Source organism: Oncorhynchus gorbuscha, linkage group LG01 (genome assembly GCF_021184085.1).
Source record: "Oncorhynchus gorbuscha isolate QuinsamMale2020 ecotype Even-year linkage group LG01, OgorEven_v1.0, whole genome shotgun sequence".
In the NCBI taxonomy this organism is placed as follows: Eukaryota; Metazoa; Chordata; class Actinopteri; order Salmoniformes; family Salmonidae; genus Oncorhynchus; species Oncorhynchus gorbuscha.
The window spans coordinates 78,766,217-78,822,483 of record NC_060173.1 but is presented as its reverse complement, the minus strand read 5'-3'; the positions used below and the strand labels follow the sequence as shown (position 1 = coordinate 78,822,483).

The 56,267-nt window shown below is 44.3% G+C and overlaps 1 protein-coding gene, 1 long non-coding RNA gene and 1 pseudogene across 4 annotated transcripts; all 3 read right to left on the bottom strand.

Moving 5' to 3' along the window:
• Positions 1-1,093: 1,093 nt before the first annotated feature.
• On the bottom strand, positions 1,094-15,451 carry LOC124047602 (annotated as a pseudogene).
• Positions 15,452-25,918: 10,467 nt separating this feature from the next.
• LOC124043135 (integrin alpha-6-like) lies at positions 25,919-53,490 on the bottom strand. Of its 3 annotated transcripts, XM_046361373.1 has the most exons (26): positions 53,183-53,490; positions 40,594-40,721; positions 40,378-40,457; positions 39,962-40,223; positions 39,068-39,199; positions 38,332-38,545; positions 36,321-36,514; positions 36,141-36,235; positions 35,907-36,034; positions 35,709-35,798; positions 35,527-35,588; positions 35,233-35,402; positions 34,996-35,139; positions 34,743-34,858; positions 34,465-34,624; positions 34,290-34,376; positions 34,105-34,184; positions 29,325-29,402; positions 28,519-28,621; positions 28,250-28,426; positions 28,026-28,118; positions 27,828-27,944; positions 27,622-27,720; positions 27,360-27,485; positions 27,056-27,190; positions 26,387-26,525 (listed from the first exon to the last, which is right to left on the bottom strand). In XM_046361373.1, exons 1-25 carry the CDS (start codon positions 53,362-53,364, stop codon positions 27,083-27,085), a joined length of 3,225 nt encoding a protein of 1,074 aa, XP_046217329.1. In that variant the 5' UTR covers positions 53,365-53,490; the 3' UTR covers positions 26,387-26,525; positions 27,056-27,082. The 3 variants fall into 3 exon arrangements, with proteins under 3 accessions (XP_046217320.1, XP_046217336.1, XP_046217329.1); XM_046361364.1 differs by lacking the exon at positions 27,056-27,190 and having other exon boundaries at positions 25,919-26,525; XM_046361380.1 differs by lacking the exons at positions 27,056-27,190; positions 53,183-53,490 and adding an exon at positions 42,046-42,145 and having other exon boundaries at positions 25,919-26,525.
• Positions 29,618-30,039, bottom strand: LOC124043151. Its single transcript, XR_006840279.1, has 2 exons — positions 30,000-30,039; positions 29,618-29,767 (listed from the first exon to the last, which is right to left on the bottom strand). It is a non-coding gene; the product is annotated as an uncharacterized LOC124043151 (long non-coding RNA).
• Positions 53,491-56,267: the final 2,777 nt, after the last annotated feature.

The following is a 56,267-nucleotide window of genomic DNA, read 5'->3' as shown; positions in this document are numbered from 1 at the left end:
GGTGACCCACTCCATATTAAATGCACATGATTTTGGAATGAGATGTTTGACGAGCAGGTGTCCATATACACTACGTCAATGAAACCACATTGTACTTCAAACGTATCTCAGTGTCTGGAACAAGTTCTATATCTGTATTTGTTGCCTCTCCCATCATGTATAGCTAATATATGCCAGGGATCATCAACTAGATTCAGCCGCGGCTTCTTTTTTTGTTGTTGAGAGGATGGTCAGGGGGCCAGAACATAATTTGTAGACTGCAAGAAGCCCAAACCGATAAGTTTGACTAAAACAGCACTGAAAAGTTAGATCATACACATTTTTTCATATCATACATCACTGTTTTGACAAAGCAACACATCCAGAATGGGTTCATACAATTGTCATGAGAAACACTAACTCACTTCTTTGAAAAATTGCATATTTAGACTGTCAAGGAACTATTGATTAACTTTTTTTTATTTTTTACTTTGATCTTTAACTTAGTACATTGTGTATGTATCTTGGCCTAGAAACTACGGAATGTTGTCATGTCTTTGGGCTCTTTGCTTGGAATACACCAGCCGTCTGCCTAATGCATGGTCTTGTAGTGCTGACTTGTAGACAGGAAGCTTCTCGATGGAGTCCGTGGACAATGCCTGCACAATTGTAGATTAAATAATGGAAGAATGAGTCTTGTGAAAAATATGAATACTACAATATGCTTTTAAAGTCGCATTTGTTTACTTTTCTGTGACTTACCCAGATAGATAGATAGATAGATAGATAGATAGATAGATAGATAGATAGATAGATAGATAGATAGATAGATAGATAGATAGATAGATAGATAGATAGATAGATAGATAGATAGATAGATAGATAGATAGATAGATAGATAGATAGATAGATAGATAGATAGATAGATAGATAGATAGATAGATAGATAGATATAGATAGATAGATAGATAGATAGATAGATAGATAGATAGATAGATGATAGATAGATGATAGATAGATAGATAGATAGATAGATAGATAGATAGATAGATTGATTGATTGATTGATTGATTGATTGATTGATTGATTGATTGATTGATAGATAGATAGATATCTAGGTGCCATAGCCCTCCAGAGAGTACAGCTTCAAATCACCTTGGAAGTACCTGGCATATAATCGGGAGATGGGAAGGCCGTAACCATAGCCAGCCTACAACAGAACAGATAAGAGAAAGCTGACAACAGGGGGCACCTGGGAGACACACCAAACATGTGGAAGAAGGTGCTCTGGTCAGATTAAACCAAAATTGAACTTTTTGGCAACAATGCAAAACGTTATGTTTGGCGTAAAAGCAACACAGCGCATCACACTGAACACACCATCCCCACTGTCAAACATGGTGGTGGCAGCATCATGGTTTGGGCCTGCTTTTCTTCAGCAGGGACAGGGAAGATGGTTAAAATTGATGGGAGATGGATGGAGCCAAATACAGGACCATTCTGGAAGAAAACCTGATGGAGTCTGCAAAAGACCAGAGACTGGGACGGAGATTTGTCTTCCATCAAGACAATGATCCAAAACATAAAGCAAAATCTACAATGGAATGGTTCAAAAATAAACATATCCAGGTGTTAGAATGGCCAAGTCAAAGTCCAGACCTGAATCCAATCGAGAATCTGTGGAAAGAACTGAAAACTGCTGTTCACAAATGCTCTCCATCCAACCTCACTGAGCTCGAGCTGTTTTACAAGGAGGAATGCGAAAAAAATCTCTCGATGTGCAAAACTGATAGAGACATACCCCAAGCGACTTACAGCTGTAATCGCAGCAAAAGGTGGCGCTACAAAGTATTAACTTAAGGGGGCTGAATAATTTTGCACGCCCAATTTTTCAGTTTTTGATTTGTTAAAAAAGTTTGAAATATCCAATAAATGTCGTTCCACTTCATGATTGTGTCCCACTTGTTGTTGATTCTTCACAAAAAAATACAGTTTTATATCTTTATGTTTGAAGCCTGAAATGTGGCAAAAGGTTGCAAAGTTCAAGGGGGCCGAATACTTTCGCAAGGCACTGTATATCTTACTAATTTGAGTGTCCAGAATTTACATGTACTATGTTAAGTGTAGTGTGTGAGATCACCAGAGCTGCCAGAAACAGGTTCCACTTACACCGAACAAAAATATAAAAGCCACATGTAAAGTGTTGGTCACGTTTCATGAGCTGAAATAAAATATCCCAGAAATGTTTCATACGCTCAAAAAGCTTATCTCAAAAATGTTGTGCTCAAATTAGTTTACATCCCTGTCAGTGAGCGTTTCTCCTTCTCCAAAATGATCCTTCCACCTGACAGGTGTGGTATATCAAGAAGCTGATTAAACAGTGTGATCGGCCACTTCAAAATGTGCAGTTTGGTCACGCAACACAATACCACAGATGTCTCATATTGAGAGAGTGTGCAATTGGAAAACCGACTGCAGAAATGTCCACCAGAGCTGTTGCCAGAGGATTTGATGTTCATTCCTCCACCAAAAGCTGCCTCCAATGCCGTTTTGGAGACTTTGGCAGTACGTCCAACCGGGCCTCACAACCACAGACCACTTCTAACCACGCCAGCCCATATATACAAAAGTATGTGGACACACCTTCAAATTAGTGTATTTGAAGTGGTAGGTCACACAAGGTCACTGAACGGCACCGCCAAGTGCTGAAACAAATAGCGCACAAAAATTGTCTGTCCTTGGTTGTAACACTCACTACCGAGTTACAAACTGCCTCTGGAAGCAACATCAGCACAAAAAAAATGTTTATTCGGGAGCATCATGAAATGAGTTTCCATGGCAGAGAAGCCGCACACAAGCCTGAGATCACTATGTGCTACACTCGCATTAACATCTGCTAACCATGTGTATGTGACAAATACATTTTGATTTGATTTGATTTGATAACGCTCGACGCTATTGGACCCAGGAGCAGTGGAAAACACGTTCTCTGGAGTGATGAATTATGCTTCACCATCTAGCAGTCTGACAGACTAATCTTGGTTTGGCGGATGCCAGCAGAATGCTACATACCTGAATGCATAGTGCCAATTGTAAAGTTAGTTTGAGAAGGAATAATGGTCTGGGGCTGTTTTTCATTAGTTCCAGTGAAGGGAAATCTTAACGCTACAGCATACATTCTAGATGATTCTGTCCTCCAACTCTGTGGCAACAGTTTGGTGAAGGCCCTTTCCTGTTTCAGAATGACAGTGCCCCCGTGCACAAAGCGAGGTCCATACAGAAATGGTTTGTCAAGATCGGTGTGGGAGAACTTGACTGATCTGCACAGAGCCCTGACCTCAACCCCATTGAACACCTTTGGGATGAATTGGAATCCTGACTGCGAGCCAGGCCTAATCGCCCAACATCAGTGCCCAACCTCACTAATGCTCTTATGGCTGAATGTCCCCGCAGCAATGTTCCAACTAGTGGAAAGCCATCCCAGAAGAATGGAGGCTATTATAGCAACAAGAGGGGGACCAACTCCATATTAAAGCCCATGATTTTGTAATGAGATGTTCGACGAGCAGGTGTCCAAATACTTTTGGTCATATAGTGTAAATACAACCATGCAAAAGTCATAACTGGCAATTCTGTACTGACTATATGTATTAGTTAAACAGGTAAACAATGATACCAACTGGCGACAGACAAGTTCCTTACTTTCTCCCCCTTCCACTTCCCTGCTCCATTTTTGTGGTAATGCTGCAACCCGTTGGTTATAATTTTGGATAGAGCAGACATTTCCATATATTTTTGTTAATTGAATGTGTGACTTAACTCCACCAGTCCTATTTATCATATAACTCACATAGATCTTTATATCTAATTATATCATCAATTAGTATATTTGAGTTTAACCATAATATTTGTTCTGTCGTTTCTGGTGGATTAAATTGAAATTGCAACCAGCTTTATATGGCTTGTTATAAAAAATAGTGATATTTTGGAGACAATTTCATTTTCCAATAATCTAAAGTGAGCGGTTGTAATCTGAATAAAGGGAAAAAAGGACATTCTTCAACACGGGATGAGCCAGTGTTACTAATCTGCTTTAAGTACAGCTTTTCTATGACTGAAGATTTTAGAGGTCTTATGCTTTAATATTTAATTATTTTATTTTAATTTTATTATCCGAATTCATATTCATTATATAAATAGGCCCATTTCAATGTTTTCTGGCTTGCCATTCCAAATGAATTTTTTGGGGGGTTATATCATTTGATTTACACAACATGCCTACCACTTTGAAGATGCAAAATATTTTCTCTTGTGAAACAAACAAGAAATAAGACAAAAAAACAGAACTTGAGCATGCATAACTATTCACCCCCATAAATAATCAATACTTTGTAGAGACACCTTTTACAGCAATTACAGCTACAAGTCTCTTGGGGTATGTCTCTGTAAGCTTGGCACATCTAGCCACTGGGATTTTTGCCCATTCTTCAAGGCAAAACTGTTCCAGCTCCTTCAAGTTGGATGGGTTCTGCTGGTGTACAGCGGATTAAGGTCTGGGCTTTGACTAGTCCATTCCAAGACATGTAGATGTTTCCCCTTAAACCACTCAAGTGTTGCTTTAGCTGTATGCTTAGGGTCATTGTCCTGCTGGAAGGTGAACCTCCATCCCAGTTTCAAATCTCTTGAAGACTGAAACAGGTCTTTCCCTCAAGAATTTCCCTGTATTTAGCACCATCCATCATTCCTTCTATTCTGATCAGTTTCCCAGTCCCTGCCGATGAAAAACATACCCACAGCATGATGCTGCCACCACCATGCTGTACTGTGGGGATGATGTTCTCGGGGTGATGAGCGGTGTTGGGTTTGCGCCAGACATAGCTTTTTCCTTGATGGCCAAATAGCTCAATTTTAGTCTCATCTAACCAGAATACCTTCTTCCATATGTTTGGGGAGTCTCCCACATGCTTTTGGCGAACACCAAATGTGTTTGTCTATTTTTTTCTTTAAGCAATGGCTTTTTTCTGGCTCCTCTTCTATAAAGCCCAGCTCTGTGGAGTGTACGGCTTAAAGTGGTCCTATGGACAGATACTCCAATCTCCGCTGCGGAGCTTTGCCGCTCCTTCAGGGTTATCTTTGGTCTCTTTGTTGCCTCTCTGATTAATGCCCTCCTTGCGTGGTCCGTGAGTTTTGGTAGGTGGCCCTCTCTTGGCACGTTTGTTGTGGTGCCATGTTCTTTCCATTTTTTTTTATAATGGATTTGATGGTGCTCCGTGGGATGTTCAAAGTTTCAAATAGTTTTTTATAACCCAACCCTGATCTGTACTTCTCCACAACTTTGTCCCTGACCTGTTTGGAGAGCTCCTTGGTCTTCATGGTGCCACTTGCTTGATGGTGCCCCTTGCTTAGTGGTGTTGCAGACTCTGGGGCCTTTCAGAACAGGTGCCTATATGCACTGAGAACATGTGACACTTAAATAAAGTATCAACTGTGTGCATTCTAACTATTTATGTGACTTCTGAAGGTAATTGGTTGCACCAGATCTTATTTAAAGGCTTCATAGCAAAGGGGGTGAATACATACAGTAATGCACGCACCCCTTTTCCGTTGATTATTTTTTTCGTTTTCACTTCAACAATTGACTATTTTGTGCATGTCCGTTACATGAAATACAAATAAAAATCCATTTAAATTACAGGTTGTAATGCAACAAAACAGGAAAAATGCCAAGGGGGTGAATAGTTTTGCAAGGCACTGTATGCAAATATTAGAAAATGGCATTTGATTTATTTATTTTTTATCTATAAATTCTAAAATAGTTTGTAAGCTTTTAAATGATATCAAACACAACCTTTTGTATTTTCCAGTGATGAAGACATGGATGTCTCACGTGATAGTGAAGCATGCAAAAGGGGTCAACTTAAAGCGACTTTTATCTCCTGAATGTTTTGTCATTCATGTCCTAGAAGTCCCTTTCCGACCACTTCTTCCAGAGGTAAACATGTCTGGAAAGTTTTGTTTAAATCAAAAGAAATGCTGTCAAAAAAGTTATTGAATTCAAATAGACTTATTCCGCTATAACAAGTGACATACTCGCTGTGCTGGTTAAGCTGCATCCTGATGGATATTAAGCTCATGTAGAAGCGATCCAGGAAATACTGAACGTTCTTGGCTGACGATGGGGTCTGGGCCATAGGTCTCCTTGTACTCCACAGCCCCCTGGGCCATAGGTCTCTTTGTACTCCACAGCCCCCTGGGCCATAGGTCTCCTTGTACTCCACAGCCCCCTGGGCCATAGGTCTCTTTGTACTCCACAGCCCCATGGGCCATAGGTCTCCTTGTACCCCACTGCCCCCTAGGCCATAGGTCTCCTTGTACCCCACTACCCCCTGGGCCATAGGTCTCCTTGTACCCCACTACCCCCTGGGCCATAGGTCTCCTTGTACTCCACAGCCCCCTGGGCCATAGGTCTCTTTGTACTCCACAGCCCCATGGGCCATAGGTCTCCTTGTACCCCACTGCCCCCTAGGCCATAGGTCTCCTTGTACCCCACTACCCCCTGGGCCATAGGTCTCCTTGTACCCCACTACCCCCTGGGCCATAGGTCTCCTTGTACCCCACTGCCCCCTGGGCCATAGGTCTCCTTGTACTCCACAGCCCCCTGGGCCATAGGTCTCCTTGTACCCCACTGCCCCCTGGGCCATAGGTCTCCTTGTACCCCACTACCCCCTGGGCCATAGGTCTCCTTGCACCCCACTACCCCCTGGGCCATAGGTCTCCTTGTACCCCACTGCCCCCTGGGCCATAGGTCTCCTTGTACCCCACTACCCCCTGGGCCATAGGTCTCCTTGTACCCCACTACCCCCTGGGCCATAGGTCTCCTTGTACCCCACTGCCCCCTGGGCCATAGGTCTCCTTGTACTCCACAGCCCCCTGGGCCATAGGTCTCCTTGTACCCCACTGCCCCTGGGCCATAGGTCTCCTTGTACCCCACTACCCCCTGGGCCATAGGTCTCCTTGTACCCCACTGCCCCCTAGGCCATAGGTCTCCTTGTACCCCACTACCCCCTGGGCCATAGGTCTCCTTGTACCCCACTACCCCCTGGGCCATAGGTCTCATTGTACCCCACTACCCCCTGGGCCATAGGTCTCCTTGTACCCCACTGCTCCCTGGGCCATAGGTCTCCTTGTACTCCACAGCCCCCTGAGCCATAGTCGGGATGACGTCATTGTGACGGTTTCAGATCTTTATAACAGCATCAGTGAAACTGTGTGAAGACCGAGTCCAAAGGAATTATGATCCACAGTAGGAATTGGCCTACAATTACAGTGATGTGTTCATCTACAACGTACCACTTTACTTATACTGTATTCTCGTCAATGCCACTTCGACATTGCTCGTCCTAATATTTACATATTTCTTAATTCCATTATTTTACTTTTAGATTTGTGTATTGTTGTGAATTGTTAGATACTACTGCACTGTTGGAACTAGGAACACAAGCATTTCGCTACATCCGCAATAACATCTGCTAAATATGTGTATGGGACCAATAACATTTGATTAGATTTTAATAACGCAACTAGATAATCATCTTGCTCATGTGACTTTCTCATCATCAGCATCCTTCTCCTTGAACTCCATAATGTCTTGAAGACTTTGCATGTACCTAAAAATAAAATAAAAAGATCTCATACATTGGTGATGTTATTGATAGGCCTGTTGGAACATGCGTAACAGAAGATGGGGTTTTAGCTTAGTGGTATCAGCCTGAATGCTGCGTTCACCATTCTGTTTTACTGAAGTGAAATAGAACGGTAAACGCAGCGATCGGGCTGGTTCCCCCCAGGCTAGATGGGAGTGAGTTAGGCCTAAAATAAGAGTACTCACCAACTCTGTACCAACCGGACTGATGGAGTCTCTAGCAGATGATCTGGTAACAACTTGATCTTCTTCGTTATTTGCCAACCTCACAGGTAGCTCCTGTCTCAGGAATGTCAACGATGTTCTCTCACATGCATTTTCACCAGACCCTGAATGTGAAACAGAACAAACATGACTGATAGGTTAGTTAGATGAAAGATATGAAACAGGTAAAGGAGCTATATAAAACAGTACCAGTCAAAAGTTTGGACACATCTACTCATTCAAGGGTTTTTTGTTATTTTTAATATTTTCTACATTGTAGAATAATAGTGAAGACATCAAAACTATGAAATAACACAAATTGAATCAAAGTGTTATTTTATATTCTTCAAAGTAGCTAAAGCTGATGACAGCTTTCCACATTCTTGGCATTATCTCTACCGGCTTTTTAAATAATTTATTTTATTTAATCTTTATTTACAGTGAGGGATAAGAGTATTTCATCCCCTGCTAATTTTGTACGATTGCCCACTGACACAGAAATGATCAGTCTATAATTTTAATGGAAGGTTTATTTGAACAGTGAGAGACAGAATAACAACAACAAAAAACAGAAAAACGCATGTCAAAAATGTTTTGATTTGCATTTTAATGAGGGAAATCAGTATTTGACCCCCTCTCAATCAGAAATATTTCTGGCTCCCAGGTGTCTTTTATACAAGTAACAAGCTGAGATTGACAACAGTTGGTGCAATTATTCGCAAATGGAAGAAACACAAAAGAACTGTCAATCTCCCTCAGCCTGAGGCTCCATGCAAGATCTCCCCCCGTGGAGTTGCAATGATCATGAGAACGGTGAGGAATCAGCCCAGAACTACACGGGAGGATCTTGTCAATGATCTCAAGGCAGCTGGGACCATAGTCAAAAAGAAAACAATTGGTAAAACACTAAGCCGTGAAGGACTGAAATCCTGCAGCGCCCGCAAGGTCCCCCTGCTCAAGAAAGCACATATACATGCCTGTCTGAAGTTTGCCAATGAACATCTGAATGATTCAGAGGGCAACTGGGTGAAAGTGTTGTGGTCAGATGAGACCAAAATGGAGCTCTTTGGCATAAACTCAACTCGCTGTGTTTGGAGGAGGAATGCTGCCTATGACTCCAAGAACACCATCCCCACCGTCAAACATGGAGGTGGAAACATTATGTTTTGGGAGTGTTTTTCTGCTAAGGGGACAGGGCAATTTCACCACATCAAAGGGACGATGGATGGGGCCATGTACCGTCAAATCTTGGTTGAGAACCTCCTTCCCTCAGCCAGGGCATTGAAAATGGGTCGTGGATGGGATTCCAGCATGACAATGACCCAAAACACACAGCTAAGGCAACAAAGGAGTGGCTCAAGAATAAGCACATTAAGGTCTCCAGACCTTAATCCCTTGGAAAATCTGTGGAGGGAGCTGAAGGTTTGAGTTGCCAAACATCAGCCTCGAAACCTTAATGACTTGGAGAAGATCTGCAAAGAGGTGAGGGACAATATCCCTCCTGAGATGTGTGCAAACCAGGTGACCAACTACAAGAAACATCTGACCTCTGTGATTGTCAACAAGGGTTTTGCCACCAAGTACTAAGTCATGTTTTGCAGAGCAGTCAAATACTTATTTCCCTCATTAAAATGCAAATCAATTTATAACATTTTTGCCAAAGTGTTTTTCTGGATTTTTTTGTTGTTATTCTGTCTCTCACTGTTCAGATATACCTACCATTAAAAATATAGACTGATCATTTCTTTGTCAGTGGGAAAACGTACAAAATCAGCAGGGGATCAAATACTTTTTTCCCTCACTGTAACTAGGCAAGTCATTTAACATTACATTTAAGTCATTTAGCAGACGCTCTTATCCAGAGCGACTTACAAATTGGTGCATTCACCTTATGACATCCAGTGGAACAACCACTTTACAATAGTGCATCTAAATATTTTAAGGGGGGAGGGGGTGAGAAGGATTACTTTATCCTATCCTAGGTATTCCTTAAAGAGGTGGGGTTTCAGGTGTCTCCGGAAGGTGGTGATTGACTCCGCTGTCCTGGCGTCGTGAGGGAGTTTGTTCCACCATTGGGGAGCCAGAGCAGCGAACAGTTTTGACTGAGCTGAGCGGGAACTGTACTTCCTCAGTGGTAGGGAGGCGAGCAGGCCAGAGGTGGATGAACGCAGTGCCCTTATTTGGGTGTAGGGCCTGATCAGAGCCTGGAGGTACTGAGGTGCCGTTCCCTTCACAGCTCCGTAGGCAAGCACCATGGTCTTGTAGCGGATGCGAGCTTCAACTGGAAGCCAGTGGAGAGAGCGGAGGAGCGGGGTGACGTGAGAGAACTTGGGAAGGTTGAACACTAGACGGGCTGCGGCGTTCTGGATGAGTTGTAGGGGTTTAATGGCACAGGCAGGGAGCCCAGCCAACAGCGAGTTGCAGTAATCCAGACGGGAGATGACAAGTGCCTGGATTAGGACCTGCGCCGCTTCCTGTGTGAGGCAGGGTCGTACTCTGCGGATGTTGTAGAGCATGAACCTACAGGAACGGGCCACCGCCTTGATGTTAGTTGAGAACGACAGTTTGTTGTCCAGGATCACGCCAAGGTTCTTAGCGCTCTGGGAGGAGGACACAATGGAGTTGTCAACCGTGATGGCGAGATCATGGAACGGGCAGTCCTTCCCCGGGAGGAAGAGCAGCTCCGTCTTGCCGAAGTTCAGCTTGAGGTGGTGATCCGTCATCCACACTGATATGTCTGCCAGACATGCAGAGATGCGATTCGCCACCTGGTCATCAGAAGGGGGAAAGGAGAAGATTAATTGTGTGTCGTCTGCATAGCAATGATAGGAGAGACCATGTGAGGTTATGACAGAGCCAAGTGACTTGGTGTATAGTGAGAATAGGAGAGGGCCTAGAACAGAGCCCTGGGGGACACCAGTGGTGAGAGCGCGTGGTGAGGAGACAGATTCTCGCCACGCCACCTGGTAGGAGCGACCTGTCAGGTAGGACGCAATCCAAGCGTGGGCCGCGCCGGAGATGCCCAACTCGGAGAGGGTGGAGAGGAGAATCTGATGGTTCACAGTATCGAAGGCAGCCGATAGGTCTAGAAGGATGAGAGCAGAGGAGAGAGAGTTAGCTTTAGCGGTGCGGAGCGCCTCCGTGATACAGAGAAGAGCAGTCTCAGTTGAATGACTAGTCTTGAAACCTGACTGATTTGGAAGTCGGTTAAGAACAAAATCTTATTCACAATGACAGCTTACCCCGGCCAAACCCTAACCAGGATGACGCTGGGCCAATTGTGCGCCGCCCTATGGGCCTCCCAAACACGGCCGGTTTTGATACAGCCTGGAATTGAACCAGGGTGTGTAGTGATGCCTCTAGCACTGAGATGCAGTGCCTTAGACTGCTGCGCCACTTGGGAGCTGGAATATTTTTTCCAACGGTCTTGAAGGAGTTCCCACATATGCTTTGCATTTGTTGGCTGCTATTCCTTCACATCTGATACAGCACTCCATTTCTCCCCATCTTGGTCAAATAGCCCTTACACAGCATGGAGGTGTGTTGGCTCATTGTCTTGTTGAAAAACAAATGATAGTCCCACTAAGATAGGATGGCGTATCGCTGCAGAATGCTGTGGTAGCCATGCTGGTTAAGCGTGCCTTGAATTCTAAATAAATCACTGACAGTGTCACCAGCGAAGCACCCCCCACACCATCACACCTCCTCCATGCTTCACTGTGGGAACCACACATGCGGAGATCATCCGTTCACCTACTCTGCATCTCACGAAGACAGGCAGTTGGAACCAAAAATCTCAAATTTGGACTCATTAGACCAAAGGACAGATTTCCACCGGTCTAAAGTCCATTGCTTGTGTTTCTTGGCACAAGCAAACCTCTTCTTATTAGTAGTGGTTTCTTTAAAGTAATTCAACCATGAAGTCCTGATTTACACAGTCTCCTCTGAACAGTTGATGTTGAGATGTGTCTGTTACTTGAACTCTGTAGCATTTATTTGGGCTGCAATTTCTAGGGCTGGTAACTCTAATTAACTTATCCTCTGCAGCAAAGATAAATCTGGCTCTTCCTTTCCTGTGGCGGTCCAATTGAGTGCCCTTTATGGTTTTTGCGACTGCACTTGAAGAAACTTTCAAAGTTCTTGAAATGTTCCGCATTGACTGACCTTCATGTCTTAAGTATTGATGGATTGTTGTTTTCTCTTTACTTATTTGAGCTGTTCTTGCCATAATTTGGACTTGGTCTTTTACCAAATAGGGCCATCTTCTGTATACCAATCCTACCTTGTCACAACGACTGATTGGCTCAAACGCATTATGGAAAGACATTCCACAAATTAACTTTAAAACAAGGCACATCTGTTAATTGAAATGCATTCCAGGTGACTACCTCATGAAGCTGGTTGAGAGAATGCCAAGAGTGTGCAAAGCTATCATCAAGGCAAAGGGTGGCTTCTTTGAAGAATCTCAAATATAAAATATGTGTGGAAACACCTTCAAATGAGTAGATAATGCCATTTCGGCCACAACCGTTGCTGACAGGTGGATAAAATCGAGCACACCAGCCATGCAGTCTCCATAGAAAAACATTGGCAGTAGAATGGCCTTACTGAAGAGCTCAGTGACTTTCAACATGGCACCGTCATAGGATGCCACCTTTCCAACAAGTCAGTCAAATCTTTACTCTGGTAAACTGGAAGTGCTGTTATTGTGAAGTGGAAACGTCTAGGAGCAACAAGGGCTCAGCCACAAATTGGTAGGCCACACAAGCTCACAGAAAGGGCTGAAGCGCATACAAATCGAGTGGTGTAAAGCTCGCCACTATTGGACTCTGGAGCAGTGGAAACGCGTTCCTTGGAGTGATGAATCATGCTTCACCATCTGGCAGTCCAACAGATGATGCCAGCAGAACGCTACTGGCCGAATGCATAGTGCCAAGTGTAAAGTTTGGTGGAGGAGGAATAATGGTCTGGGGCTGTTTTTCATGGTTCGGGCTAGGCCCCTTAGTTCCAGTGAAGGGAAATCTTAATGCTACAACATACAATGACATTCAAGACAATTCTGTGCTTCCAACATTGGGGCAACATTTTGGGGAAGACCCTTTCCTGTTTCAGAATGACAATGCCCCCGTGCACAAAGCGAGGTCCATACAGAAATGGTTTGTTGAGATTGGTGTGGAAGAACTTGACTGGCGTGCACAAAGCCCTGACTTCAACCCCATCGAACACCTTTGGGATGAATTGGAACGCCAACTGCGAGCCAGGCGTAATTGCCCAACATTAGTGCCAGACATCACTAATGCTCTTGTGGCTGAATAGAAGCAATTCCCAGCAGCAATGTTCCAACATCTAGTGGAAAGCCTTCCCAGAAAAGTGGAGACTGTTATTGCAGCCAAGGGGGGACCTACTCCATATTAATGACCAAGAGTTTGGAATGAGATGTTCAACGTGCAGGTGTACATACTTTTGGTCATGTAATATATAGATATATATAAAGTGCATTCGAAAAGTATTCAGACCTTATTTACATAAGTATCCAGACCCTTTGCTATGAAACTCGATATTGAGCTCAGGTGCATCCAGTTTCCATTGATCATCTTTATGATGTTTCCACAACTGCATTGCAATCCACCTGTGGTAAATTCAATTGATTGGACATGATTTGGAAATACGGAGCAAATACCAAACCATTAGGTTGAAGGAATTGTCCGTAGAGCTCCGAAACAGGATTGTGTTGAGGCACAGATCTGAGGAATGGTACCAAAACATTTCTGCAGTATTGAAGGTCCCCAAGAACACAGTGGCTTCTATCATTCTTAAATGGAAGAAGTTTGGAACCACCAAGATTCTTCCTAGAGCTGGCCCGCCTGGCCAAAGTGAGCAATCGGGGGAGAAGGGCCTTGGTCTGGGAGGTGACCAAGAACCTGATGGTCACTCTGACAGAGCTCCAGAGTTCCTCTGTGTAGTTAGGAAAACCTTCCAGAAGAACAAGCATCTCTGCAGCAGTCCACCAATCAGGCCTTTATGGTAGCATCCCAACGGTGATGCAGGGGTGGCAGCATCATGCTGTGGGGATGTTTTTCAGCAGCAGGGACTGGGAGACTGGTCAACAGAGGCAAAGATGAACGGAGCAAAGTACAGAGAGATCCTTGATGAAAACCTGCTTTAGAGCGCTCAGGATCTCGGACAGGGGTGAAGGTTTACCTTCCAACAGGACAACGACCCTAAGCACACAGCCAAGACATCACAGGAGTGGCTTTGGGAACAAGTCTCTGAATGTCCTTGAGTGGCCCAGCCAGAGCCCGGACTTGAACCCAATCAAACATCTCTGGAGAGACCTGAAAATAGAATTGCAGCAACGCTTCACATCCAAACTGACAGAGGTTGAGAGGATTTGCGACAGGATTGGGCCAGCCAGAGATGGCACCTGGAGGTAACCACCTGCACCATGGCCCGTCCGTTGGCGTGAACAACATCCCTCTGGAGCAGGGAAAGCAGACGAGACACCTCCATCACTTCCCGGAGGAGCTCCTATGTGGCCTCGTGCAGCCAGGAAAACATGGTCTGCAGGTAGGCCTGCAGCAGCATGGCCGCGTTGGTAAGGCGGCCGAGAGAGCAGAGGGACCCATATGTGGCTTTCATCAGTTGATGCCCAGTGCAGTGGCTACCCAAGTGAGTAGCCTCCTCAAAACTTCTTTAGCTGCTGTGCCAAGCTTGTAGTGTCATACCCAAAACTCAAGGCTGTAATCGCTGCCAAAGGTGCTTTTAAAGGGTCTGAATACTCATGTAAATGTCATCATTTTTTTACTGCATTATGGGATATTATGTGTAGATTGAGGGACATTTCAATAAAAAAATGTTAGAGTAAGGCTGTAACGTAACAAAATATGGAAAAGGCAAAGCGGTCTGAATACTTTCCAAATGCACTGTGTGTGTGTGTGTGTGTGTGTGTGTGTGTGTGTGTGTGTGTGTGTGTGTGTGTGTGTGTGTGTGTGTGTGTGTGTGTGTGTGTGTGTGTGTGTGTGTGTGTGTGTGTGTGTGTGTGTGTGTGTGTGTGTGTGTGTGTGTGTGTGTGTGTGTGTGCGTGTGTGCGTGTGTGTGGTAAATACATATATTCATATAGTGTACAAAACATTATAAACACCTGCTCTTTGCATGACAGACTATCCAGGTGAAAAATATAATCCTTTTTAATGTCACCCGTTAAATCCACTTCAATCAATGTAAATGAAGGCGAGGAGACATTCATCTTTGAGACATGGATTGTGTATGTGTGCCCATTCACCCTATCAATGGCAAGACAAAATATTTAAGTACCTTTGATGGTATGGCAGGTATGTCAGGAAGGTATGGCTAATCTTTTGTGCACTGTGCATAGCCTGCCCTGCTGCGTGCCACATGTCACAATGACGTTAGAAAATAGTTGACTAAAAGCATTGAGATTCAAGTCCGCTTACCGAAGTCCAAGAATTGTTTCATTGAGAGTGGTGAAGGGGAGAATCTGGAGTAGTAATCAATATGCTTTCTCATGGAGGAGGCGTTGCTCATCAAGGCCCTTACGATCCTCATGTTGACCGATTTAGCTCACATTCACAGTTGATAAACGGACGTGGATCAAAATTATTCAGTTCACGCCGTTCCAACAGCTGCTTGCCCAATATTGTTGACAGTGCGGAATGTAGCTATAGCCTTCATCACCTACTGTTAGCTAGTTTACCTAGCTTTCATGAATTTTGTTTTTAAACCTTAAAGGTCCACAAAGTAAATTACGTTAGTTTACAATATATTTACACAAACTAGCCAGCTAGCCAGTATGAGGATTCTGTGTTATGCACTATAGCCCGTTACCATATATGTGATTGAATATTATCTGCTGTTGGCTTGTGTGGATGTATGTATGTGTTATGCAACATAGCAGACTTGAAACATTGTTAACAGTTTCAGGGCCATGGGCCTTTTTCATGATGGAAAAATACAGAATAACATGAAGACAGGAACTGTGCAATGAGTTGGGGGGGGCACATTCAAAACGTAGTGTTGCGAGAACAAACAGTCTTTTGTTAGATAACAGGACGCAGGTGCGAGATAACGGTGTCGAGCATGAGCGCATAGATATTCTTTACAGCAACAGTTACATCTATCAACTGGAGCGACTGGCGGCCGGGACCAGCTCTATGCCAACAATCAACGATAGGCTGGGTGAGTCTAAACCACGCCCAGTCTCTACTCTGACAGGCCGGCTCGGACACAGGAACTACCTCCTGTCAGAGTATATATATATAATATCTTTGTCAGGAACAAGTCAGTTCTCTGTTTGCCCTGCGAGTTGGGACAGAGAGCCCGTATATACGAAAATTGCATTTACCACTTATTGCTTAGCTAATAAAAAATACATTGTATACAATCGGTGACTCATTGTCATATTTATCCTGATACCAGATTCGAATTGACGCAACTCTAACACTTGGTGCAATTTGTAGGATAATTTATCTAGCGTGCTGGGGCACGTGTTCATTCAAGTCGACTGGAACTAGTTCGAAGCAGTTCCAAGATAAACTAGCATAAGCATCACTAGAAACAAAGTTACTTTGCTTCAAACATATATTTGTACTTTTGACTTATCATACTATCTAAATGAAACCATATAACTTTAAGAATCATAGTTAGTTTTCTTGTGCTAACTTGCACGCTGCATGCTAGCAGTCAAAACAAACACAAACTTTCTTATTGGTCCTTGACTTCACATGTACGTCACTTTAGTAGGCACGTAGAAGTGCCTGTTTTCTTTGAGCCTTAGATATTTAGAGACACACTATTCACAAAAGGATGTGGAAACTGAGCTACGCTTACTAACCTCCTGCCAAATGTAAGACCGTATTAGAGACACATATTTCTCTCAGATTACACAGACCCAAAACAAATCCAATTTTGATAAATGCCCTTATCTATTGGGTGAAATACCACAGTGTGCAATCATAGCAGCAATATTTGTGACCTGTTGACACAATAAAATGGCAACCAGTGAAAGAGGAAAGGAAAGGGGGTTATGTTTCACTATATGGATCACTCCAATATATTGGTATCACTCCCAAAATATAGACCCCATGGCCGCGACACATGTTCCCTTTCATTTTCTCAGCGGACGTCCGTATGGTTTGAGGTACAAACTTTCTGAAGTTCGCTTAGTAAGTGTAATATCTTGCGCGGAAGTATACTTACCGGACGTGCTATCTTGTCTCAGGCCTGCTGCTTTCAACTCTAGAGACAGCAAGAGCAGTAGAGATTCTCTGAAGGATCGGCTATGAAAAGCCAACTGACATTTTCTCCTGAGGTGCTGACCTGTTGCACCCTCTACAACCACTGTGATTATTATTATTTGACCCTGCTGGTCATCTATGAACATTTGAACATTTTGGTCATGTTCTGTTATAATCTCCACCCGGCATAGCCAGAAGAGGACTGGCCACCCCTCATAGCCTGGTTCCTCCTAGATTCCGGCTTTTCTAGGGAGTTTTTCCCAGCCACCGTGCTTCTACACCTGCATTGCCTGCTGTTTGGGGTTTTGGGCTGGATTTCCTTGTTGGCTTGGCTGAGCTTATGGCTTCCCTTTGTGACAGGTGTGATGGTGGCATCCCCCCTCGTGTATGCATTGCCAGGGTTTGAGCCATGTGGAGAGGGTGGTGGACCGCCCTACTGGATGCCTGTTTTGTGTGGTGTTCTTAGAACGCCTGGCGCGATTGGAGGCCATGTGCAGGTGAGTCTGCCAGGCTTGGGACGAGCTCCCTCCCTCGGGAGTGGTGCGGCAGTGAGCTGTTAGTCCCTCTACTGGACTCGGTAACCCCTCCCAGGAAGCGTGGCCAGAGCCACCGCTGGCAGAGCCCATCTGCTGCCAGTCCTGGACAGGGGCATGAGTCGGACCGCTTGGACCACCTTGAACGGAGGGCGCATGCCCTGCGTCAGGAGGTTGATAGCTTCGATGGCGATTACAGCTGTTCCCTGTTGGCCGGTGATAGGCTGTTCCTGGGGGACGATTCTGGCACTGTTCACCACCGTGAGCAGGGCTACCAGGCTGACAGGCCATCAGAAGCCGCCAGCGGCTCGAGAGGCTATGAGGAGCCTACTCACTTGGGTAGCCACTGCACTGGTTATCAACTGGTGAAAGCCAAGACCCAGCAAGTTTGGGTCCCTCTGATCTCTTGCCTGCCTTACCAACGCAGGCATGCTGCTGCAGGCCTACCTGGCTGCATGAGGCCACATAGGAGCTCCTCTGGGAAGTGATGGAGGTGTCTCGTCTGCTTTCCCTGCTCCAGACGGATGTGGCCCGCGCCAACGGACAGGCCATGGTCCAGGTGGTTACCTCCGGGCGCCATCTCTGGCTGGCCCAATCCCGTTGGCCACCTGCTCTCCAGAGCATATTTGCCACTCACCCCATCACCCCAGGGCTGACGTGTGACCCAGGGGTTGATGACATTCTAGAGCAGACTGATAAGGTTCGTAGGGACCTGGAGACCCTGAGACGGTTCATGTCGCCTCCTTAGGCCCCGGGTCCAAGGCAGACGGACCATCGCCACCCACCTGCACCAGAACGATGGTGGGGTCCCTCTCCTGCCCCATCGCCTCGTGCTAAGTAACGACAGCGGGGAGGGGCACAGCGTGCGGTGAAGCAACTGCCTGTTTTTCCCACACGGGTCTTCCCCGGTTTTTGCAGAGGTACTGGGTAATTTATCCCTCACTGGGTTCCTATTCTTCCAAGGGGGTCACGACATAAGATCTCCCAGGGTGTCGAACCCCTGCTCCGTGGCCTTGTTGGCTTGGTTGAGCTTATGGCTTCCCTTTGTGACAGGTGTGATGGTGTCAACCCAGGTGCTCGGTTACATGGACCTGAGGAATGCATACTTCCATGTTCCTGTTCGCCCAGCTCATTGGCAGTACCTCTGATTCACTTTCGAAGGGACAGCTTACGAATTCATGGTTATTCCCTTCGGCCTCTCCTTGGCACCTCGCACTTTCACAAAGTGCATGGATGCTGTCCTGGCACCTCTCACGTCCTGAGGATTGTTGATCCTCAATTACCTGGACAATTGGCTGATTTGTGCCCCGACCAGGACCCAGGTTCTGTCAGACAGAGACTTGCTCCTGACCCACATCGACAGGCTGGGCATTACTGTAAATGACAAGAAGAGACATCCGATGCACACCCAGAGGGTGGCCTTCATTGGCATGGAACTGGACTCAGTCCTCATGAGAGCACGCCTGCCCACCAGAAGGGTTCAGGCGATCTTATCTTGCCTCAACCACTTTCGTCAGGGGTGGGTGGTATCCGCCCTGACCTGCCAAAGCCTGTTGGGCTTGCTGATGGCGGCCTCGTTGCTGATTCCTCTAGGCCTGCTCCATCTCCGGCCTCTTCAATGGTGGTTCAACTCCCACCGGCTGCACCTGAAGCGCCACTGTCACCGCCAGCTGCCGGTGACCACACAGGGCCTCAGAGCATTGTTGAGGTGGTGCTGTCGCTCCTTTCTCTCAGGTTGTGTGGAGATGCTTAGGATGTGCCGCCGGGAGCTGGTCAGCACAGATGCCTCCCATCGGCTGGGGGGGTGGGGGGGTGGAGGGGGGGTTGACCAAGGGCAGGTCGGCCAGCGGCTGTTGACTACCCCCTTGGAGAGTCAGGCACATCAATTCACTAGAGCTCTGAGCTGTACTGCTGGCCCTGCAGTCTTTCCTTCCACATCTGAAAGGATGACATGTCCTGGTGAGAACAGACAACACCACAGTTGTGGCTTACATCAACCATCAGGGTGGACTGAGGTCCCACTGCCTCAATCTTATAGCAGGGGAGCTCCTTCTCTGGGCTAACGGAAGTACCTGACATCCTGAGTGTGGCAGCGAATATGCTCTTGAGGGAGGACCCGCCACCTTGGGACTGGAGCCTACATCCCCAGGTGGTGCAGCATCTGTGGGAAATGTTTGGGAGGGCACAGGTGGATCTGTTGCCTCCCTGGACAATGCATACTGCCCCCTGTGGTACTCCATATTGGAGCCACCAGGGCCTCTGGGCTTGGAAGCTCTGGCTCATGATTGGCCAGGGCTGGAGCTTTATGCACTTCCCTCCTTTTCCCCTGATCCAGGCTGTGCTGGACAGGACCAGGATGGCAGAGTACCGTGTGCTTCTGGTGGCCCCATACTGGCCCAGACGACCCTGGTTCAGGCTTTTCCTGTCCCTGTTGTGTGGGACACCTTGGCAACTTCCCCTGACACCGGACTTGCAGTCTCAGGCCGGGGGAACTCTGAGTCATCCGAGGCTGTACCGCCTCAGTCTGTGGGCTTATAATAATATAATAATAATAATAATATAATAATATATGCCATTTAGCAGACGCTTTTATCCAAAGCGACTTACAGTCATGTGTGCATACATTCTACGTATGGGTGGTCCCGGGGATCGAACCCACTACCCTGGCGTTACAAGCGCCATGCTCTACCAACTGAGCTACAGAAGCGGTCCGACTCATGCCCCTGTCCAGGACTGGCAGCAGATGGGCTCTGCCTGCGGTGGCTCTGGCCACGCTTCCTGGGAGGGGTTACCGAGTCCAGTAGAGGGACTAACAGCTCACTGCCGCACCACTCCCGAGGGAGGGAGCTCGTCCCAAGCCTGGCAGACTCACCTGCACATGGCCTCCAATCGCGCCAGGCGTTCTAAGAACACCACACAAAACAGGCATCCAGTAGGGCGGTCCACCACCCTCTCCACATGGCTCAAACCCTGGCAATGCATACACGAGGGGGATGCCACCATCACACCTGTCACAAAGGGAAGCCATAAGCTCAGCCAAGCCAACAAGGAAATCCAGCCCAAAACCCCAAACAGCAGGCAATGCAGGTGTAGAAGCACGGTGGCTGGGAAAAACTCCCTAGAAAAGCCGGCCACTGACCGGCACCAATGGTCCATGTTAGGACTACAGGAGGGTGTAATGAACACCATGCAGAGTGCAAGGGTGCCGGCTACAACCGCTGCATACCCGTAGTGCTGGCGGTTGTTCAGCTCTTGGTGCACTGGTATTGAGGTTGTGCCCGAGTTATGCAGTATGTCATCCAATACCTGCAGTCTCGCTTGGATGAGGGCTTGGCAGCCTCTACACTGAGAGCGTATTTGGCAGCAATATCTGCCATGTGGTGTGGATGGACAGGCCATTGGGGCGCCATCTCCTGGTCTCCAAGTTTATGAAGAGGGTTTGTTACCCGCTCAATGGCGAGCTGGGATCTGAATGTGGTCTAGGCAGCTTTGGCAAAGCCGCTTTTCAAACCATTGGAGTGTGCCTCCCCGAAACACCTCTCTATGAAGGAGGTTTTCTTGGTCGCAATTACTTCCATGAAGAGGGTGGATGAACTCCATGCTCTTTCAGTAAGTTCTGAGTGCTACCGGATGGACCCCGGGGGGAGGAGTATGTCTCTCCGCCCCAACCCTTCATTCCTCCCGAAGGAGGATGTGAACATCCCTTTTATCCTGTTTGCTTACAACCCCTCCAGCAGTGGCGGGGGAGTCTGGGCCACTGGATCGTGGAAACGATTATGACAGCATACCACCTGGCTGGCAGGCCAGTGCTGGGATTTGTGGTGGAGCATTCAACATGAAGCGTGGCTGCGTACTGGGCTCTAATGAGAGGAGTGCCCCTCGCTGATATCTGTGCTGCGGCCAACTGGGCTTCCTCTTGCAACTTTGCTAGGTACTATCGGATAAATGTGGCACCGCCATCTGTGGTTGGTTCAGAGGTCCTGGGCGTCGCCTCCCCTTCCGTGGACTGTGCCGGTACCCCCCTTCCACATTGACAGCCCCTGCGCCCCCACGCTGGGACTTCGCCACTGGCTGGCCATGTCCCTCTAGCACCGACTAATCTGGTACAGGTATACCAATATATTGGAGTGATCCAATATAGTGAAACAAAATGAAGGTTATGTATGTAACCATGGTTATGTGAGCTATATAGATCACTCCAATCCTCTATGGCGCTAAAGCCACCTCAAAAATGATGTAGATGCCTCCCGGGTGGCGCAGTGGTCTAGGGCACTGTTCGCACCCAGGCTCTGTCGCAGCCGGCCATGACCGGGGGGTCCATGGGGTGACGCACAATTGGCCTAGCGTCGTCCGGGTTAGGTATTGTTTGGCCGGTATCCTTGTCTCATTGCGCACTAGCGACTCCTGTGGCGGGCCGGGCGCAGTGCACGCTAACCAGGTCGCCAGGTGCACAGTGTTTTCTCCGACACATTGGTGCGGCTGGCTTCCAGGTTGGATGTGCGCTGTGTTAAGAAGCAGTGCGGCTTGGTTGGGTTGTGTTTCGGAGGACGCATGGCTTTCGACCTTCCTCTCTCCCGAGCCCCTACGGGAGTTGTAGTGATGAGACAAGATAGTAACTACTATCGAGATAGTAACAAGATAGTAACTACTTGGATACCATGAAATTGGGGAGGAAAGGGTGTAAAATAAAAATAAATAAATAAATGATGTGTGTTGCGGCCAAGGGGTCTATATATAGTGGCGGACCCCAGCCGTGACACAGGTGTACACGGGAGTAAATCTGTAAATCCTCACCTCTGATGTATCCCTCCACCGCGGAGTGATCCCAATATATTAGAGTGATCCATATACTGTAGCTCACATAACCATGGTTACGTACGTAACCTTCAATACCTAGTCAGTTGTACAACTGAATGCCTTCAACTGATTTCAACTATATTTGATTATTTATTTTCCCTTTTGAACTATAACTATTTGCACATCTTTACAACACTGTATATGGAATGTTTTATTTTTCATTGTTTTACCTTTTATTTAACTAGGCAAGTCAGGTAAGAACAAATTCTAATTTACAATGACGCCTACTCCAGGCCAAACCCGGACGATGCTGGGCCAAATGTGCGCCACCGTATGGAACTCCCAATCAATGCTGGTTGTGATACAGCCTGGATTCGAACCAATGTGTCTGTAGTGACGCCTCAAGCACTGAGATGCAGTGCCTTAGACCATAATGACATTTGACATGTCTTTTACTGTTAATTTTTTTCCTTCTCACTTTTATCTCTTTCACTTGCTTTGGCAATGTTAACATATGTGTCCCATGCCAAAAAAGCCATTCAATTTAAGTGATAGGAATCCCATTGGACAACAAACGAGGAACGTTTAGCGCTTCACCCGGGAGACTGTCGGCCAATCGCGTTCACATTGTCATGTAGCGTCACGCGGTTGCTAAGCCTATAGTCAGGCAATCCCTTCACAAAGTCAGGGTATGAGTTGATAAATCTGCCTATACCTCCACAGTACCTAATGTCACGATTCCAAAGCTATACGATATTACAGAGAACAAGTTCATTATCTCATATCTCTGAAAATATTTGTGATGTCTTACTTCTTGACGAAATTCATGGTAATGTTGGGTTTTTGAGCTAGCGCCGAATTGACCCCCATTCACTCCTTGAGAGCTGCGACGACGCATGGGCAAAGTGCAATGGACGTTAAAACACGATACCAATGGATTTTCCCATCTCCTCAAAAGTAAACTCAGCAAAAAAAGAAATGTCCCTTTTTCCAGGACCCTGTCTTTCAAAGTTCATTCGTAAAAATCCAAATATCTTCATAGATCTTCATTGTAAAGGGTTTAAACACTGTTTCCCATGCTTGTTAAATGAACCACAAACAAGTAATGAACATGCACCTCTGGAACGGTCGTTAAGACACTAACAGCTTACAGATGTAGGCGATTAAGGTAATAATAAATAATAATATATGCCATTTAGCAGACGCTTTTATCCAAAGCGACTTACAGTCATGTGTGCATACATTCTACGTATGGGTGGTCCCGGGGATCGAACCCACTAACCTGGCGTTACAAGCGCCATGCTCTACCAACTGAGCTACAGAAGGACCACGGTCACAGTTATGAAAATTTAGGGCACTAAAGAGGCCTTTTTACTGACTCTGAAAAACACCAAAAGAAAGATGCCCAGGGTCCCTGCTCATCTACGTGAATGTGTCTTAGGCATGCTGCAAGGGGGCATGAGGACAGCAGATGTGGCCAGGGCAATAAATTGCAATGTCGGTACTGTGAAATGCCTAAGACAGCGCTACAGGGAGACAGGCCGGACAGCTGATCGTCCTCGCAGTGGCAGACCACGTGTAACAACACCTGCACAGGATCGGTACATCCAAACATCACACCTGCGGGGCAGGTACAGGATGGCAACAACAACTGCCCGAGCTACACCAGGAACGCACAATCCCTCCATCAGTGCTCAGACTGACCGCAATAGGCTGAGAGAGGCTAGACTGGGGGCTTGTAGGCCTGTTGTAAGGCAGGTCCTCACCAGACATCACCGGCAACAACGTCGCCTATGGGCACAAACCCACTGTCGCTGGACCAGACAAGACTGGCAAAAAGTGCCCTTCACTGACGAGTCACAGTTTTGTCTCACCAGGGGTGATGGTCGGATTCGCATTTATCGACAGAATGAGCATTACACCGAGGCCTGTATTCTGGAGTGGGATCGATTTGGAGGTGGAGGGTCTGTCATGGTCTGGGGCGGTGTGTCACAGCATCATCGGACCGCACTTGTTGTCATTGCAGGCAATCTCAACGCTGTGCGTTACAGGGAAGACATCCTCCTCCCTCATGTGGTACCCGTCCTGCAGGCTCATCCTAACATGACCCTCCAGCATGACAATGCCACCACCCATACTGCTCGTTCTGTGAGTGATTTCCTGCAAGACAGGAATGTCGGTGTTCTGCCATGGCCAGCGAAGAGCCCGGATCTCCATCCCATTGAGCACGTCTGGGAACTGTTGGATCGGGGGGTGAGGGCTAGAGCCATTCCCCACAGAAATGTCCGGGAACTTGCAGGTGCCTTGGTGGAAGAGTGGGGCAACATCTCACAGCAAGAACTGGCAAATCTGGTGCAATCCATAAGGAGATGCAATGCAGTACTTAATGCAGCTGGTGACCACACCAGATACTGTTACTTTTGATTTTGAACCCACCCTTTGTTCAGGGTCACATTATTCAATTTCTGTTCGTCACATCTGTGGAACTTGTTTACTTTGTCTCAGTTGTTGAATCTTATGTTCATACAAATATTTACACGTTAAGTTTGCTGAAAATAAACGCAGTTAACAGTGAGAGGATGTTTCTTTTTTGCCGAGTTTATATCTGGCCTAACCTAAAATATTTTGGCCATAGATATGTAAAACACAAGGAGGAAAAGGAGTGAAATACTGGTACAACTTTCATACATTTCTCTATTTATTGCAATTTGCACAGTATTCAAAACATCTGAATTGAGGAATGAATAGCCAGTGATTTACATAATCCCCCCCCCCTTTTTAGGTAGGGCTACTAAATTTTTCTCATTGATCACCATTCCATAGCAATATCCCTTTGAATAGATTCCATATAATGAAATCTGATACAGAGGCAATCGCATAAAACATACATTTAGATTTAAATGTGAACAATGATAGTTTAGTCGCACCTCGTATCACAGTGAACCTATTATGTGTGAACAACCAATTTGGAGTGTCCAAACTCCATCACCTGGACCTGGCCATAACCACAAGTGAACAACGATGCAGGTTATTCATCAACAAGATCAATCTTTCTCAAATCTGCATTTTGGTGTGTATTTTGTGTCATCTTCAAGACCCACACATTCTTCAAATACAATTAGCTAAACAATAATTAGCATTTTATTGCTTGTTGGCTCCAGTTGTCCCAGCTGCATTGCTATTAACTGAAGCATATCCCAGTACAGGGGGGTAAACAAAGGTATGGTGTTAATCATAGTTCTCAAAACTCTTAACTGATTTATATCTAATAGCGTGTATTGAATGACCTTTTTTAGAATCAAAGCAAGTGCAAAGAAATGAGTCCCAATGACAATATTGTTTGCCTAATACCTGTAGCTACTTTTCAGTCTGTGTAGCACTAGAAAATCATCAGTAACATTTGCCCTTACTGAAAAGTAACTTTAAGATAAAAAAAATGTTTTAAAGTATTTGGCCAATGCATTTTTTTTTTTTAATAATGACTCAAATAAATATACAGTGTGCTAAAGTATTTAAATATATACAAACATACAAAATGTTCCAGTCTATACAGTACATTAGATTGGACAAAAGTGACTGCAAAAAAAATATTATCTTCAGGTAAACATTGGATTGAAACTGTTTATGCTAAAAAAAATATATAAAAAACAATCAATGGCAGATAATTCATTTAAAAAGTCTCAATTCAGAGAAAATGAATTGTAAGATATGATGCTTCTCATTTCCTCTGGATAGGACACAGTTTATTTTGGAGTTTGCTTCACAAATGCAGTCAATTGAGTTTAGACTGTACACAATAAATCACTAAGATCAATGGGTTTGTGACACTGGGATGTTTAGAAAAAAAATGGGAGATTCTTGTCTCTGACAGCATCCCAACAGTCAAGTGTCTTATGGGTAGTTCTCATTCTCATTCCAGCGTGTCACCCACTGCTTTTTCTCAAAGGAATGCAGCTTGGTTTTCCTGTCTTTGAACTGACGAGCCTCTTTCCTTATCCGTACAGCATGGTATATTGGAACGCTGTCATCATGTTCAGAACGTTTGAAAAATCCACACTGGCAAGAGAAAGGCAAAGATAATGATTCATTCTGCATTTTATAGGCTTGTATCAACCTGAACATACAAATAGAACACACATAATGCTCAAGCAAATCAGAGAGGCAATCCAAAGAGAGTTGTGTGAGAGCATGCTAAGAGTAGTAATTCAAAATAGCATTTCCAAACAGCCAGCCTGACAAAGCAGAAACCTAGAAAACATTAAGAAACTCCAAAGCACACAAGAAATAGTGGTTGATAGGTGTGAAATGTAGGAAAATGTAATAACTGCTCATTTGGGGGGGGGGGGGACATTGAATGCTGACCTAATTCAAACACACATACATGAACAAATGTCTGAACACCCTATCAAAGCTCGTTTTACATACTAATTGGCTAAATGATCAATTAGAGTACAAACTACATTGGTCTATGCATGTGTCTCTGACATTTTTGCACTCGAGATGTGCGGGAGTAAGCATTTCCTTTAAAGCAAAAGTGAGTTAGTGTTTAAGCCCACACGCCATGCTGACTGCAATGCCCATTTTACCCCAGGTCTGAGCGCAGAGAACGGGCACTATGCATCAGTAGTGAGTTTCTCTTGATCAGAGGCCTGAACATGGATCTGAGCCTTGTGATACGCTGCATCGTACTGGTCTTGTGGGGCTCTCTTGAAGAAACCACACTAAAGGAGAGCGAGGGTGATGAATCATTGGGAACAATATGAGAACACAGATATACTATAACACTACCGGAATGAATAATGATTCAATGTTGCATGTGTCTACTAATAGCTCAGAGTAGAATACAGTGAATATGTTGGTAAGTGTGTTGCGGTTGTAGACCACGCCTACCTTCCAGAGTAGAAACACTAGCAATGCCAACATCAGAATACCAGCCAGGACAGCCACAAGGATGATCCACCAGGGAACTCCACCATACTGGGTTACTGCCTTCTCTGGAAACACCGTGACTCTCACCTGCATGGGTACAAGAAGAAACAGTCTGTTTATTTCGATTTGTTACATATACATTCTTAAAATTGTATTGATCAGTGAAGGTGCCATTGTGTGAGTGGATGATAACGGGTGTCAAGAGTTCTTCTGTGCCACACACCTGAGTCTCAGCATTCCTGAGAACCATATTCTTTGCAGGAGCATCAAGGCTGATGGATGCTTTCACAATTATATCAAGATAGTTCAAATTGGCATAATTCTGTTTCAAAACAAAGGTTTTCAATGTTAGAGAATGACTGAATTATTCGTATCTGCTATTTAGGACTCTTTTGAAAAGCAAATAGCAACAGGCATGTTGTTTCTCACCTCAAGAAAGGTAGCGTTCCACAGACGGCATCGCAGCGCAATCACTGCACTACTGTCCAAGCCCTGTAGAGGGCACTTGATCACCACACATCTAGCGTCATAGCCATTGCCACACATCTGAGAGGAACATAACCTTTTGTCAGACAGACAACGTGTCATTATTGATCTATTTTTAAATGCAAGTGAAAGTGTGTTTACCAAAATCTTGTGCTTTTTTTTGTCCAATAAAGTCATTTTGCTTCCAGATTTTTTGCCTCCAACTTCACGCTTTTTCCTAGATGTGCCGGACTCCTAAAAAATAAATAAACTCATCACAAGTTAGTGATTCAAACTTGAATGTCTTAATAACACTTAATCTCTGGCCCATTTTGCTTTTCCACAAATGCATCAGGTACAGTGAAACTTCAGTAGGAAAGTATTACCTGAATGTGTTCGAGAGAGTTGATCTCAGTCTCTGGGGAGCAGGGGATCTCTTCCAGGCCAGTACTGCTGATCTTAACCAGATATAACAGCCATTTCCCATCCACATTCTCTTTGGGCCACTGGATGTTCAACGAGGCTGTGCCAAAGGACTTCAACGGCTTACCCAAATTGATTATCTGGAGGTATAATAATGAAATTTTTTTACATCACGGTCAAACTCAGACAACGTGATATTGAGAAACTGAGATAAGCAGACAATGATAATTACCTTAAATTCATAATCAATCAAACCGCCGATCTCCTCTTCTGTCTTGATGGCGCTCTCTCCTTTCACATCACCCCCAAAATACACCTGGGAGGGTCTCGCAACTCTGATTGATAAACAAACCACATATTAGTGGACTACATTTGTATTTATTAAGGATCTCCATTAGCTTCCTGGGGTCTGGCGGAATTAAGGCAGTTATACCATTTTTTAAAACATTACAATACATTCATTACAGAATTCACAACACACTAAGTGTGTGCCCTCAGGCCCTTACTCCACCACCACATATCTACAACACAAAATATATTTGTTCGTGTGTGTATAGTGCGTATGTTATCGTGTGTGTGTGCATGTGTCTGTGTGTGTTACGTCACAGTCCCCGCTGTTCCATAAGGTGTATTTTTACCTGCTTTTTAAGTCTGATTCTACTGCTTGCATCAGTTACCTGATGTGGAATAGAGTTCTATGTAGCCATGGCTCTATGTAGTGCTGAGCGCCTCCATAGTCTGTTCTGGACTGTGAAGAGACCTCTGGTGGCATGTCTTGTGGGGTATGCATCGGTGTCCGAGCTGTGTGCTAGTACTTTAAAAACAGACGGCTCGGTACCTTCAGCTTGTCAACGTGTCTTACGAAAACAAGTAATGATGAATATCTATCTCTCTTCCACTTTGAGCCATGGGAGATTGACATGGATGCCATTAATGTTCGCTCTCCCGTGTACTTTTAAATACATCAGATCAAAACAAGTATTTGACATCGAGTCGATGCAGTAGTCAACAAGTGAAAACGTTAGAAACACTACTTACCCTGCAACAGAAAGTAACAGCTCAATCACGACTTTCGCCTTTGCTTTCACTCTTCCCATTTTGTCCTGTGTACTGGTCCTGAAGGTAGTGAAGTGACACATAAGTGTTTGTTATCCTCTTAAAATGTAATGGCAAAAGATACATTTCCGCCTGAAATGGACATACCCAAAAGTAACTGCTGTTCGTGTGTAATTACATGCTTCTGACATGCAGAAACTTTGTGTATTTGGAAAGAAGACATCTGGGAGATGAGGAAATGATCAGAAGATAGATAGTTTACACATGAACAAGAACACACAAAATATGTTTTTATTGTTATTTTGATGGTCATCTTTCATTAACCAGCTAGCTATAAGTGAATTATTGATGACTAGAGCTGGAAACGCATCAGATGGCTTCCACAACATGTGAACTATATCAGAAGAAAAATAGGCTTGATAGACCTAACAACTAGAAATGGGCTGAACTATATCAGAAGAAAAACTAGAAATGGGCTTGATAGACCTAACAACTAGAAATGGGCTTGATAGAACAACTAACAACTAGAAATGGGCTTGATAGACCTAACAACTAGAAATGGGCTTGATAGACCTAACAACTAGAAATGGGCTTGATAGACCTAACAACTAGAAATGGGCTTGATAGACCTAACAACTAGAAATGGGCTTGATAGACCTAACAACTAGAAATGGGCTTGATAGACCTAACAACTAGAAATGGGATTGATAGACCTAACAACTAGAAATGGGATTGATAGACCTAACAACTAGAAATGGGATTGATAGACCTAACAACTAGAAATGGGATTGATAGACCTAACAACTAGAAATGGGATTGATAGACCTAACAACTAGAAATGGGATTGATAGACCTAACAACTAGAAATGGGATTGATAGACCTAACAACTAGAAATGGGATTGATAGACCTAACAACTAGAAATGGGATTGATAGACCTAACAACTAGAAATGGGCAGATGTTTTAGTAAGTGGTGTCAGGTGTGGTCACGGGACATTTCCAAGTGTCCCTAAACCTCTCCAAAGTGGCATATGTCTGTAAATGAGATAATTCCAGTGATATTACATATTTGCAATCCCTAAATGCTATTTGTTCAGTATAAAAACTATTTTTACCATATCAACCTCACTTCAAACATTGTGGTGGTGTTATGGGTTAGCCAGAGTACATTTCAGTGTCCTTTCAACGTCTCCAAAGTGTCTGAATGTGGTAATTGCACTGTTTTTGCTAAATGGATGTGCCTAAAAGTTATTGTTAACTATATAACTATAAAAACAACATTTCTACAACACCAACCTCTCTCAAACATTGTGGTGGTGTCGGGGGACATAGAAGTGTTTTTTCAACCTCTCCAAAGTGCCTGAACGTTTAGCGTAGGCTTATCCAATGTATTGGTCCCACATTCAAATGAACGGTTTACAAAAACAATATTAAAGCAACATGTATACATAAAAAAATGATATAAAATGTATTCTGAAACACAACTTGGTTTCGCATGTGTCCTTCGCTAGAAAATGTGCAAAAATGGAATGAATAGAAACTATTTACAAATGGCATTCGTGTTCGTTTTACATCACAGATGATTAGATTTCACCATAGCTTGTATATGTCAATAGTCTTTGAAGCAGTCCCTCTCTGCCAGGAAACAAAAAGTGAGCTGGCATTTCAACACCCCCTAGTTGGGCCCCTAATTCAGGCCCCTAATTCAGCCATTTCCAACACCAGCTGCTCTCAGAAGGCCAACTGGGAGAGAGGGGTTTGACCTTTTGCTTTGGCCATCTGCTTGTGGAGAATGAAAGCATTTACTGTAGCAATGTCCACAAAGTGGTAAACGAAAGTCTTGCACCACTTCCTGGTCTGGTGGAGGACCTGGTAGTAGCCTATCAGAGCATCAGTCCTTCACAGAAACGGAGACGTTCTTCCTCACCCGTGCCCCATTGGCATTTTTCACCCTCCTTGAGACATGGTTGTTATTAAATGCCTTATGCTGTGTGGTGAGAGTGGTTACTTCCATAGTGTCTATCCATTTCACAAAAAGCAGCTTATTAGTCCTGATCCAACATATAGTACCCCTCTTCGCTGTCTTTGCCGTTTACATTGGTCTTAGTGGAAACACGATTCTGTTAGGACGAATGGTGCCACAAGTCTATGAAAAGCATGGGACTAGTGTAAAAATGGTCCACAAAGAGCTTGTACTCACTGCCAAGTAAGGGGAAGTCCATCAGCTGCATAACAGGCCCTTCCCAGTGGGTGTGATCACCTTGCCTTCAAAGATGAAAAGGGTTCACGTGTAGGCAGGGGCTGAATTGGCACAAAGAGCGTGTAGCCCCACTTGGCCGGCTTATTATTCATATACTGCTTCAAGCCAATTCGAGCCTTTGAGGCAACCATGCGCTCAACTATAGATAGATTTTGAGCAGAATGGAAATAAGTTTTGCATGCCTCCACCATGTCATGATAAAGGGGTTTGACTCTTACAAGATGATCAGACCCTGCAGTCCCTTGGTTCTGGTCATTCTCCTGATCCTTTTGTGGGTCACTCATGTGAAGTGACCAAGAATCGGTTTTCACCTACGATGGAGGTGGGGAACTCAAAACCGATAGAGTGGGGTCTTGCTCCAGTTGTCAACTAGTCTTGATACCTTTACCAGTCCCATGTAAATCACCAAGGACATGTAGTTGAGCATGTCACCCCTGGTGACAGGTTTCCAAGACATCTTCCTTCCCCCCCTGCTGCTTCTTGTCGGTATTACTAATTAGTGTTCCCAATACAGAGGTGGTAAAGTAAAGCTGAAACAGCTGTAAGGGGGGCCTTCAGGTCGTTTGGGAAGGACCCCAGCTGTAAGGGGGGCCTTCAGGTCGTTTGGGAAAGCACCCAAGTGTAAGGGGGGCCTTCAGGTCGTTTGGGAAAGCACCCAAGTGTAAGGGGGGCCTTCAGGTCGTTTGGGAAAGCACCCAAGTGTAAGTGGGGCCTTCAGGTCGTTTTAGTTTAAACCTAAATTGTTCTGGCTCCTCATCATCTTGAAGGACTGTATAGCACCTGTCCTCCGTTGTGCTGCTTCCACCACCTCTCCCTCTTCTCTGTTGAGGCCTAGATCTCCTCCCTGTCTCTGTTGAGGCCTGGATCTCCTCCCTGACTCCCTCTCCCTCTCCCTCTTCTCTGTTGAGGCCTAGATCTCCTCCCTGCCTCCCTCTTCTCTGTTGAGGCTTAGATCTCCTCCCTGCCTTCCTCTTCCTCTTCTCTGTTGAGGCCTAGATCTCCTCCCTGCCTCCGCACCTCCAGATGAACTTGCAGACAGGGGAGTGGTGCCAGGGCCTGCAGTGGGGGTGGTTGAAGAGGAGTGGGGCCTTTGTCGAGTGGTGGATTTAGTACCATCAGACGGGGTGATTGACAGAGCAGTGGGGGGTGAAGACCTTGACCGGCAGGGGCGCTTGCTGGGAAGGGGGCTCCCAAACGTCATCATCCAAATTCTATGCATCCTCCACTCTGTGACGACTAAAATAAAATGATATTTTGTTGTAAGACACACAGAATAACAGTTGACTAAATTGACCAAACAACATTACTGTAAAGTAAAAACACCAAGCCTAAATTTGATCTGGACAGTGACTCACATAGATGGTGAGAAACACACACAACAATGCAAACAGTAACACTTTGGAGACAAAGGTAGAGGTGAGAACCACAGACAAAGGGAAAGGAAAATGGGGATACCTAGTCAGTTGTACAACTGAAATGTGTCTTCAGCATTTAACCACTGAATAAACAATGGCCATAAGAGTATAGTGGCCTCTCCAGATTTACAAGGATGAAACTTAGACAATAACTACTTTGGAATTATATAACATTGAAATGACTTGTTACATAGGCCTATGTAAACTAAATCCAAAGCACAAAAATCAGACAACTTATAAAAACTGAAATACACATAGTAAATTAGCTATGCAAAGCCATGGAAACCATTTACTTACAGATCTAAAAGAGGATCCAATCCTTCTAGATAGCAATCTTCGTCGGCCGAGTCGAAATTCCTCCTTTTCCAAATCGCTCCCCTGATCTGAGTCCGACTCCAGAATTGTATTTAAAGCGTCTATGTCGATATACTTATTCAAAGCGGCCTTCTTTTTAGGTTCCTGTTAGATATATTTATTTGAGTTTACTTCACTTCGATATTCTTTTTTATTTTCTTGAGAAGCCATATTTGATGAAAAAGCATTTAAATATGTTTACAATGTAATGTACGGTGCTCGGTACGTCTCGTCCTCTGAGTAGCAATTGTTCGCATCACGCATAAATGTTTCTAAGCCTTGCTTTGTCCCGCCCATGTCAACTCTAGTGGTTAGAGCATTGGACTAGTAAGTGAAAGGTTGCAAGATCGAATCCCCGAGCTGACAAGCTACAAAAAAATAACCGTCGCTCTGCCCCTAAACAAGGAAGTTAAACCACTGTTCCTAGGCAGTCATTGAAAATAAGAATTTGTTCTTAATTGACTTGCCTAGTTAAATAAAAAATATATATTAAAATCCGCAATCTAGGTAGCGGTCATCAGCTCGGCCTGCCCTTGTAAATGTGTTTTCCCATATATGCTATTAAGTCACACCAAAGAAGGTAGATCAATGGCCAAGATACTCAGCTTTCCACAGACACCATATTTTTGCAGATAGGGGCTACCGTTATCATACCAGACTGAATTGAAGAAAAAAGGATTTATACAAGTCAATCATCAGTCACCTTTGTGAAAAAAACAATAGTGCCACTTACGTTTGAAGCTCAAGGTCAATATTAATTTCTGCCGTATGGAGAGAGATACCAGCAGTGCTCAAGATTATGTAGAAAGTCACCTGGAAACACATTGCATCCAAATATTTCATAACATTCACCACAAGTGAGCCACACAATGACAGAATAATAAAAAGGACTGTCATGAAAACAAGTGCATAGCCTACCTCTGAATCTCTTTTGAATGGATTCCCCAGTTCACACTCTGTTTGGGAGCCATTCTGGTTGGCTAAACAGAGAACCGGTTTATCCCTCTGGAGAACAGGAACTCATTACAATGGTATTACTTGACGGATAGCAAAAAAGGTGTATGCTGAAATAAACCAGAGTCACTTCACTTACTGTCATTTTCTGAGAGCGGAAACCGGAGTATGAGAGAGCGTTGGGGAACATCCCCACCAGTTTAGCCTCATGGGCATCATCCCCATTTCTGTTCTTCACTGTCACCTCCAGAGCTATGTCCTTCTGATCACTGAGGGAGATCACTGGTAGCCCATTCTGCCTGGATAAAAACAAAACATTGCCTGATACCTATTCCTCAGAGTCATGGTTTTCTTTTCCAAATCTTATCATGAAAGTCCCTGAATGTATATGCACTAAGAATGTTTGTTCATACTCACATAGGTAATGGGGGAAATATATCTTGGTTGAGCTCTTTGGAGCAGAATCTGTACTCCAGTTGTAAGCTACTCTGGCAAATATTATCATTTCCGCATCCCTCCTTTAAGAAGTTCACCTGTAATGAAGCAAGATCAAGCTCATTTTCAATGCATCTGACAGTAAGTCCATTCTAAAAATGTACTGAATTCCAATCACTCTGAGACATTCAATGACATCATGAAACATGTGTAACAGTTGGGAAAGGAAGGTTACCTCAGTGACGACCTTGCTTGGCTGGGAGTTGTCAAGAATAGGCACAAGCTGGGGGAGAGCGTTCTGCCTCTTCTGCCGCTTGGTACCCTGGATTCCCAACGACACCTCAATGGGAATACCACGCAGCTTGTCCCTAATGTTATCCTACAGACAGAGAACACAATTATGTACACCATCTCCCTTCTAGGTATCCTTCTAGTATCCCAAGAGGGTTAGAAGAATACCAAAAAGTATTACCTGCAGTTTGATTTTTGTCTTGGTGCAAGCTCTTTTGTTTTGTCCCCGGAGGTCCAGAGTTCCGGTCGATCGGAAGTCCTGGTCGGTGCGCGACTTGTTGAGGAAGAGGATCCTGGAGGGAAGCCCTTGCTTCCTGCGATCTGCCTCACCCTCAAATGCGTAGCGGATAGCTGTAAGGAAACATTCCAGAACAACAGTGTGTATTATGTAAGGACAAAAGAATTCAGGACTTTCAGGACTATGACAAAGTATGCCAATTGGGCTGATGTGAAAGAAGAGAGAGGCTTCGCTTACTTAGTTTTGGGCTGTAGGATACAGGGTTTGCTTTATAGGTGAAACATGCCTCCACGGTCAAGCTATAGACAACACATGGATTATAATTCAATTGTGTTCATAGGAAACAAATCTACAGTAGCGCAAAGATGTCAGACATATTTTCAAACATGAGCACTCATCAAATCCCATCAACACCTTACCAGATACTGTTGCCACAGGTTTTCTTTGTGAGGTCAATTTCCTTTGGAGTAATTTTGACATCCTTCTGAATGCTAATAATTGGCCTTGCCCTAAAACAACAAAGAGTTGTTATGCGAGTTGTTACTGTATGTGTTATCGTGAAATGTATTTGTGCGGTCGTAACTGGATTGTTGTAGATAGCCGAACAAGATCGTTACCTGTAAACGAGAACTGTATCTGAGAGAGACCCAATAGCTATATCAGGATAGGAATTCTTATCTAAATCCATATTCCCAGCCAGAGAATATCCAAATAATCTGATGTTGTTGGGCATTCCCTCAAGGATCTGAAATGACAAATAAATCAAGAGGTGAAAATGGGATGCAGCAGTGATGTCATTCCACTACGTCAACAAGCATATCCCGTGACCAATAAAACACTGCATAACCAACCTGTGCCGGCTTGGTGTTGATTCCAATAGCAGAACCGTGGTAAATGTACACTTTTCCTGCCCCGGCATCAGCGTAGGGCGCTCCAACAGCAATGTCTGTAAAAGAGAAGCCATTTAGCTGTGGAATGTTACGAGACAAGCACAGAAAGGTCAGAAATAAGTACAGATGCCAGGTTCCCACCTTGATAGGAGTCCTGATTGATGTCACCGATGTTTTCCACTGCCAGCCCAAACATTGAGTCTTTGGTTCCATTGAGGCGGATTGGGGTGATCTTGTCCCACTTTCCTGCCTGGTTGATGTAGACATAAACAGCTCCTCCAAAGTCTCCCTCTTTCATAAAGAACTGAGGGGCTCCAACAACAATATCCTGCCACCTGTGATGCAAAAGAATAAAGGCGATATTTGAAACTTAAGTTACAATATCCATGTAGGTTTGATGACATAATGTGGGGTTCTCCAATAGGCGGGTGATTTTATACTGAACAAAAATATAAACGCAACATGCAACAATTTCTAAGATTTTACTGAGTTACAGTTCATATAAGGAAATCAGTCAATTATGTATTTCACATGACTTGGCAGGAGTGCAGCCAGGCCCACCTACTGGGGAGCCAATCAGAATGAGTTTTCCCCACAAAAGGGCTTTATTACATCCAGAAAAACTCTTCAGTTTCATAAGCTGTCCGGGTCGCTGGTCCCAGATGATCCCGCAGGTAAAGAAGCTGGATGTGGAGGTCCTGGGCTGTCATGGTTACACGTGTGCGGCGGTAGTGAGGCTGATTGGACGTACTGCCAAATCCTCAAAAACAACGTTGGAGGCGGCTTATGGTAGAGAAATTAACATTAAATGCTCTGGCAACAGCTCTGGTGGTGAACCCTGCAGCTGGCCAGCCAATTTGCATGCTCCCTCAAAACTTGAGACATCTGTTGCATTGTGTTGTGTGACAAAACTGCACATTTTACAGTGGCCTTTTATTGTCCCCAACACAGGGTGCACATGGGCAATGATCATGCTGTTTTGTCAGATTCTTGATATGCCACACCTGTCAGGTGGATAGATTATCTTGTCAAAGGAGAAATGCTCACTAACAGGGATGAACACAAATTTGTGCACAAAATTTGAGATTTTTTTTTTTTTGCGGTTATACGAACATTTCTTTTTTTCCAGCTCATAAAACATGGCACCAACACTTTACATGTTGCGTTTTTAAAAAACAAAAATCTGTATATTTGGCCCCACAAGTTTTCTGAGTAAAAAAAAAAAGATATAATTTTTTCCTAAAATCACCAGGAAATCATCTCAAAGGGATTGTAATTCAGGAAATCTGTTCCCAAGTATTCACACTGTGATCGTATCCCAATTAGAGCCCTGCACAAGCATGAATTTTAAACCCAAGCCCTACCCATGCCCACAATGTTCATGCCCTACCCTACCCAGGCCCACGATGTTCATGCCCTACCCTACCCAGGCCCACGATGTTCATGCCCTACCCTACCCAGGCCGATTGTTTCTGCCAAATTTTCGGCCCTGCCCGAAACCAGAAATAACTTCCTCCATTAGTAAATCCACTAGCTGCTCCTCTCTGTGTGTCACTCTCTCCCTGCACGCTGCTCACTCTGCATGCACTCTGGATCTGTAAGTACCCATAGCAACGGCTCCGCTTGGGCTGCTCTGCTCAATGATGAGACATGAGAGCAGTTAGCTGTTAGCTACTTTTCATCACTGCAAACTCCGACAAAACTCAAGGAACATTAGCATTTTCGGTGAAATCTCTCCCATCTTATATTTGACGAGGTTATGATCTTAGTCAGATACGACTGTACGATGCAGCAGGGCATGAGCAAATGGCTCAAGCCATGCCCATATCCTAGTTATTTATGGAAAAAAATTGGCCCTACGCGGCACTAACCCTATGTATAATTTCAGGGCCCGTCAGACTCAGCTTGGGTAGCAGAGCTCTAATCCCAATGTAATCAAGGTTGGAAATTATTCTGTGTATGCCAAATATTGTGTCTGTTTGGGATTCTTGAAGTGAATTTGCAGTGTACAAATTATTTATAACTAAGTTCCGGCCCCCCAAACATCCGCTCAAGGAAAAATGGGCCCACGGCTGAATGTAATTGGGGACCCCTGACATAATGTATGGATAAGCCAAAACTGGAAAAGCAGAAGTCAACTTGTGTCACATACCCATCTCCATTCAGGTCGACCACAGCTACATCATATCCAAAAGAAGATGCCAGTCCAGGCCCTTCTAGAATGTACTCTGGAGAGAGTCTTGCGGACACTTCATTCTCCTTTCTCAACAGGACCACAGCCCCACAGTGATTGGCTCGCGGTGCCCCAGACACAATGGTCAGTCCACGCCCCTTGGTAATGCTATGCCCAGAATCAATGGAAAACCCTGCAACATGAAATAAGAGGAATCTATAAATTGTTCATAAGCTTGTTCAGCTTATATCTTATACTATGTATAATTCAGAGCATTCATCTTTCATGAATAAATGAGTGAATTTGGGATGTAAAGAAAATCACAAGATGTGAACTATAGTAGTCATGTCATCTTGAAGCAACCAAGACAACATATGTTGATATAGATATAAGTAATTCCAGTAAAAAATGCAGTACATTCAAACATTACATTGAAATAATTACATGGTAAATGTTCAGATTAGAAACCATTCACAAGTTAACGACCATGTAGATGGAATGGTTAAGAGAGTATGTTTTAGCCACCTCGGAAGTCACAAACCTAAGAAACTATTGGATCGTCACATCCAGAGTTTTCTCAGGGCTGACCTGTAGAGAAGGCGACTTATACAGAAACTGATCCGCGTTGGCAGCAGACAAACTGGCCACGAACAGGATGCCTAAGCACAGAAAACACGTAGTTCCCGCAGTCAAGGTTCAGACCTACTGTACCCACCTAAGTAGCTGTTAGCAGGCACAGGCACCAGGTCAGGATCCAAGCGGTTCTCATCTCCAACTTCATAAGGTCCGTCATCATAAAATCCCCTTTCCAACAAAGTGTTGTTCTTTTGCTCTACACGTACAATGCCTAGAGTGGTTGAGAGTGAAGATGACAACGGAATGGTGCTGGATTAAATATGATCCTCAACAAAACCATATGAAATCTTCAACAATAATGACACAAGCAAAATGTAACTGGGTGAATTTATTTTTTACAGGTGAAAATAACATTGTATTGAAGGGCCATCCATGGGTGGACTGCTGAATGAATGAAATGTACCCATTCATTCTCAAAAAATGACTTATAAATGGCTCCTGAGCTTAGGTCAACTGTCGTACCCCATCAGAACCCAAAATATAATCTTGTTCAATGTTTGTAAACAAAGTACATGTAAACACACATGCTATAGCCTAAAAACAAGGTTAAAACTATAATTGTGAAATCATAGATGGTCATCCATAGCTCTGTCTTTAAATTTGAGGGTGGTTACATTTATCCAGCCCCATCCCCAGCTTTTTACAGAAACAGTGGTCGGAAGAATACTTGGTCATTGTTTCAACTGCTGATTGACACTTTAAAGCACAGGAAGGAAATGTCTGATGAAGTCTGTTGCAGAGCCTTTCCTTACCTCTAGAGGACATGTGAGTCACAATAAACTGCACAGTTCATTCTGCAGAGATTTAAATCTGTATATTGTACATCCATTGATTTTGATCGATTGAAGTAAATAGGTTTTGATAACTTACATGTACTTTTCACATTGTACATGTTTTGTCATTTAGCAGACGTTCTTATCCAGAGCGACTTACAATGGCAACTTAATTGCATACCTTATGAACAGACACCTACCTTTCCAGTTGTAGGCGCCAGGCGCTCCAAACACCACGTAATGGTAGTCCTTGGTGAAAGTGGCAGCCAGACCCTGCTGACAGGAGCCAAACCTCTCATGGCCTCTGGCTCTCCCCTCACAGAACCTCCAGTTCCCTCCATCTTCATCAGAGGATTCGTCAATAGTGAGGTCCTGACTCAGGATGTAGCAGCGACCTGTGATGTCACGGGACTCCTGAGCAGTGTCCACAAACAGACGTCTCTGATAGCGGTGAGCACAGGTCTGCAACGACGAGACAGCAGAATCAGCACGCAAGGCAGATCCTAAGCTAATGATACTGTAGATCTGACGCAAAGTTCTGCATAACAGATATACAAAGCACTATGAACCTGGCTAGTAACACAGCAATGCACAGTATTCTCCGACACTGACTTACCACAATCTTCCCTCCGGGGCCCTGGCTGTTAACTGTCACCCCCATCCACTGGTTCTCCTTGTTCTCAACTCTCACATCCTCTGTGGGAATTGATGTTGATTCTCGCTTTAGAATGAATTTTACTTACAGTGTATTGTGGTTAATAAAACGTCATGTTCAACCATATGTTGTGTAAGAAAGAGAAACAGAGAGAACCAGATTTGAGTAACACCTCACCTTCATTGTCAAAATCGATTCGGCGACAGTCATCGGATTCGGTGGTGATGTCACAACTGTACAGGCCACCGGTTATGTTGGCTCTCTGGTTAGCCAGTGCTTTGGCTCTCGGTGCTCCAATCAACAGTCTGCAAAAAAAATATATATATATATATATTTTCCAATTACTGTCTCTTTAAGATATTCATGGTCTATAGATTAATGTACTGTGACAATAGCAGATGTTAGAGATGTTTGGTAATCCTATACTGCAGCTGTCATATTCAATAATTCATATTGACCAAAGCAGTCAGTTTAGTAACCCAGAACTGGCCTGGATAACAGATACCATGTCAAACATAGTACATGTCCACTACTTAATATTCAAACTGCCTGCAATCATAGTACTGTCTCATAGACTTCAATAAATTGTGAACATGCCATTTGAGATGTACTACAATGAAATATGTTTTTTTTGTATTTCATCTGGCTGTCAGTTAATGTCCTCAGAATAATTATTTTTGTGAACTTCTCATGATCTGTCTCTGTAGCACAGTAGTCTACTGTGCTTTACAATTAGCACTAGGCAGACAAACAGTATGATCTAATTTGGAGCATATTCAATCATACGATTGTCCTGTACAACATTAGTTCACTGACCACAACATATCCAAATCACCCCGAGTGCCGAAGAGAATCTTAACAACCGCAGGGGACAATAGCCTGCATGAATACGTTTTAGGGTTGAATAACTTGTAGAGCCATTTATTTATGCCCTCTATTTATGCACAATACTTTATAATCGCTGCGACTGACTGATATTGCAATGAAATGTAATAGCTTAGGAGGGCTTTGAGGAATTGGCTGTAGTTGGCACGTTGCTAAATCACAAAAGCATCCCTGTTAGGCGAACACTATAAAAGGGGAACAAACAGGACAACCACAGTGAGAGACAAACACTTCAGCAGGACCTCTCTGGGTCATATTTTCCAGCCTGAACAGTGAGTGAGAGCCACAGCCACATACTAAGGAACACTGAAAACATGATCAGATGCATCAATGAGAATGGCTAACTATACCGAAGCCTCCCACCATTAGCTCGGACAAATTGAAAACCCTAGTCATTGGCGACTCCATTACCAGCAGTATTAGACTTAAAAAATAATCATCCAGCGATCATACACTGGGGCAGGGCTACCAACGTTAAGGCTATGCTGAATTTTGTTATCCACGTCGGCACTAACGATTTTCGGATGAAACAGTTAGAAGTCACCAAGCGCAACATAGCTTCAGCATGTAAATCAACTAGAAAGATGTGTCGGCATCGAGTAATTGTCTCTGGCCCCCTCCCAGTTAGGGGGAGTGATGAGCTCTACAGCAGAGTCTCACAACTCAATCGCTGGTTGAAGACTGTTTTCTGCCCCTCCCAAAATATATCATTTGTAGATAATTGACCCTCTTTCTGGGACTCACCCACAAACAGGACCAAGCTTGGCCTGATGAGGAGTGACGGACTCCATCCTATCTGGACAGGTGCTCACATATTATCTGTGAACATAGACAGGACTCTAACTCCCCTAGCTCCACAATGAGATAGGGTGCAGGCCTGTCGGCTTAGCAGAGTCTGCCACTAGCACAGTCAGTGTAGTCAGCTCAGTTATCCCCATTGAGACGGGGGCTGTGCCTAGATTTCGGTTGGGCAAAACTTAACATGGCGGTGTTTGCCTTATAGCAATCTCACTAGAATAAAGACCTCCTCCATTCCTGCCATTATTGAAAGAGAATGTGATATCTCACTTCTCAAAATAGGGCTACTTAATGTTAGATCCCTCACTTCCAAGGTAGTCAACTAATCACTGATCATAATCTTGATGCAATTGGCCTGACTAAAAACATGGCTTAAGCCTGATGAATTTACTGTGTTCAATGAGGCCCCACCTCCTGGATACACTCGTGACCATGTCCCCTGTGCATCCCGCAAATGCGGAGGTGTTGCTAACATTTACGATTCCAAATTTCAATGTATAAAAACAAAAATGACTGTGTTTTCATATTTTGAGCTTCTAGTCATGAAATCTATGCAGCCTACTCAATCCATTTTTATAGCTACTGTTTACAGGCCTCCTGGGCCATATACAGCGTTCCTCACCGAGTTCCCTGAATTCCTTTCGTAACTTGTAGTCATGGCAGATAATATTCTATTTTTTAAATTTAATATTCACATGGAGAAGTCCACAGACACACCCCAAAAGGCTTTCGGATCCATCCTTGACTCAGTGGGTTTTGTCCAACATGTCTTCGGACAAACTCACTGCCACTGTCATACTCTGTACCTAGTTCTGTCCCGCGGAATAAATACTGTGGATCTTAATGTTTTTCCTCATAATCCTGGACTATTGGACTACCATTTTATTACGTTTGCAATCACAAAAAATTATCTGCTCAACCAAGGATCTTCAAAAGCCATGCTATACATTCTCAGACAACCCAAAGTTTTCTAGATGCCCTTCCAGACTCCTTCCACCTACCCAAGGACGTCAGACTACAACAATCGGTCAACCACCTAACTGAGGAACTTAATTTAATCTTGTGTAATACCATAAATGCAGTCGCACCCCTAAAAACAAAAAACATTTGTCATAAGAAACTAGCGCCCTGGTATACAGAAAATAACCGAGCCCTGAAGCAAGCTTCCAGAAAATTGGAACGGAAATGGCGCTACACCAACTAAGTCTTCCAATGAGCTTGGAAAGACAGTACCATACAATATCGAAGAGCCCTCACTGCTGCTCGATCATCCTATTTTTCCAACTTAATTGAGGAGACGAAGAACAATCCAAAATGTGTTCTTGATACTGTCACAAAGCTAACTAAAAAGCAGCATTCCCCAAGAGAGGATGGCTTTCACTTCAGCAGTGAAAAATTAATGAACCTCTTTGACAAAAAGATCATGATCATTAGAAAGCAAATTACGGACTCCTCTTTAAATCTGCGTATTTCTCCAAAGCTTAGCTGTCCTGAGTCTGCACAACACTGCCAGGACCTAGGATCAAGGGAGACACTCAAGTTTTTTAATACTATATCTCTTGACATATTGATGAAAATAGTCATGGCCTCTAAACCTTCAACCTGCGTACAGAAATCTTTGTTTGCAATTACAGAGATCATACGTTTCATGTAGTTCTTGACCAGGTTTGCACACATTGCAGCAGGGATTATGGCCCACTTCTCCATACAGACCTTCTCCAGATCCTTCAGGTTTCGGGGCTGTCACTGGGAAATAAGGACTTTCAGTTCCCTCCAAAGATTTTCTATTGGGTTCAGGTCTGGAGACTGGCTAGGCCACTCCAGGACCTTGAGATGCTTCTTACGGAGGCAGTCCTTAGTTGCCCTGGCTGTGTGTTTTGGGTCGTTGTCATGCTGGAAGACCCAGCCACGACCCATCTTCAATGCTCTTACTGAGGGAAGGAGGTTGTTGGCCAAGATTTCGCGATACATGGCCCCATCCATCCTCCCCTCAATACGGTGCAGTCGTCCTGTCCCCTTTGCAGAAAAGCATCCCCAAAGAATGATGTTTCCACCTCCATGATTCACGGTTGGGATGGTGTTCTTGGGGTTGTACTCATCCTTCTTCCTCAAAACATGGCGAGTGGAGTTTAGACCAAAAAGCTCTATTTTTGTCTCATCAGACCACATGACCTTCTCCCATTCCTCCTCTGGATCATCCAGATGGTCATTGGCAAACTTCAGACGGGACTGGACATGCGCTGGCTTGAGCAGGGGGACCTTGCGTGCGCTGCAGGATTTTAATCCATGACGGCGTAGTGTGTTACTAATGGTTTTCTTTGAGACTGTGATCCCAGCTCTCTTCAGGTCATTGATCAGGTCCTGCTGTGTAGTTCTGGGCTGATCCCTCACCTTCCTCATGATCATTGATGGCCCACGAGGTGAGATCTTGCATGGAACTCCAGACTGAGGGTGATTGACCGTCATCTTGAACTTCTTCCATTTTCTAATAATTGCCTTCTCACCAAGCTGCTTGCCTATTGTCCTGTAGCCCATCCCAGCCTTGTGCAGGTCTACAATTTTATCCCTGATGTCCTTACACAGTTCTCTGGTATTGGCCATTGTGGAGAGGTTGGAGTCTGTTTGATTGAGTGTGTGGACAGGTGTCTTTTATACAGGTAACAAGATCAAACAGGTGCAGTTAATACAGGTAATGAGTGGAGAACAGGAGGGCTTCTTAAAGAAAAACTAACAGGTCTGTGAGAGCCAGAATTCTTACTGGTTGGCAGGTGATCAAATACTTATGTCATGCAATAAAATGCAAATTAATTACTTAAAAATCATACAATGTGATTTTCTGGATTATTGTTTTAGATTCCGTCTCACACAGTTGAAGTGTACCTATGATAAAAATTACAGACATCTACATTGTAAATAGGGAAACCTGCAAAATCGGCAGTGTATCAAATACTTGTTCTCTCCACTGTACCTACATGTACGCTACGGTCACAAGACGCAGGCCTCCTTATTGTCCCTATAATTTCTAAGCAATCAGCTGGAGGCAGGGCTTTCTCCTATAGAGCTCAATTTTCATGGAATGGTCTGCCTACCCATGTGAGAGAAGTCTTTATTGGACTCATCTCTTCAGTAGGTCCTATGATGGAGTGTAGTCTGGCCCAGGGGTGTGAGGGTGAATGGAAAGGCACTGGAGCGACGAACCGCCCTTGCTGTCTCTGCCTGGCCGGTTCCCCTCTCTCCACTGAGATTCTCTGCCTCTAACCCTATTACACGGGCTGAGTCACACTGGCTTACTGGTGCTCTTACATGCCGTCCCTGGGAGGGGTGCTTCACTTGAGTGGGTTGAGTCACTGATGTCATTGTCCTGTCTGGGTTGGCACCCCCCTCGGGTTCGTGCCGTGGGGGAGATCGTGGGCAATACTCGGTGTTAGCGCAAATCAAATCAAAGTTTATTTGTCAAGTGCCAACTACAACAGGTGTAGACATTACAGTGAAATGCTTACTTACAAGCTCTAACCAATAGTGCAAAAAACAGGGTAGTAAGTTGGTGGTTGAAGATATCCCTCTAGTGGTGTGAGGGCTGTGCTTTGGCAAAGTTGGTGGGGTTTTATCCTGCCTGTTTGGCCCTGTCCGGAGGTACAGTCAGATGGTGCCATAGAGTCTCCCAACCCCTCCGGTCTCAGCCTCCAGTAATTATGCTGCAATAGTTTGTGTTGGGGGCCTAGGGTGTCTCTCTCTCTCTCTCTCAGGCTAATTGAAATAATTTGAGTCAATTGGTGGTGTATCCGTGGATGTATTTCAAGGCCTACCTTCAACCTCAGTGCCTTTTTGCTTGACATCATGGGAAAATCAAAAGAAGGTGCCTGAAGGTACCACGTTCATCTGTACAAAAATTGTATGCAAAGTATAATCACCATGAGACCACGCAGCCGTCATACCGCTCAGGAAGGAGACACGTTCTGTCTCCTAGAGATGAACTACTTTGGTGCGAAAAGTGCAAATCAATCCCAGAACAACAGCAACGGACCTTGTGAAGATACAACAGTATCTACAGTAAAACGAGAACTCTATCGACATAACCTGAAAGGCCGCTCAGCAAGGAAGAAGCCACTGCTCCAAAACCGCCATAAAAAAGCCAGACTACAGTTTGCAACTGCAAATGTGGACAAAGATCGTACTTTTTGGAGAAATGTCCTCTGGTCAGATGGAACTTCCAAAATTGTGGCAAAATGGCTTAAGGACAACAAAGTCAAGGTATTGGAGTGGCCATCACAAAGCCCTGACCTCAATTCTATAGAACATTTGTGGGCAGAAGTGAAAAAGCGTGTGCGAGCAAGGAGGCCTACATGCCTGACTCAGTTACACCAGCTCTGTCAGGAGGAATGGGCCAAAATTCACCCAACTTATTGTGCAAAGCTTGTGGAAGGCTATGTGGACAGGTATCCAGGCAAAGACGGAACTGCCAACAAGTTACACTTAGGGGAAAGGAGACTCATTTTCCAAGTACAGACAGATTTGAAAAGGTTCAAAGTATCGGAAATGCTTTTTTAAGACACATTATCAAAAATAACATTGCAACTCTACTGTCCTATGTTCCTCTAAAAAAAGAAACCCCCAGGTTATAGCATCAAGTTAGCTGAGCAACTAAGTGCATGGAGAGCCATCATATTCCTATCCGTGTCAAGAAGTCTAAGACAGTCGGATTGGTTACAGACCATGGCTAGGAGGGGTGGCAATATTTGCGGTGTGTCCTTAAAAACAAGTGGAAAAGTGACAATTTCATTCAGCGCTAGTGGGAAGTTTTAAGACCCACAAAAAGCAGTAACGCAGTTGATAATGGCAAGGATTTAGAGAGCAGAAGGGCAGCCTATCCAGCCATGATGCACAGTGTCCACATGGAAACATATTTTTGTTGTTGTTGAAAAAATGTAGTATTTAGAAACATTTAAAAAAACAATTGGTTTCCCCCCGATTTCATTTAATTTGATTCAAAACCAACCATAGCCTACCCTCCCCTTAATCATGGCTGGTTTAGCAGCATAGCACATAGTGTCTTTTTCTTTTTTCTTTTGACCCTCATTCTTTTTTATTACTCACAATTTTGCTTGTTCACGTAGGCTATCCATCCCCCTTTTGGAAGAGCACTCGTCATCCCTAACCCTACCAAAGACACACTCCTCATCCGATTACCAAAGACACACTCCTCATCCGATTACCAAAGACACACTCCTCATCCGATTACCAAAGTCACACTCCTCATCCGATTACCAAAGACACACTCCTCATCCAATTACCAAAGACACACTCCTCATCCCATTACCAAAGACACACTCCTCATCCCATTACCAAAGACACACTCCTCATCCCATTACCAAAGACACACTCCTCATCCGATTACCAAAGACACACCCCTCATCCGATTACCAAAGACACACCCCTCATCTGATTACCAAAGACACACTCCTCATCCCATTACCAAAGACACACTCCTCATCTGATTACCAAAGTCACACTCCTCATCTGATTACCAAAGACACACTCCTCATCTGATTACCAAAGACACACTCCTCATCCCATTACCAAAGACACACTCCTCATCCCATTACCAAAGACACACTCCTCATCCCATTACCAAAGTCCCACTCCTCATCTGATTACCAAAGACACACTCCTCATCCCGTTACCAAAGACACACTCCTCATCCCATTACCAAAGTCACACTCCTCATCTGATTACCAAAGACACACTCCTCATCCCGTTACCAAAGACACACTCCTCATCCGATTACCAAAGACACACTCCTCAAATAATATTCAGTCCTCCTATCATTTTTGGGAGAATCTGCGACACACATAAGCAACGATAATTGACAGGAGCCTAGTATTTAGTACAGACGTGCAAATGTTATGCGTAAAGACATTTAAGCCTACGCGTGCACACAGTGCCATGAAACGAGAGAAGTGATTTATGATGTCATGCATCTGACTCGGTCCTACCTAGAAATATTGTTGCTGGTTGTTTTTTGTTTAATTCTGATTAAAAACCAAACTTCCATGGCTTCGAATGCAACGCAGTTTTGTCTGATATTTCTGCAGTAGTGCAAATACAGTATGATCTGTAAGAGGGTTCTATGATGTTTATAAAACATGATTTTATAAACTATGTTTGGATGTGCGTAAAACCCTCCATAGTCTAAGTTGCCTTGTCTGTATTATTATGCGCCCCACAGGGAGCAATTATGGTGTCTGTAACTGTCTCTATACATAGCCTATGTAGCTCAGTTGGTAGAGCATGGCGCTTGTGACGCCAGGGTAGTGGGTTCGATTCCCGGGACCACCCATACGTAGAATGTATGCACACATGACTGTAAGTCGCTTTGGATAAAAGTCTGCTAAATGGCATATATTATATTATTATTATTATTAAAACAAGTTGTTGTTCATTTTTTTGTGTGTGTCTTTTTAGGCCTTATCAATAGCCTAGTGAATTTGATCTTGCTTATTGACTACGTTTAGCATGTCCATATCCAGACTGCAATTTACAGTAAGGCTAGCCCCTATATCAGTGCGAATGCTATACCGTAGCCTATGTTTAACAATGTATTTCCATACTGGACCAATGCAATTAGAAGACTGTGGACTGCAAACATGTTCAACATATTTAGCAAATATGAGGCAGGCTATTTAACGAAGGAGGCTGTAAGGGACTAACTTTCAAATTGGAGTTGATGACAAAGCAATACATAAAATACCGTAAATACACAACATGAAGCAACCACATATTTAGCCATGGAGCATGTTCTGATTGGCTAGTGAGGGGCCAAGCCTTCACACACCCACAAGTTGTTTATTCTCCAAAACCCAGCCCTTTCACGGCATCGCCAGCTACTACACCCATAATTCCAATTGTGAAAATAATTCAAATATTTCTGACACACCCCTGAACCTATAACGCTACCACCAGCACTACGATTTACAATTGCGTTAGGCGTGTTAAAATAGAGTCCAACGTGTAAATGAATAGTGGTGGCCAAACTGTAGTTGTATCCTGTGACCTTGCTGACCTTTTTCCCCAAATGTTGTGTGATGCTGACCCTACAGCTGTGCACTCAAAGCCCCCAGAACCACTGCAGCTGTTCTAACTGTGTCTGTTTACCTACACCAACACTTGGCACTGGCCTAGAGTTGGCTTGTTACACCAGCCAGGCCATAACAACATTTGGCAAAAGTGTGTGGTTTTTCAAACCAACCAGGGCCTGAGCTCCTCTATCACTGCTAATAAATCAGTGTCTCAGTCTCTACCCAGGAGATTATAACCTGCCTTTGAGCTTTCCTGGGACACAGCCAACTGCCAGGCTCTTGAGAAATTCCAAGCTTCTGTTTTTCCATCAAAGATCATGAAATGTAAACCTCCTGTTCCAGGCCCTGGGTCTCCTGCCCTTCTAGGCCCCGAGTTGGCTGTCACTCTAGGTCTGCAGTCCCTGCTCCTAGCCAGTTCGCAGCCCCCAGCCTCAGCCAGTGCCCAGCCACCTGTCCTAGCGCTATGCTCCCAGATCCCTACTCAGCTAGGCTTGCAGGCCTCTGTCTTAGTAGTAGGCCCCGATTTTCCTGCCCGGCTAAGCCCTCAGCCCCCCTGACCTGGGGGAACCACTGTTCACTGACCTTGGGACCGGCTGTCTCCAGTTCTGGGAGGCCGCCCCACCTCCTGCACTTGAAGACCCTTGGCCATCGCACCTGGGAAATCACCTGACCTCATCTCTGGGGCCCAGCCTGCCCCTGCCTTCGGCTCTCTGATGTGCCTCGCCCAGAGGTCTCCACCTGCTCCACCATGGGAGTCATCATCTTCAGCAGTAGGGAGAAGTCACTAACTCAGTGCCCAGGAATGGGCCCCAGCAGCCTTCAACCAGCTGAGCTAGAGGATCTTCCACCATCCCTGTGGCATCCCATGGGGTGGCCAGACACTGTTCCTCCTCGTGGGGTGGCCCCTACGCCACTTCACAATAACAGCACTTACAGTTGACCAGGGCAGCTCTAGCAGGGCAGAAATTTTACTTTACTGACTTGTTGGAAAAGTGGAATCATATGACGGTGCCACGTTGTAAGGCCATTCTATTGCCAATGTTTGTCTATGAAGATTGCATGGATGTGTGCTCAGTTTTATACAGCTCACAGCAATGACTGTGACTGAAATAGCCGAATGCACTCATTTGAATGGGTGTCCACATACTTTTGTATATATATAGTGTATTATTATGAGTATGTTGTGCATGCTACTATTACTGGAAGATAATGTGTTATATGCCAGATAAAGTTATCAAATTAGTAGAAGACTCTAAATGGCCTGGTGCACTCTGCACATTTATGGCCTATCAGATAAGATCTCTAGCTGGCCAGAGAGAGAAGGCCATCAATTCTGACTGGCAGCAGTTATTAGCCTCTCTCTCTCTGCCAAGATGTTGACATCTCATCTTTAGTTGTGTGAATTGGTGTCTGCAATGATAATGATAGGCTATGTGGTCTACAGTCAGTAAGGGTGTGTGGATAAAATCACTGGGGAAGCCAAGTCCCCAAAAAAAAGCACAATTTTCAACCTGTTGTGATAATTGCGTTGTTTGCTCTGTAAGCCGTTAGTTCATAAGCCTTGCGACCGTGATATACTGTACAGGCCTAAGGCAGAGACAATGAGAAGAATACATTCAACCACACCTTTGTTTCATCACAAAACCGGGGAGCCTCCTCTGTCCGGTGAAGTCAAAATCAAATCAAATGGTATTTGTCACATGCGTCGAAAATGCAGTTAAGAAAATATGTACTAAATAAACGAAAGTACCAAAAATAAGTAACAATACTAAATAAACGAAAGTACCAAAAATAAGTAACAATAATGAGGCTATATACAGGGGGTACGGGTACGAGTCAATGAAACTCTGAATATGGACACATCTGCCTGGTTTTTGCCGGACCGCCTGTAGTGGGCAGATCTAAGTCAATCAGCACATAGCGGGTAAGGGCTCAGAAGTCAACTGCTCAGATGTGCTCCAGCTAGCCATTTTTTTTCAATAGTAAATAGCTCAGACTTCATGGATTGTTAATTATCTAAGTTATGCAATGATTGGGCTTCCATGTTTTTAAATGGTGCACAATGCACTGTACTTACACAGATGTTTGACAGTTAAAATCCCAGTGTGTTCTGTCTGGACCACTGCCCTTAGCACTCCTGTTCTAAACCAATAACTAACCTTGACTCATGTCACACGTAGCCACTCTCACTGTTGGGAAAACAACAGGTCACAGATCATTGCTCTTTTCACAGGAATACATCTCAACTGTCAGAGAATGGATCACAGCTTAATAGTGAAAACCATGGTCACACCACTGAAGATGCCAGAGTTGTTATTTAGTAGAATGAAAACCGTTTGTTTTATAGACCAGGGTTTATAAACATGTTATGAACTCATTCAACAAGTGCAAAAGGCTGGAGTCCTTGGTGAAAGGAAATATTGACAGTAAGAACCCCAGACAAAGTACACTGAACACAACATGTAAAGTGTTGGTCACAGAAAGATCCCAGAAATGTTCCAGTTGCACAAAAAAAGCTTATTTCTCTCAAATGTTGTGCACACATTTGTTTACATCCCTATTAGTGAGCATTTCTCCTTTGCCAAGATAATCCATTCACCTGACAGGTGTGGCATATCAAGAAGCTGATTAAACAGCATGGTCCTTACACAGGTGCACCTTGTGCTGGGGAAAGAAAAGGCCAAATGTACAGTTTTGTCACACAAAACAATGCCACAGATGTCTCAGGTTTGAGGGAGTGTGCAATTTGCTGGCTGACTGCAGGAATGTCCACCAGAGCTGTTGCCAGAAAATTGAATGTTAATATATCTACAATAAGCCGCCTCCACCTTTGTTTTAGAGAATTTGGCAGTACATCCAACCGGCCTCACAACCGCAGACCACGTGTATGGCGTTGTGTAGGTGGACGGTTTGCTGACGTCAACGTTGTGAACAGAGTGCCCCATGGTGGCGGTGGGGTTATGGTATGGGCAGGCATAAACTACGGTCAATGAACACAATTGGATTTTATCGACGGCAATTTGAATGCACAAAAATACTGTGACGAGATCCTGAGGCCCATTGCGAGGCCCCCTTTTTTTAAGGTATCTGTGAAAACAGATGCATATCTGTGTTCCCGGTCGTGTGAAATCCATTGATTAGGGCCTAATGAATTTATTTCAATTGACTGATTTCCTCATATGAACTGTAACTCAGTAAAATCTTTGAAATTGTTGCATGTTGCGTTTATATTTTTGTTTATATTATATTTTACTGTTTGACCAATTGACACTGCCAAAAGGCTTCTTAAATGATAACAGTAATATTATACTTTTAAAATAACAGCTAGGCATGTATTACAATGTCCAATACTGTGAAAAGGGGTTAGATAGATATCACTTGAGTAGTCACTTGTTACTAGGGATTTAGAGTCACTTTCTTTGGAACAAATTCAATTAACATGCAATATTTCTCGAGTGACAAAGCTTGTTACCTCTGGTTTGCCATTGTTAACTTGTAGCAAGGTCTCTGTCAAAAGGACATTCTTAAACACACAATGCCTGGCCCCACGCTCTACTGAATATAAATCATCACTGTGCTCTTACTACAGCGCATTCAACATGTAGGTCTACAAAACATTGGGAGTAAAAATCTTCAAAATTCCTTAACGTAATTTCTACAAGTATTTAAAATCTGACAACGAATCTGTCATTATTCCCATGTAGGAAAAGCAATGGATAATTTATCTACATAATGAAACAATTGCGGAAAGTTGCTTTTAATTAGGAAAGGTTTTCAACAAAACGTATTAGTTTTACATGTACCTATTCACCTCCGTCGACAAGAAAACGGTCCCATAAGAATTTGGCCAATGAACCTGCGACCATGCTTCGAGAGATGAATGATCCAACTATGCGTAAAGTGGAGACGTAAAATAAGTAGCTAACCAAACTCAAACGTAGTGCAATAAACGCAACAGAACTCATACAGCAACAACAACACAAACAAACAAACAAAACAAATCTTACATTGTTTTATCTGAAGGATTAAGTTGCCGGTGCATGGCTAGAGAGAATCCAAATAAACTGCCCGGTTCTCCGTCTTTCCTCAGGACATTCAAGGTATCCAGGTTGAAGCCTGATATATGGGTCCATTCTAGCAAACAAATAAGTACCACGTGAATTGGAACATATATTCTCGGGTGCACCATTGCGTTAGGACCTAAGGGTACCACTATAGTTCAATGCTGTGCTGGTTGTTCCACTACCCCTCGCTCAGGATTCGCTGCAGAATTCCATGACCTGCTGAATGCCTCTGTTGTTATCCCGGGTTTACGGATTAGTAATCGTGCACTACAGCGCTCCTCCTCTGCTCCCTCCACCCTTTACGTCACCACACAAATCCCTAGCAGTTTTCTAACTTTGGGGTTTGATTTGACCTCCAGTCCCTGCCCATTCAGTCGTCTTCATTCATTCCAGTTCACATTAGAGGTAACATTTTATAAAAATATACACGGTGTCATTAAATTAAATCAAAGTACACTGTAGCCAATATTGATCCGAAATGGCTATTTGGTAACCAGACTGGACTGAGAGGCACATTAAGTCTATTCATCAACCTGTACAGTATATTTATCAATAATCACACTCTTATGCCCAGAACTGATCATCAAAAGAGGTCCATGTGTCTTAGGGCATCTAGCTAATAATGCACGAGTGGCCAGGGCTTTTAGTCTTTGCAGACAGTAAATGTAGTGGTTGGACATGGATGGACACTAGGTCAAATGTGAAGCTAATCAATTGGACAAATGAACCTCCCAAATCCAGGTGGACAATGGGGTAGGTAGGATTGGCACTGACTCGACACTCTGCCTCAAGCCTTTTGTGTTCATTAAGCTGCAGGGAATGGAGCCTCTCAAATTCAAGCTCCATAAAAAAAACACAACAGTCGGGGAATGTCTTATGTCATAGTAGTTTGCCAAGTTGATTAAAATGTTTAAAGCTTCTTAAAACAAGGAATATTTTTCGATAGACAATGGTCCATTTGATAGGCTCCTAATCATTCATCCAAAAGAGAACGGCTTCTGAAATATGTATGACCATTCTGACTAACAACACCTGGTGGACACACTGTTCATGAATTAGTCATGATCCCTAAATGGGGTCTCTGCGTTTACGTCACAATTGTGGAAAGGTCTTCAGGAAATGGCATCCTCCTCTCCAAGCTCCTTGGAACATCCCTTTACAGGAAGAACCCAGCCCATGTGCCAGCCATGCCCTGCTATCTTCTCAAGACATATTGGGAACGTAAAAAACAAATGGATGAGTCACTCAGAGCCACTGTAAGACAGCGCTGAGAACACTTTTAACTCTTAACTGTCTGTCAAGGCAGCCAAGTTTTAATGTCACATGCATAAGTATAGTGAAATGTATCTCTGGCAAATCTATAAACCCAACAATGCAATGATCAATATTAATGTAGTAGTAAAGGTAATATACGGAAGAACAAAAACACATGAGGAATAAAGATACACTGAACCGATATATAAACGGAACATGTAAAGTGTTGGTCACATGTTTCATGAGTTGAAATATAAGACTCCAGAAATGTTCCATACACACAGAAAGCTTATCTCTCTCTTATTTCTGTTTACATACCTGTTAGTGAGCATTTCTCCTCTGCTAACATAATCCATCCACCTGACAGGTGTGGCATTACACAGGTGCACCTTCTGCTGGGGACAATAAAAAGGACACTCTAAAATGTGCAGTTTTGTCACACAAGACAAAGCCACAGATGTCTCAAGTTTTGAGGGAGTGTGCAAATTGGCATGCTGTCTGTAGGAATGCCCACCAGAGCTGTTGCCAAGGAATTGAATGTTCATTTCTTTACCACAAGCCACCTCCAACGTTGTTTTAGAGAATTTGGCAGTGCGTCCAACCGGCCTCACAACCGCAGACCACGTGTAACCACGCCAGCCCAGGACCTCCACATCTGGTTTTCTCACTTGTGGGATCGTCTGAGACCAGCCACCCGGACAGCTGATGAAACTGTGGGTTGGCACAACCAACACATTTCTGCACAAACTGTAGGAAACCATCTCAGGGAAGCTCATCTGTGTGCTCATCGTCATCACCAGGATCTTGACCTGACAGCAGTTTGGCGTCGTAACCGACTTCAGAAGGAAAATGTTCACCTTCGATGGCCACTGACACACTGGAGAAGTGCGCTCTTCACAGATGAATCCCGATTTCATCCCGGTGTACCGGGCAGATGGCAGACAGTGTGTTTGGCATTGTGTGGGTGAGCGGTTTGCTGATACCAATGCTGTGAACAGAGTGCCCCATGGTGGCGGTGGGGTTACGCCAATATCGAGTAACTTCACACAGCCATTAAAGAGTGGGATACACTTTCCACAGGCCACAATCAACAGCCTGATCAACTCTATGTGAAGGAGATGAGTTGGGCTGCATAAGGACAATGGTTGTCACACCAGATACTGACTGGTTTTCTGATTCACACCACTACCTTTTTTTAAGGTATCTGTGACCAACAGATGCATATCTGTATTCCCAGTCATATGAAATATATAGATTAGAGCCTAATTTGTTTATTTCAATTGACTGATTTCCTTATATGAGCTGGAACTCAGTAAAATATTTTTAATTGTTTGCATGTTGCAGTTATATTTTTGTTCAGTATATTTAGAGGGTCAGTTCCAATACCATATTTATAATGTGCAGAATACTGGAGTGATAGAGGTAGATATGTATCGGTGTAAGGTGACTAGGCATCGGGATGTATGATAAACGGAGTAGCAGCAGCGTAAATTAAGATTACGTGTGTGTGTGTGTGTGTGTTGTGTGTGTTTTGTGTGTGTGCGTGTGTGTGTGTGTGTAGAGTCAATATAAATGTGTGTGCATGTACTGTGTGTGTGTTGGAGTGTCAGTGTGCGTGCGCGTGTGTGTAGAGTCCTGTGAGTATGCATAAAGACAGCAAAAATAAAAAAATAAGGGTAAATTCAGATAGTCCATTGATGTTGTTGTCCCAGCACCACACTGCCAGGTCACTGGTCTCCTCCCTGCAGGGTGTCTCTTCGTCGCTAGTGATCAG

What these genes read in the sequence shown, in the direction of transcription:
- LOC124043135 (XM_046361364.1), bottom strand. Translation starts at nt 53,364, where the DNA reads ATGGTGCACCCGAGAATATATGTTCCAATTCACGTGGTACTTATTTGT. An exon ending in GCCCCGGAGGGAAGATTGTG is followed by an intron (nt 40,224 to 40,377) that starts GTAAGTCAGTGT and finishes TCGTCGTTGCAG; the next exon opens with ACCTGTGCTCACCGCTATCA. An exon ending in ATATTTCCCCCATTACCTAT is followed by an intron (nt 34,625 to 34,742) that starts GTGAGTATGAAC and finishes GTTTTTATCCAG; the next exon opens with GCAGAATGGGCTACCAGTGA.